This window comes from Primulina eburnea, chromosome 1, assembly GCF_022965805.1.
Source record: "Primulina eburnea isolate SZY01 chromosome 1, ASM2296580v1, whole genome shotgun sequence".
NCBI lineage: Eukaryota > Viridiplantae > Streptophyta > Magnoliopsida > Lamiales > Gesneriaceae > Primulina > Primulina eburnea.
The window spans coordinates 54,818,702-54,889,772 of record NC_133101.1 but is presented as its reverse complement, the minus strand read 5'-3'; the positions used below and the strand labels follow the sequence as shown (position 1 = coordinate 54,889,772).

At 35.5% G+C, this 71,071-nt stretch overlaps 8 protein-coding genes and 2 pseudogenes across 13 annotated transcripts in view; 5 read left to right on the top strand and 5 right to left on the bottom strand.

The window, feature by feature from the left end:
* The first annotated feature begins 366 nt into the window (after positions 1-366).
* Positions 367-3,533, top strand: LOC140812662 (3-methyl-2-oxobutanoate hydroxymethyltransferase 1, mitochondrial-like). Of its 2 annotated transcripts, XR_012113726.1 has the most exons (3): positions 367-891; positions 1,414-1,973; positions 3,240-3,533. XR_012113726.1 is itself a non-coding variant. In XM_073170996.1 (2 exons), exons 1-2 carry the CDS (start codon positions 541-543, stop codon positions 1,690-1,692), a joined length of 630 nt encoding a protein of 209 aa, XP_073027097.1. In that variant the 5' UTR covers positions 367-540; the 3' UTR covers positions 1,693-2,424. The 2 variants fall into 2 exon arrangements, 1 of the variants encoding a protein (XP_073027097.1); XM_073170996.1 differs by lacking the exon at positions 3,240-3,533 and having other exon boundaries at positions 1,414-2,424.
* A 7,186-nt stretch (positions 3,534-10,719) lies between these two features.
* Positions 10,720-12,644, top strand: LOC140812653 (FCS-Like Zinc finger 7-like). The gene is made up of 2 exons (XM_073170987.1): positions 10,720-11,048; positions 12,276-12,644. The coding sequence occupies exons 1-2, from the start codon at positions 10,801-10,803 to the stop codon at positions 12,418-12,420; spliced, it is 393 nt and encodes a 130-aa protein (XP_073027088.1). The 5' UTR covers positions 10,720-10,800; the 3' UTR covers positions 12,421-12,644.
* Positions 12,645-14,825: 2,181 nt separating this feature from the next.
* Positions 14,826-16,164, top strand: LOC140808402 (uncharacterized). Its single transcript, XM_073165530.1, has 4 exons — positions 14,826-14,858; positions 14,951-15,226; positions 15,335-15,439; positions 15,532-16,164. The coding sequence occupies exons 1-4, from the start codon at positions 14,826-14,828 to the stop codon at positions 15,688-15,690; spliced, it is 573 nt and encodes a 190-aa protein (XP_073021631.1). The 3' UTR covers positions 15,691-16,164.
* A 9,952-nt stretch (positions 16,165-26,116) lies between these two features.
* On the top strand, positions 26,117-28,163 carry LOC140808391 (uncharacterized). Its single transcript, XM_073165520.1, has 3 exons — positions 26,117-26,281; positions 26,538-26,690; positions 26,811-28,163. Exons 1-3 carry the CDS (start codon positions 26,117-26,119, stop codon positions 28,161-28,163), a joined length of 1,671 nt encoding a protein of 556 aa, XP_073021621.1.
* Positions 28,164-30,315: 2,152 nt separating this feature from the next.
* LOC140808382 (uncharacterized) lies at positions 30,316-30,780 on the top strand. Its single transcript, XM_073165497.1, has one exon. It carries the CDS (start codon positions 30,316-30,318, stop codon positions 30,778-30,780), a length of 465 nt encoding a protein of 154 aa, XP_073021598.1.
* A 3,199-nt stretch (positions 30,781-33,979) lies between these two features.
* LOC140831791 (uncharacterized) lies at positions 33,980-40,895 on the bottom strand. 5 transcript variants are annotated; one of them, XM_073195544.1, is made up of 10 exons: positions 40,797-40,895; positions 38,690-38,759; positions 37,507-37,567; positions 36,325-36,421; positions 35,967-36,080; positions 35,618-35,896; positions 35,396-35,509; positions 35,171-35,243; positions 34,987-35,057; positions 33,980-34,203 (listed from the first exon to the last, which is right to left on the bottom strand). In XM_073195544.1, the coding sequence occupies exons 4-9, from the start codon at positions 36,385-36,387 to the stop codon at positions 35,020-35,022; spliced, it is 681 nt and encodes a 226-aa protein (XP_073051645.1). In that variant the 5' UTR covers positions 36,388-36,421; positions 37,507-37,567; positions 38,690-38,759; positions 40,797-40,895; the 3' UTR covers positions 33,980-34,203; positions 34,987-35,019. The 5 variants fall into 5 exon arrangements, with proteins under 5 accessions (XP_073051645.1, XP_073051657.1, XP_073051650.1 ...); XM_073195556.1 differs by lacking the exon at positions 37,507-37,567 and having other exon boundaries at positions 40,797-40,886; XM_073195549.1 differs by lacking the exons at positions 37,507-37,567; positions 38,690-38,759; positions 40,797-40,895 and adding exons at positions 36,840-36,887; positions 37,086-37,363.
* Positions 40,896-42,177: 1,282 nt separating this feature from the next.
* LOC140831826 (uncharacterized) lies at positions 42,178-47,721 on the bottom strand (annotated as a pseudogene).
* LOC140814344 (uncharacterized) lies at positions 43,661-45,956 on the bottom strand (annotated as a pseudogene).
* A 10,224-nt stretch (positions 47,722-57,945) lies between the features above and the next one.
* On the bottom strand, positions 57,946-61,613 carry LOC140831780 (homocysteine S-methyltransferase 2-like). Its single transcript, XM_073195531.1, has 7 exons — positions 61,263-61,613; positions 60,294-60,350; positions 59,971-60,200; positions 59,504-59,633; positions 59,078-59,281; positions 58,863-58,934; positions 57,946-58,473 (listed from the first exon to the last, which is right to left on the bottom strand). Exons 1-7 carry the CDS (start codon positions 61,425-61,427, stop codon positions 58,276-58,278), a joined length of 1,056 nt encoding a protein of 351 aa, XP_073051632.1. The 5' UTR covers positions 61,428-61,613; the 3' UTR covers positions 57,946-58,275.
* A 6,320-nt stretch (positions 61,614-67,933) lies between these two features.
* LOC140831775 (methylcrotonoyl-CoA carboxylase subunit alpha, mitochondrial) overlaps positions 67,934-71,071 on the bottom strand; it is a 6,628-nt gene continuing 3,490 nt past the window's right edge. The window contains 8 exon segments of the mRNA XM_073195524.1: positions 67,934-68,152; positions 68,309-68,404; positions 68,480-68,722; positions 69,370-69,486; positions 69,556-69,713; positions 69,790-70,024; positions 70,522-70,658; positions 70,877-70,981. Coding sequence (XP_073051625.1) covers positions 68,144-68,152; positions 68,309-68,404; positions 68,480-68,722; positions 69,370-69,486; positions 69,556-69,713; positions 69,790-70,024; positions 70,522-70,658; positions 70,877-70,981 — 1,100 coding nt within the window. The 3' untranslated portion in view covers positions 67,934-68,143.

Below are 71,071 nucleotides of genomic sequence, written 5' to 3'. Positions count from 1 at the left end.
TGTTGTCATGGTCTGTTTTACTATTTATAGATATTAATAAAGTGCTAAAATTTTTATTTCAACTCACATATAGTTTAGTGTTTAAAGCTTATGTTTTTTAGCTGCAGGTTCAATTCTTACTTGAGTATTTTTTATTCTTTTTTTTAATTTATTTTTTTTGTTCTTATATCAAAATTATAACGTAGTCACTCGTTATTTTTTATAAATATATTTTGATCTCATTTAAAAATAAATCAAATAAATTATAAAAAATATGTGTAGATGTAAGCGAATTAAACTTATAAAAGACTTGAGTGAAATCAATATATAGATAATCCATAATATGTTTTCGGAGTTAGGTACATGTAATTTGATACAAGACCCAAACCAACAAAACCTGGTAAGCCAAGAAATTGAGTCTCGACAATAAAAAAGTTGATTTCAAAAGATTTGAAGGATGAGATTGAAGTAAACGTACATCTGATAAATTAATAATGGATGGATTTGAAGAGAGAGGCGTGATTTGCATGCCGGGCCTGTAAAACTTGTTCTGAATTCAAGATGACAGTTTTCTCTTCAATTTCAAAGACCCTTTGCAATTCAATCTACAGAAAGCGACCAAAATCCTGTTCTGTGCTGACTCTTTTGAAATGCATGAGCAGCGTCCCAGAAAACAGCGTCTACGGCGGGCCAAAGCGCCAGAACCCGAATCAGCGCGTGACGCTCACTCAGCTGGGCCAGAAGTACAGGAAGGGTGAGGCGATAATGATGGTGATGGCATATGATTACCCGTCGTGCGTGCATTTGGACATGGCTGGAATTGATATTTGTCTTGTGGTTGATTCTGCTTCTATGGTGGTTCACGGCCATGATACCACCTTGCCCATATGGCTGGACAAGATGCTTGTGCAAGTTAAATTCTGAATAATCACACTGTTATCTAATGTTATACGGTGTTTAATTTTCTTGTTTCCTATTTTGATTATGTAGCTGTTTTTGTTACAGTACGGTGATCTTGGTTATTTTATTGTTTGTGTTGCTTAAATATTGCAAGCTCTGATTAAACGATGGCACTTTTGCCATTTGATGGGGGTAGTGCTTGCATTGTGCTTGGTTTTGATTGTCTGGATAAAATGTTCTCATTCTTGTGAAGCAAGAAGAAGTTTATGGCTGAATTATCATGTTCGATTTGCCATTTAGTTGAAGCATAGAAATGAGCTTGGATTATATGAATGCAATGCTAAATGCTTTACGGAAACAAAAAAATAACTAGTAATTTTAAAATCAAATCGTTTATAAAATTTGCATTGTGTGAATAGTGTCTTGCTTATCCTATATATGTAATATACCGCAAATGGAGTGAAAGTTGTGCTCTACAACAAAGGATGCTTTTTATTTCGGAGGTGAACGTAAAATGGTTTGAATTTTGAGCAGGCAGTTGAAACAGCTGCAAGGGTCCTGCAGGAAGGAGGAATGGATGCAATTAAATTGGAAGGAGGAGCACCTTCAAGAATTACAGCAGCTAAAGCTATCGTAGAAGCTGGCGTTGCTGTGGTGGGGCATCTGGGTCTAACTCCTCAGGCCATAAGTGTTCTTGGAGGATTTAGGCCTAAAGACAAAAGTGTCCATAGCGCAGTCAAGGTTTTTTTGAAAAATTTTGAGAGGCTAGAATCTAGATGCAGGGCAGTCCCAGAAATTTGGATGTGGGGGTGAGACCTGGGGGGTGGCAACTAAATGGGCTTTTAATGGATAAAAAATAATGAATAAATTTCAATAGAAATTCTGTTTACATGTTGAAGTCAATAAATTGAAGCTACACTGATGAATTCATGTTTTCACAGGTTGTGGAGACCTCCATAGCTTTTGCAAGAGGTAGGATGCTTTGCTGTCGTTTTATAATGTGTTCCTTCACTGCACTGTGGCTGCTGCAACATCAGCTCTTAAGATCCCCATGCACAATTGGCATTGGTATGGGGACTTTCTGCAGTGGTCAGGTATGCCTTTAGCTCTTCCTGAATTTTCCACAAGAGCGACGGTACACTTGTTGTCGAAAACCAACATGATCCTGCTATTACCCAACTTCTTTTGTCCCTGTCGAAGGCAGAAACCCAAATTCATTTGCTTATGGCTGATCTCAGATACTGTCTCAAATTCAAAAAAAGTAACTTACCGTTTTCTTTTTCTCTGTTTCTTTTCGTGGCAAATTGTCCTTATTCTCATCAAAGTAATGCAGCACGAAGAGGGGAAACCTTTTCGTGATTGCTCATTTCATCAAACACTTTGGTGCTCACCGCTCACATCGCCTATAAAAATCGAAACGTAGTAACGGAATCACGGAAATCAATCAACAAATAGTTGAGAAACATAAAAAATCAAGTGTTAAAACTTAAAAGAGTACTTGAAGCTCAACAACTAAAAAACATCCACAAGAATAGGGATGGCAATGGGGGAGGGGCGGGTTTGCCATCCCTATCCCCGTCCCTGAATTCCATCCCCACCCTCATATCCGTCTCGATCCTCGTTTTTTCGAGTTCGAAGAATCCCCAAACCCGAAACTTCAGGGATTAACTTCTCATCCCCGTTCGTATTCCCGTTTCAAAAATATTAACATGATTAGACGATGACGGATTTGGAGATTTTTTCAAACCAAAACTTATTATTATATGTTATTATTAGTTATAATATTAATATTAATATTGATATTAATATTTTAAAAAATAATAATATTATTAAATTATTGATACTAATAATACTATTATTTTATAATTGATATTATTTTCGAGACGGGTTCGGGATGTGGATAGTAATCCCATACCCACCCCAAACTAATCGGGGATTTAAAAAAATCCACGAACCCGAACCCGAACTCAAACCTGAAAAAATCGAAGATCCTCATCCTCGTTTCGGATTTTCTCCACGGAGCCCCAAACCTGTGAGAAAAGCTGTCATCCCTACACAAGAAGGTGTACTTGTAATACCTAGCCAGAGGAAAATGATGGCAATTCTGAAATCTTTTTTCTTGAAGCCCACTTTCCTATGGGTTGAAAACACATTTATTATATTTACAATTGGGCCGCCGGGCTAATTACATATAAAGCCAAAATTAATACCTAAAAATAATTTTTTTGGGCCACCGGGGCTACGGCCCAAGTGACCTCAAGCCTACGTCCACCATTGCCTCCAAGAGTCTCTATCTAAATTCAGAGCCAACTATATTGATTCTATGTCCTTGCTCATTCAGTCTCAGTCTTCCCTTTCAGCTATAGTTCAAGAGCTTAATGCCAAGATGGACAGAGTTTTAATGCTCCATTAGAAAATAAACACTCTCCAAGTGTTCGTTACATTACAATTCTTCGAACTTTTCTGATATCTTCGGGGTGTTGGATACCGAAAAAGGAGAAATAGATGAAGCAAGAAAAGAAGATGTAACAGAGTTTAGAGATTTCTATCCTCAACCATATCATTCTCATTATGTCTGATGTTTTTATGTTATTTATTGTATTGAATTGAGATTATAGGAATTATTATTTACTTACCAGATATTATTGTATTGTTGTTTTGTATTGATATCATTGCTGAGTTTTCGCATTACCAAAATCAGAGAAATTGTTGGAACATTTTAAATCTTGTTGATGTGCTGAAAATAAAAACTAATACAGATTAAAACTTAACCAGTAAAATAATTCAGTAGTCAAGTAAGTCTGAGTGCCTTTGCCGGAACTAGAATTCAAAATTAGCAAACCTCTTATTTCATCCTTAAATGGTCAAACCCAATCACTAAAAAAACTAAATTTCTGATAATGTTTGGAGTGTGAAACAAATTAAATACGACTGTTTGATATCAGTGTATCAGACATTTAATGCAATGTACTATTTTTGACAAATAACAAAAAAAACATGACACCGAGTACAATTTTTGGATGATGTTCATGTTCAAATTTAAACGTTGCAAATCATCTCTATATGATAGTTTCAAGACTCGGAATCTACTCTACACTATGAGATCGATCTTATTTGATTCAAATATTCAGAAAGTTTGAGTTATTTGTAATTGTGTGAACGAGTCCTTCCACATAATTGTCGTTTGTTTAAGTGGAATTTTATGTTAGAAGTTTCTGTAGGCATTTGTGTGAGTCCTGTTAAAGTGGGTTGTACCAATTAAAATCTTCTAGTGATACATTCTGAAAACATAAAAAAAAGAGATGTACAAGAAATGTATCTTTCGAACTTTCAGAAACAAGTCTCCGAGTTTTCAAATATATGCAATTTACATCTTTGTTGTTGATTTTGGTCTACTGAATTCTCTGAAGTATTTTGATTCATTGAATCCAGTGAGACTATTTCCGCACTTCTTTAAAAAATTTTCCTTCTATTTTCAGTATATATATATATATATATATATATATATATATATATATATATATATATATATAATTTTCTAACTATATTTCGAATTAAAAAATTAATTTCTTCCTTTGCTCAACCATAATTAATTGGACCACAAAGGTGTACGGAAAGCACCTACCAAAGAAGAAGAGAGAATTGATTAATTAATATAGGCACTAGGCAGCAATATTTACACGCAGAAGCGTTCAAAGTTCATTTAATGAGTTTATAAAGATAATTGACCTTATAATATCACTCTTGACTGTTGATAAATAATATTATGATTATTAAAATATTTGAATAAGATATGAGATACATAATTGATGACATAATTATATAATAAATTAATAAAAAAATTGTAAACAAACACTCGATTAGATTATACCATCTGTAAGTGTGAGACTCTTAGAATAGCTATTTTAGATGACACCAAATATTTAATTCCAAAATTACACTTCTTGCCATACTAAAAACTTATTTAAGTCACTCTTCTATTTGTTAAAATTAATATATTTGTTACACCTGTTTATTTTTTTTTAAATATTTTTATTTTAAAAATCCTCTTTTATGTAATATATAATATAAATCATCTACATTGTTAATATATATTTTAATATAGTAATAAAAATATAATAAAATAAAAATCATTTTGATAGGACTGATAAGAGATAATAATTTAGTTACAAAAGTTCGGTTCTTGAAATATTAAACACTGATGAATTATATCGAGTTTGATGTTCAAACCAAGTGGAAGGCACTCAAAATAATCATTCGTAAAAATCAATTAAATATTTGGTAAATCATTTAAAAGATATGCAAGTTGAATGAGTAAAAACATTTTGGTTGAAATTTTTTATCAAACACTTAGCCATGCAATATTTTGGTTATTCGCGCTTTCATACAAGACTCTGCATCTAATATATGAATATCACATAAATGGTGTCACATAATTATCCACATATAGAATGAAATGCTTACCACTAGACCAAAAACTATAACTCTTAGCCAACACACAATTTTATTTCCTTCTACTTGTAACTTGTGGTAACACATAACATCTACTTGGATGCTAATAGGTCGGGTTGTTGGGTTTATGAGTCAAGAGATGTGTATTGCTATCTGCTGGTGCTGTCTCATAACTCTTAGAAATCAGTATTATCTTTTTCCCACTGTCGACTCTGTCCCCAGCAGAGACATTATGACCATTTAAGATCTATGTCAGTCTTTTACCTTTCACCTATCCAACAAGATCAAGAGACGTGACATCAACAGCTTGACGACAATAAATTCTCAAAAAATCACTTATTTCAATATTACTCTCACCCAACAATATATATAGATACACACGTTCTTAGGGTTTTAAAAACGGGTTTCAACCTTCCACCATCGGTACGATAATTAATTAATTTACATAAAGTGGCGCGCTAGTCTAGCAGTTAGTAGCTAGGGTAGACCACGGTATCAGATTTTTAAAAAATGTCCACATATTTGAATTTGAATGAATGGTAATTTGCTTCTTTATTTTTTAAAAGTTCGAAATAAAACAAGGCAATTTATTATTTAACCAAAAAGTCATATTTTACAAAAGAGCTACAAAAATCCAACAATGCCCTCATTTTTAAATAATAAAATCCTCATTTTTAAATAATAAAAAATATCACTAAACCTAATTTCCCTCATCCAATATTTTCAGAGCTCCACTTAGTTCACGTTGTTGTTTGTGCGAACATTGTGTGCTTTTAAACAAAGTGTCTTTGAATATTGTGTAAAATGTCATTTTATTTTTTAATTACGAGGATATTTTGGTCAGAAATTAAATACTTATTAATTTATCTGACTTCTAAAACTCACACAAAACATAATATAATCATAACAATATATGATACATCCTTTTATTTTATTTTATTTTATTTTATCAATCATCTTATTAATAATTCAATTATCTCATCTTATGTACCAAGCAGACAATCACGCTCTCTGTAGTCCATCGTGATGGATACCCCTATGCCATATTATAATTTGAAAACAAATTACATCTATTTTGTCGAATTATTATTAATAGTTAGTTGTAATAATTTCTTTGAAGGGATATTTTGGCTATTTTAGATAGTAATTATTTTATCACAAAAATTCTTATAAGATTATCTCACGAGTCAATTTTGTAAGACGAATATCTAATTCGACTGAAGTATGAAAAATTATTATTTTTTATGTAAAAATATTATTTTATGTAAATATTAATTTTATAGGTATTGATCGAGTCAACTCGTATCACAGATATCTATCGTGAGACCGTCTCATAGGAACATACTCTTATTTTATTAATTATAATGAGTTAGAATAATTGTTAGTATGGTATAATTCAAATAGGGAAATATATATTAGGCATTGTAAAAGTTTTGTTTACTTTGTATCTAATTGACGAGTGCAAGTTTGCATTTATAGTTTATGTGTTTTCAATTTGGATTTATGATAGTTTTCGAGTAGAATTATGCATTTGGTATTTGTTTTGTGTCATGTGCAGGAATTCATTGAAAGAAAAGTTTTATAGAGTGAAAAGATGTTTGGAAACAGTTTAGAGATGAAAAAGTGTTGGGATCTGGTTATAGTTTAGAGAAGTGATCAATAAACTATATTTAAAATTTTCTTTAAAAGATGTCAAATAATGCGATCGGTAGGGATGTAAACGATCCAAACCAAACCAAATCAAACAGTATCAGGCTTGACCTTGGTTTGTTTAAAACTGTTTGAGGCTCGAGCTCGAGCTCGATTCGAGCTTCTATTATCAGGCTCGAGCTTGGTTTGTATTGAAATTATTGAGCTCGTTAAAAGCTCGAGCTCTAAGCTCGTTTAGCATGTTAATCAAGCCGAGCTCGAGCTCGGCTTGTTAAAAGCTCGTTTAGCATGTTAATCGAGCGAGGCTCGAGCTTGATTCATTAATAGCTCGTTTAACATTTTTAACAAGTCTGACTTGAGCTCGTCTCGTTTTCAAGCTCGATAAGCATAGAATTGAGCTCGAGTTTGAGTTTGAATCGAGTTTGTTAAAAATTAAATATATCTATAAACTAATTTTAAATCAGACATAAAAATGTAAATTCATTCATAAATAACCAAAACTACACAAATAAGAGCAAAAAAAAACATAAATAAGTATATTATTGAACATTCAAAAATCATGTTTGCGAGCCACCTAAACGAGCCGAGCTCGAGCTCGCGAGCCTATTATCAAACATGTTTGCGAGCTCACGAGCCGAATATCCTTAGGCTTGAGCTTGGTTTGATTAAATTTTCGAGCTCAAAATCGAGCTTGGGCTTGGTTTGATATGATTAACAAACAAACTCAAACGAGCTTTTTATCGAGCCGAGCTTCGAATAGCTCGCAAACCGTTTAGTTCATTTACATCCCTAGCGATCGGTGTCGATATGTTAGCTATACAAGACCTGATTTTATCAACACTTAAGAAACGGTCGGACCACAAATTTGTGCAAAAAACGGCCTGATGTTTTTTATGAAGATTATATAACGAAATACAATAAATTATAAGACAAATTATTGTGATAAGAAAATGACACAAGTATTTTTATGGATGTCCGGAGGCTCGAGCTCCTAAGTCACAATTTCTTCCACTGAGAAGGATTTCACTAGAAAACTTCGGTTTTACACAATTTGTAACTACCCACTTCAATCTTAGGACTTATCAAGTACCCAAGTTGAAACACCTAATATTCTCACAAACGGTTGAGATTCGCAGTCTAACAACCAATACAACACGAATGACGTAAAGTAATGAATCATTCGATTCAATCTGTAGAAAAACTCCTCAAACAATCTTGGCAAGAGACGGTCGAGTGAGTTGACATAAGCGTTTGATGATCCTTGAAGATCTTATGAATTTTTTTTATGATTGGGTTGTTCAGTAGTGTCTATCTAGTGAGGATTAATAGTGCTCAAAAATATTTTTAGATAATGCTTCAAGTGTGTATAAAAATCTCGTTGTCGTTCTCTCTTCTTAGCATTCTCTATATATAATAATTCTTGAATATTTCACTCAACGTTCAATCCGTCATTTACTTATATATCAAATACTTTAATTAATGATAAATTTGACATTTACAAAATCTGAGAGCAACTGACCAGTGACAACAAAAAGTAACTAGATATGCGAGTAGATTTTTAAGGAAAACAGTATGATATTTGATATCCTGTTTTGTCATGCATGATCAGTCTATCGATTTTTCTGATAAAGTAAGTGAGATCCTTGTAAGAAGCGTTGCTCGTATTTGAAGATAACTTTGCTACACAGTTGAATAATGTTCTTGGATAAAAAGAACAGCCGAGTAGTCTATGTGCCACAGAGTGGTGTGCAAGAGTGGTCAAATAGATAAATTATGATGCTGATGAAGAAGCAATTTAATAGCTTAGCATTACATGAACGATTAAATGGATTATTCTGAAGCAGTCAAGTACTTGTAGTACAGATCAAACGTAAGCTATATATAATACAATAAGTTATTGTTTATTATCACTAAAACTAAAAGATCTAACAATTTTTCTCTTTTAGTGATGACAAAACCTAAGCCCTAGAGATAATATATGATATAAGAAAAATTAATTTTATTGAGATTATGAATTTCATTGTTACGATGCATAAAAATCTAATCTACCTCATAAACCAGGATTTTTCACCGCCTCTAGATCCACCACCTCTCTTCTAACAGCCTGCCTTCTTCTTCTCCTCTTCATCTACTGCTCTTCTTCTAGATTCTTCTAGCCGCCTTCTAGTCTTTTCTTTCATTCATTGTTCTTCTTCCCATTTTGAATTCACCTTTCTAAGAATGATCTAGAATTTATTGCATAAGGGTACCAAAGGTATACTGAAAACCGTCGATACAAGGTACCAATTCTTTGTTCAGTTTGTAGTTAACTATCCAGACAATGTGATTATGGCATAGTTGGTGTGATTATTTGAAATCTTAAATTCATCCATGCAACTTTTGATTCGGAATTCAGCAATTTCTGAGAGGTGCCCTCAGTGCCCATTTCTGGAACATTAGTGCCTGACGTTGTGCACAACAAGGAAATTTATGCGACTAGGGTTTTAAATACGACTTTTAACATAATTCTAAGTACTTTTTAAGATTTTTAGGAGAGAGAAAATTGGAGAAACTCAAGGATGCACACTAGGGCAAGATATTTCCACATGAGGAAGAAGAATGCAATATCCGAGGTTGGAGAAGCTCATTCCAAATCATGTTTTAAAATTTTTTCACTTGAATTTCGTCGATGTTTGATAACACGCTTTGGTATTTTTTTTTTATTTTCATCATGAACTAACTCTTTTATTCTAGAAGAACGACATAATCTGACTTGAAACTTTGATTGATTATTATATTTTTTTCATATAGTTTATTTGTGTTTTCTTGATTTGATTGCATTCAAATAATTGATCACTAATTATATTTTTATATTTATTTGAAATCTATCAATATGAAAAGTAGACTTTGAATATTATCATAGGAAAATACATAGTAAAAATTTGTTGAGTTCGGGAGACTAATAATCTCATTGAACTCTCTCTTCAATAATCTTGGTGAGAACTAAATTATTTGATAATTGATTTTTGGCAGGGATATCGAGATTGATATTGAATAATAACTTTTACTCGACACTCGGGAGAGGGAGTAAAAAACAAATACAGATTCTTGGCTAATAAAGTAGAGATAAATTAATAGAAATAAGACTAATGAATAGTCAGTTGAAATCGAACCTCTAGAACACTGTTTCCTATTGATTTCTCCATATTTATTTATGAGTGAGTCTCATGTGAGACTGATCTCACGGATCTTTATCAGTAATACGAGTCAACCCTACCGATATTCACAATAAAAAGTAATACTCTTAGCATAAAAATTAATACTTTTTCATGGGTGACCCAAATAAGAGATCCGTCTCACAAATACAATCCGTATAAGACTCTCTCACACAAGTTTTTGCTTTTATTTATCATCTCGTTAGTTATCTTCATTTATTTTATTAATAAACCCACTATTCGATTTTTTTTAATAAAATTATGATTATTTTTAAACACCTTACTTAATGTTCATGCAAATTATCAAGGTTTTCTACTTACTATATATTATTAAAACTTGATATCGTAAGCGAAAAACCAGGGCAACACTAATTATTTGTGTATCATAATAAGATACAATAATTTTTTTGAAGTAAGATGATTTTGATATGGTCATATCGACATATCTCTTGATTTATAAAATTCAAAATTGTGGGACCCACAGTAGCCTCTGTATATATATCAGACACGTAGCTCCTTCCTCCCTCGCTTTTGTATTAAGAACTCCGACTGCTAACATTTGAAACTCACTCCCCCCACTTGCACGAGCCCTAGCTAGCTCTGCTCAAGTCTCAACTCACGCAAAATGTCCGTGAAGCGGAGCAGAATCGGAAGGTTTTCGATCCCAGTTTCCGTGGCGAACGCCTCTTACGACGGCAAGGCCAAGGTTTTTGTGGCTGATGACGCCACCGAGGCATCGCGCCGGAATATTTGGACCGTTGCTTTTCCGGAGAGTGTCAGCGAACCTGATCGGGTAACATTTGGAGGATTCCTGGAGCAGTGTCATTATTGTAAGAAGGGGATGGATCAAAATTCCGAGGTCTTCATGTATGGGTAAGGGATTTTGACTTTGTTTCCACACCTTTTGTGATTGTTATTAAATGCGCGATCATTTTTTGGATGTTCGATCCTGTGGAGTGATTGCTCGTCCATTGTTCTTTCTTGTATAAATCGAACGCTTTCCCAATTCTTACGGGAAAAAATCTAAAGTCTTACCCCTAAAATGCATCAAAATCTCAAAATTTTGTACGTAATCTAGATTTTTTTTATGTCCTCTATTTTAATAGGCTATCTTTCGAGTTCATGTTCGTTTGTCATATACAAAATGAGTTAGCCTCTCAAAAATTTATCGATCATTTTGCTGCAGTTGGTGGAACTGATATGCGTTTCCCATCACCTTGTGTAGTGTGTGGATGCTCTTTATGTTATGGATACCGAAACGATGGTTCTTCTTTTCTATGTCATCTGTTTTTTGCTGTGTCAATGCAGATCAGTATTCGAATTTTAAAAGCTAATATATTAGGTGTAAAAGCCTCCGAAAATCAGATAATTTTCCACGTCTGATAATAAAAACATATGATTGTAACAACAAATACTTCACTTGATCATAGTTTAATTTATTATTATCGAACTGATTGCTTTGTGAATCTGTTTTCTCAATCTAATTCTTGATTACACCTATGGCTCAATTTTATAAACCAAGTTTCTTTCTGAAGTTTATTTTTATATTTATTAATTGTCAAATATTTGCTTTCTACCTTGTTCATCTCGTTATATTTTCTTCAGTTCATCCTTTGATTAGTTTTTTTGTTTTTTCTTTGTTGACTGTAATTAAGTTATGACTAGGACTTTTTCTATTTCTTTCCCTTTTAAGACAAGAATCTTCGGGTATTTTAACCAAGAAGCGTGAAACTTACCTGTTGCTTGTGTTGACTAAGCACCTTTGAATTGATTGTGTGATGTTTATGATATTTTGCAGCCTACAATTTCCTAGACTTCGTCTTCAAATTTAATTATGTATGCTATACTTAAACACTCCATTGATTATTTGGTTTGACCATAAAGAATGATGTAAAACATACCTAACAAACATTTTTTTCCCCATAATGATGATGATATTCTCGACTTCGTGTTTCGTTGATGGCTTAAAATCTGATTAAGAATTCGAATAAAAAAATATCACATGTATTTCTTATAAGAATTAATAATGGCACTGATGATAATTTACGTACCATTTATATTCTAAGTGCTAACTACATTTGAATGTACCATTGGTTGCAGTGATCTCTGCGCATTCTGCTCTGATGAATGCCGCGAGTTTCAGATTGCACACGACCTATCGGCGGAGAAACAGGCAGCAGTTGTGAAACAAAGGGCAGTTCAGAGCCAAAAGATTCACAATTTGAAGGGCTGGCTTGGTTCTTAATTCAGGTGGAGACCTTAGAGTGCAGCTTTCTATTAGTAACTGTGGTTGTCTATATCTCTCAATTTTGGGGTATGGGCTTGCCCAAGAAAAACATATGATTATGGAATAGTATATATAGCTCATTAGAAAGATAGTGATCATAAAATGGGTTCTTTTACTCCTATTCCACTTACAGTTTGTTTGATACATTGTCTTTCATTACAAATTAACAAACTCGAACTCCACTTCGCTATTTGGTGGTAACTAGTCATAGGGAAAACCTTGTTTCTTTACGTGCTTCTGCACTGTTACATAAACTTCTACATATATGTAAATGGCTGAAATTGGAATATGGTCATCAATCAAGAAAATCTAGTGTCCGGGTTTTTTTCCCTCTTTACCAAGTTTAGAAGAATCCTCCCTTCTTGAATTTCGACCTCGAATCAGTTAAAATTCGATTTCGATTGGCGTAATGTGGGACAAAATGCTGATCGCTGATGATATCTACATTAAAAATGAGAGAAGTTGGGCATGCCATTCTTTGGAGAATTAATAATAACATAATCATGGGCTTACGGCCCAAGCTCACAAAAACAAGGGCAAAGCAGAAACAAGAGAGACAGAAAGCAAGTCCCCGTATTCTCTAATGAAAAAAGTGGGTAATACAGTTTTGGATCTAGTGTTGTACACAGCACCACCGTTGAATCAAATGGACCTCATATGTAGTCGACATGATCCATCGATTGTGCTGTACAGTGGCGGAGTCAGAAATATGATTTCGGTCGGGCTGGAATTTTAAACTCTAAAATCTTTTAATATTTTAAATTGATCTACCCGGACTAATATCATATTATTCCAAAATTATTTAAAATTTACATATATATTTTAACAAAAAAAATTGGACCACCCGGGCTAAAACCCGGGTAAAGAACCATGTGGCTCCACCTCTGGTACTGTAGATGATCCTCGTTCGGGTAATACATAAATCTAAAGTCGCATCCGCCTGTGGCCCTAACGCATGGTTTTCCTATATTCTACACATCAACTTGGAAGAAGCATAAAAATGTTTGATCAACAATTTGTTTACAACCAAAGCTGATTTAGAAAACAACTTATTAGAAGGAAAACCAATGTACTTGTTATTGAAAGTCGCTAAAATAATATCAACGTTTTGGTAGTATCGTAGCTAAGGGCCACCTAACCACCGTTTCTTGATCTCAATACTCGCAATTTACTCAGAAAAAAATCGAGTATCTACATAAAGCCATCTTGTTATTTTTCATTCAAGAAACCAATGATATCGAAAAATTTATATGTGCGAACTTGATGTAAATGCAGAAGGGAAGCCGGTGCTTTATAAGGAAGTTTGTAAACGATTTGGCGTGGATTCATTACACATGATGAGTGGTGATAGCTCCTCCCACGTACTTAAGAGATAATGCGTCAAATTTGCTCTCGTTATTGGCTTCAAATTGGCATCTTTTACAATTTGAACCTGCAAAGGCATCGAAACATAATGGAACAATTGGATGGGTAAGAGGTAAGTTTGGTGTACAAGAGGAAGGAAAGTAGTAGAGAAAGAAAAATGATGCAAATTACCGTGTCAATATTACACGAAGAATAACTCAGATTCGATCGATGTAAACTTAATTGTTCCGAGTTTCAGGAACTCCTGCCTGTAAAAATTATGCATCAACTACATGTTAAAGCCAAGAAATAAGAGAGAATTTGAGGTTATCTTTATAATATGTCAACTCACTCACTAGCTTTGTTTCCCCGTTTCATTTTGTCAGCGAATGAGGTTCTCCTTTCCTCATATGAAGCTTAGTTGGACGTATGGTTCATATCCATGTGTGTAAGGAAGCAACTCTTCAACCTCATTCAGGCACTTGTATGACCCGTGCTTTTCTTGATTCGGCTATGGTTAACAGACTCAACTTCTGCCAGAAATATACATTATACTGGTCTATGAACTGAAAATCTAGAGACTCCCCACAAACGTATGATAGCTGTTGGAGACCACGACCATGACAAAATATTCGATCACACCTTAATGAACACAAGAAATTTAGTCACATCTTGAGAAAGTTTCATTCTAGTCATATGGTAAGTATAGGTGGCCGGACAATGAGATAGTATATTGAATTTTACACATGTCACTACAAAAATCATCAACAGCGTGCATTAAAAACACGCTGCGAATATTACTTTTAACGGCATGCACCATACGTGCGCTGTTAATAACCTAAGCAACAACGACGTGCATTAAATGCACGCTGCGGATAGTAATATTATATACCATCTGCAACGTGCATTTAAGTGTGATGTTAATAACCTATGCAACAACGGCGTGCATTAAAAACACGCTGTGGATAATAATATTATATACTATCCGTAGCATGCCTCTATGTGCGCTGTTAATAACTATGCCTAGTACTCAAGCTGTTGGAGAGAAAATAGTAATAAAATAAATATTTTATTTTTAAAATATTAAACAAAATTTTCTCCTTCTCGGTTTTATCGCGTTTGCTCATATTTTTTTTTTTTGCAGAAAGAATTACAAGAATGTCCACCTGAATCTCAAAACACAACTAACATTGTTGCTGATGCAATTAGCCTTGTGTTTGGGAAGGAAGCTCGGGGTAGAGTGCGCGGAATGGGCTTCGGAGTTATACCATCGAAAGTTGGAGCTTCTGTGAAACAAAATGGAAATGTTCAACAACTTCAAACTATGGTACAAAGCTTTCAACAACAAATGCAACAAAATCAGCTAGAAATGAGTTCCATGTTTTTACAAAGTATGAATCAACAAAATCAGCAAGAACATGTTAGTAAGTAAACAACATATAAAAAATATGTTTGGTATATATACACACTTAAATGCTTTTGAATTATCATGATTACATCGCTTGACACGATTTGATTGTAAAATTAGGTTGCTAGTGGTGACATTGGTAGCGGTATTGGGAATGAAGTTGGTAGTAATGGTGATATCGATATTGGTGCCAAGAAAAATGGTAATTTTGATTATGTTTCTCAGGTAATTATCCTTAAATTATGTATTTTTAAACCGCAAAATTGTTACAAAAATAGACATGGTTGAATCAATAACTTTTCATTGTTTATTTACAGTCAAATTTGAGAAATGTGAGTCTTGGAGATATTCGTGCTAATACTAAATGTAAGCTGCTTCATTGGTGTGCTGATGAATTAGTTGTTGCAGAAGGTCGAATTGCATCCATAGATCCAAACACAAAAGTGCATCATGTTGTTCTTGGTAGATCTTGTTAGAAAGTTTGGGTTGATAAGGTTTTGGTGGAGAAGGTGGAGCTAATTCGACCAAATGATGAAATGCGGTTTCTCGAGGACGCGATAGAAAACACGGTAGCATGGTTATCTAAATTTATAGTATTATGTGATTGATAATTATTCTACTGATTTGCATGTGTTGAAATTTTAATCATTGTTATATATGTACCAGCTAGTTGTTACAGATTTTGTATCTTGCTTTGGATTTTCAGACTTTCAGTATTGATATACGGAAAAACAATGACTTTTATCAATTTTGTGTTAATAAAACTTAAAGTTGCACTAAATTTTTTGTAAAATTTTGTTTTATCGTTTTGTCCATTCGATTGATTTTTTTTAACGAATTTGATTTTATCGGCTTGCAAACGAACGATGTAGAATTTGTTTGCATGTTGTGAATATGAATATTAACGGCATACATTGAACGCTGCAGATAATATTATCCGCAACGTGCGTGCGCGCTAACGATAATAGTATTTGCGGGCGCCACCGATAATAGTATTAACGGCGTGCGAATGCACGCTGCAGATAAGAGTATCCGATAAGTGTATTCGCGGAATGCAAGCGCATGCCGTGGATAATACAATTAACGGCGTGCGGCGGCGCGCCGCGGATAACAGTATCCGCTGCGCGCAAATGCACAGCGCGGATAACCTTGAATTTTCAACTGCTTTCAGTTGTGCAGCGTGCGATGTGCGCTGTAGAAAGGGAATGTGCGCGCTACGAAAAGTTATTTTTGTTGTAGTGTGTATTAATTTTTAAAGTAGTTGTGAGACGTCTGCCCTTTTTCGTTTTCTTAAAAAGTACTAGGAATTTTTTTTTTTAAATCTCACATAGCATCGGCCGAATCATAAAATATTTTTGACATCATTTTAAAAATAAACATCCAACTGCCATTTAAAAATAAAAAGGAAAATCTTTTAAAGCATAAAATCGTCAAACATTTTACCAACCTAAAAATATTATTTGAAAAGTATAGCACATACTATAACCTCTCAAAAATCTCTCATAACATAAATAAAAGACGTAAAAATATTTTTAACATTACTTAAAATCATAAATCATAACTGGTGCGGAAAACTAGCGTCGGTCCTCGGGTTATGTGCACCTCCAGTCCAGTCAGATCAACCATCAAGACCTCCATTAACATTATCATAATCACCTGCATCAATCACACCTAGTGAGTCTAAAGACTCAACACGTCATATCCTTGATAACAAGTAATACGCAATACAGTTAACATATAACAGTGAAAAATACTTGTACTTAAAATATCATTTTCGTGAAGATGCATAAACTTTAAACATAAACGTTTTCGTAAACATTTTCATGATGCATAAAAACATTTTCAAAAGACATAAACATATCACTTAAACATATTCATATTCATGTCCATATTCTTATCCATATTCATATTCGTATTCATGTTCGTGTTCGTGTTTGTTGAATTCAGATCGTGATTGTGACTCGTATTCTTAAACGTATTGGGCGATGGATCCATCTAAAGAAACCACAGTACTGGGCGGCGGGGACACCAGCAACACTCTCACCGGTCAACTGGGCCTTGGCCTACGTATTAACATATTCGTGTCATTGGAAATACGATCGTCGGGGCTCCCTCTGGGGCCTTTTCCCATAAATGGGCTCCCTCTGGGGCCTTCTCCCCTCACGACATCTCCAATCATATTATCGTATTCGTATTCGTATCAACGGAAACACGATCGTCGGGCTCCCACTGGGACCTTAACCCTCACGATATTTCCAACATATTCAGTAGTCACAATCCCTTCACGTCCTTCAACATGTTATCATCACTTAATAAAAATCATGTATATACATATCGTTTTATTTTTTAAACCAAGCATGCAACATATCTTTTAAATGTCAAAGGTTAAACCATAAAAATCCATGAACATTTAAAATAAACGTTTTAACATATAAAAATCATAAAAACATAAACGTTTTCAAATAAACATTTTAACGTATTAAAAATCCGTAAACATTTAAAATAAACGTTTTAACATCTTAAAAATTCATAGACATTTAAAATTGACATGTTATCATATAAAAATTCATAAACATCCATAACCATGAAAAATAATCATATTAGCATGTAAAATAGCATTTAGGGCACTGCCATGACGTTTACTAATTTCTAGGTGTAAAAAGACCGTTTTACCCCTGGACTCGACATTTTACGTTTTCGACTTTTTTTCTTGATTTCATGACTCTAACATATCCCAAATAATTATTTAAGCCTACAAGAATTTTCTCATATTTTTATTTAGCATAATTCGATGACTTTTAAATTTATCTTTAAATATAACGTTTTAATGCGTTTTAATCCCGAATTAAACCAAACTCTCATATAAAATTCCCAAATTAAAAACTTAGACTTATAATAATTATTTAAGCTTAAACCTAATTTTTCATAATTTTATGAAGCTTAAAACTGGACTTTTCAATTAACTCGTTAATTAGCGTTTCGCGCGGCGATTAAATTCCGAATAAATCCAAAACTCGTTATTTTGATCCCAAATTTTAAACATAGCCTTTTAAATATTTATTCTACCCTTCCGAGTCATGATCCACCCCCGTGGACCCATGGAATCAATTTTGGCTTAATTAATCTCGTTTTTGACCCTTCGACGAACACACCGAGCCATCTCCTAAATTACCAGAGCCACGCCCGAGCCGCCTCGAGCCAAAACCTAGCCAACCCATCTAGGGATCCTACTGTGCAAGCCCAGCCCCAAAACATGACCCTAACCCGCTCAAAAAGTCTACTGAACTTGACCCAATTTTCTGCATATGTGTGTCTTGTGTTACCTTGAGCCATTGAACTCCTACCTAGGTTAGGACTCCTCCCAACCCTTAACCATCGAGCCACCCTGACCCTAACTGACCCTGGACCACGTCCAAACCATACCCAGACCAACCCATGCCCCTGGACGTGAGCAGCAAACTCCTGAAGTTTGGACAGCACCCTCACGCCTACTCCTTCCATAAGACCCACTTCTGTACCTCACGTGTTTCTGCTTCCAACCTTATATCCAGCCAACCAGCCCATGAACCAATCCCTCTAGCACCCTTCTAGGACCCTAAGGACCCAACCTAGCCTCTGCCCAGACCCCCAGGCCGAGCCTCTACTGCACTGCACCAGCTGCCAACCTGCCCACACCTTGATCACCATTCTCGGGTGGAGTCCTAGCTTGCTAGGACTCCTCCCCAACCCTTGGTCTCGAGTCCTAGCGTGGCTAGGACTCTTCCCTCAACCCATAACAGACCCTAGCCCAGCCTGGTCCAGCCCCAGCCAAGCCAAGCCACAAACCCCCATCAACCCAAGCCCCTCGAACACAAGAACCGAAAGTTGGTACCAGCTTTTATTATTCATGTCATGCAGCATATTAATTGTGTTCTTAGGACCCTAACTCATGTAAAAACAACCTTAATCAACAACCTAGCCATGGCAGCCCCTTACCACATATTAAACAACAATTTTGGATCAACACACATGATTTTAAAATCATACAAGATGCAAAAACGAAAATATTCTATGATGCCACTTGTTTTCGATGCAAAACGGTTTTAAAATAATTACTATGGTGTGAATGATGAGAAAAAGGAGAATATGACGTGCCTTTGCATTTAAACGCACGATTATTCGTTGACGATTGGCGAAGAACGGAGCAAGACCTTGGCTTGAACTTCTACCTTGGAACTTCACGATTTTTCCTAAAATTATTTGTGGGTGCCGTGGAGCTTGAGGGGTGTTTTGGTGTGTGCAAAATTCTGAAAGTGAGGCGTGTACATGTGATGGTGTGGGGAGGGTTTAGGGTGAATTTTATACATTAAATACTAATGGAATACTAACAAGGCTTTAGGCCTAATAAACATGAATTTAGGCCCATTAGTACTAGATTAGGATTTAATTAAAATATTAAAATAGTTTTGGTTAAAAATAAATTTGTGAACTTAATAGTCGGGTTGCTAAAAAGTTCGTATTTTTGTTAAAAATCCAACACCGATAAAATTTACGTCCCGACGTATAAAATCACCTCAAAACCCCTTATTTTTCAAAAATAATAAAAAGCTTCACCCTTAATTAAAATAATTAATTAATAAAAACATTTTCTATTTTTCAGCCCTCGGTCTCCGTTCCTCGATCGCAATTCGAATATCCTTTAAAAATACATTTTAATGCAACCATGTAGAAAAATATATTTTAAACATGTCAAAATACACAACATAATTAATTAATGCAATTAAAACATTTAATTAAAATACAAGAGAATTTAATAACTCAAATGCATGTTGTTCGCGTAGGACCTTAAAATTTTCGGGGCGTTACAAGTTGCCACGCGAGTGTCAACCGTTTCTCTCTTGGGTTCCTGTTCTCCCAAGCGTATCTGTCTGAATTATGTGAATACTTGTATGTTGGAGGTAAATATATTCTCCCTTCGTTCCATCCCGGAAATACACGTCCTTGTCGCTGCTCTATCTGGAGCTGCTTTAAATAAAAGAGTACAATAATTGACTGTGACATGGATTTGAATATAGAAACAAAAGCTCTTTAGAGAAAATCTATTTGCATGCATGGTTGTTGGGTTTGGCCCAACTTTATCCCAAACCCAACAACCCAAAGCCCATTTCCTTGAAGCCTTGGCCTAGGTTGTTATATCTAATATTTTAATACCTATTGTTCCTTAGCAGCCAAGCCACAGAGTGAGGCAGAAGGCAGTAGCGAGAGATTGAAAGAAATCTGTTGTGCGCTCTTCATTCTTTTTTTGCGTGTGGTGCTCGTTGCTCGGTGCATGTGAGCTCTTCTCTTCTCTTCTTCCTCCATATTCCTCAAGAGATATACGAGAGTGTGTGTGAGATTGGAAGCTGCCCTCAGTTCCTTATGTTGTCTCAATCAGTGTCGTTTCTAGTCTTGGTTGAGTTTGTCTACTGTGTGTGGTGAGCTGTGTGCTTAAGGGCTATTTGCTTAGGGTTGAGTTCATTATCACTAACTCTTCTTGGTTTACTGCGTAATTGGAAAGGCCAAAATCTGTTCTTCTGACCCTCTTTTTATCCTAACATATGATATTGTATTATTTCTGGTTTTGGTGATAGTTGCAGGTCGACCAACCAGCTATAGAAGGCACAAGATGATCGATGGACACCTAACAGTGGTATCAGAGCCATTGGCTGCTGCCCGCCATCCGTCGCTGTCGGTTCGTCGGAATCTGAAACTCTTACTTAGGGTTTCGCTCTAGTATATTGGCTTGAACCTCTTTTACTGTTTTAGTAGCGTAACCTCTTGCCGCAGATTTATGTGCTAGGATTCGTTACTGGTAGAACTCTAGGTTTTATGTGCTTGTTGGCTATTGTTGTGTTCCCATTTCCGTGGATAAAAATTGTTTCCGCTGTGTTCGCTTTGATCTCGTGTGATTTAATTTTTTTCTGTGTGAAAATTTGTTGTTTTTAATTAACTGTTGTGTGTTTTTTTTTAAATGGCTATGACTGGATATTATCTCGAACCTTTTAACGGAAAAACAGATTTTTCAATTTGGCAACAGAAAATGAAAGGTATTTTGATACAACAAAAGGTTTTCAAAGCGATGGACCTTTCATATTCAGATACCGAAACTGCCGATAAAAAGGATGAAAATGATGAGTTTGCTTACTCGTCTATAATTTTGAACTTATCTGACTCTGTGTTAATAAAAGTTGTAAAAATTGAAATCAGCTAAGGAACTTTGAGAAAAAATAGAAGAACTTTATAATGAAACTTCGTTGCTTAGTAAATTGTTTTTGCTTGAGAAATTTTTCTGGTTCAAACTTGATTTAAAAAAAGATATTGATGAAAATCTTGATGTATTTACCAAATTACTGCAAGATATTAAGCAAACTTGAGATAAACATATTGATGATTACACCCATTTTGTTCTTTTAAATGCTATACTTGATTCATATAGTGATGTTAAATATGCCATTAAGTATGTAGAAATCAGATAAAGTTAGAAACTGTTGTGAATGGATTGAAGAGCAATGAGATTGATTTAAAAACCAATAAGGGTGATAATAACTCTGGTGAGGTAATGTTTGTTAGAAGAAGATCTCAAAATAGATTTAAAATCAAAAACTTTCAAACAACCATAACAAATCTTTCGTTAAAAATATAGGTAAGACTAAATCAAGGTCTAAGTCGAAGCCCAAGAATAGGGAATGATATAATTGTTGTGAAACTGGTCGTTACATTAAAGAGTGTTCTAGGCTTAAGCAAAACCAAAACCAAAACCGAAACCAAAATTTAAAAAATCAGCATGATGACCATGCTAATATGGCTTCTTGTAGTGAAAGCATGGGTGATATTTTTATGGTGACTGAGATATGTGATGCGTCTGTTGTGAATTATGTGCATTCAATTTTCTATATGAAAATGAATGGTTAGTTGATTATGCTTGCAATTTCCATATGTCTCCATTTAAAAATCTGTTTTCTGGTTATAAAGAAGTTAAGTATGGGTCTGTTTCTATGGCAAATGAAAATTGTGTCAAGTTACTGGTCTTGGTGTGTATCACTGAAATTTTATTCTGATCATGTGTTAACTTTGAAATATGTGAGCCATGTTCCCGATTTATGTCATAATTTGATTTCACGTGCTGCATTGGAAAATGATGGTTTACATGGTAGATGAGGAAATGGGGTTATCAAAATTATGAAAGGATCTTTGATGATTTTCAAAGCGGTTAAAAAGAAAAACTTGTATGTTTGATATGCTGAATTTGAATCTTGTGTGCAAAATTCTGTGAACGCTATCTTGAGTGAAAAAACTTATTTGTGGCATAAAAAATTAAGTCATATGAGTTCTAAAGGTCTTCAAATTTGGCACAAAAATGGTTATTTTGGTAGTGACAAATTGTCCTTGCATGCCATTTTGTGATTCATGTGTTTTTTAACAATCTAGAGTGAAGTTTTCCAATTCCCCATTCTCAAACTGTGGGGCCCTTAATTTCTAATTGTGATTACAATGCAATTTGATTAAGGTTAATTAATTACAGCAGAAAACGAGTTTAAATTTTCTTTACAATGGGCCGAAAATATATTATTTGAATACTAAAAATAGTATTTCATCTCATATCATAAAATATGCCCACACGTAATCAAAACCAACTACATAAAAATAACTCATATACTCAGGACATGCCCTAGTATATAAATATATTAGGAAAAATATAAAACCTCAGCTTGCTCAAACTGTGATTCCCTCCAGAAGCACCCACTCCGGCCTCCTGATATCCTGCAGTACCTGTCATTGTCCACATATGCCCTCTATGGTGTGAGCAAAGCTCTGACTGAAACAACCACAATATATACCCACAAGTATTTATACAATGATATATGATATGCAATGCATGTATGTCGTGAAAGTATCATGTCAAATGCCCATCCACTGAGCACAAGTCAGAATCAAACGAATCACTATCAAATCAATGCTCGATCTGGCACACCGGCCTCAAGCAAGGATACTCGTATGATAACGTTGCCAAAGAGCTATCAAGTCCCAAATCTCAATCAATCAGCGGTGTCACTAATGACTATGTTTTAAGGGTCATATAATGTCAAACATAGCATTGTGTTCACAAACCCCAGAATCAAATCCAATCATAATAGGTATCAAAGGATCATAGCTCAACGTGTATGTTATGCATACCACATCAACTTAACAAATAAGGCATATAGACATATATTCTCAATCAAATCAATCAAACATATATTATATGATATAGATACCTGTTGTATGTTACATGGTCGCAACATACCTCAATTCTTTGTTCTAGTTGATGTAGCTTGAAGATATCAGTATAAAAATCTATCTACATCAATAACATTCATTTCAATCAATAATTTTATTCAAATTCCACAATATAAGTTTCAAATATCTTTTGAAACTTTGAAAATTCATATCAAATCAAAATCATAACATAATTCAATTCCGACTTCAAAACTTAGTTTCTTGTCAGGTATTCTACTACATATAAGGATCTCGACTTCAAATACATGCTATTCCAGCATTTCAATAAATACATGTGTTGAAACTAGAAGAAACTTACGTCAAAAAGAAGCTCTCTACGCGAGGATTTCGAATATATAATTTGTTTCGCGTTTTGATAATGTTTTGAGGTGGATTCAGACGATAGAAATCAAGTTTCTTATTTTCTCTTTCAAAGTTGCGGCAAAGGAAATGAAAAAATAAAAGCAACAATTTATTCTTATCTCTCGCCAATGCCGGTCTCGCGCTCGAGCGATAACATCTCGCGCTCGAGTGTGAGACGTTCTGTCCTCGAAATCATTTTATGCTGCGCTCGGGCAGTAACATCTCGTGCTCGAGCGGGAGGTGTTCTGCCCTCCAGATGTTTACTGTACCGCACTCGGGCGGTAACATCTTGCACTCGGGTGCGGGATGTTCTGTCCAACATTCTTGGTTCCAAATTAACAAAAATGATCAACATGACATTTTCCACCAACATCACTAAATTTCAATATCGGACGCGAGAGTTATGTTCATTCTACCAAAATGTATCAGTGTAGGAACTGAAATACACACGTTATACTTCGGACTGATTTTGCCCCTATTGTCCTAGCCGAAACTCTGCCCAAATATCGTCCCAAAGTTAGCCAAAAAAATCGAAGCCGAAGCATCGTCCGAGCAAGAACGAGAAGCGATCCAATTCCCGAAGCCAAGCATCCACGTTTTTTAGCATTCAAACTCTGTGAGTGGGCTTGTTTGTAAAATTAAAATCTCGGTTTATGCATATGTAATTTTCGGTTTTGGTTTAAAAACACGGTCGAGTACATGTTCTTTTCTACTCCTTTTCTTGTGTCGAATTGTCATAATGTTTTAAGCACTATGAGGAGTCGACTGTATATAGGTGGGAATCCCAACCATGAATTACACTTACGCAGTGGGGGATATAACCGCTATACGGCCTCGCCCCCTTAGAGGAGTAAAAATTAGGGATTGACGTCAGTAAACCATAGAAAGTTAGATAAATCACAGTGGTTGGTAAATGTTATGCATGTTTATGAAGTATGTATGCAAGTCATGTGTTTCGAAATTTATACATGTTGTTTTATTGTGCTCGATATGCCCCCACTTGCTGAGTATTTCCTAAAATACTCACCCCCTTTACAACCATTCCCAGATAAGCCCGAAGAAGAACTCGAGGAAGAAGATTCCGAACAATTCTGGGGATGGTGATGGTGATGGTTCGAGAATTAGATTAAGTTTAAAGTTTATTATTGTTATTCAGTTTTACGTTTCCGCATTAAACTCTGTCGTTTTTGGAGATTTCGGTATTGTAAAGACAATCGTTATTTCATTTGAGATTATGATATATAAACTGGTTTCGGTTTACACTGTACTACAAAGGCTTGTTGTTTTGATTGTGTGGTTGTTAAACAATGCTGTTGTCACCCTGAGTTTCGGGGCGTGACATTTAAGTGGTATCAGACACGCCAGGTTCATAATCCGGTTGGGAAAAATGAGAAAAAAATTTACAAAAAAAAATTCGGTGGGATTTTTTAGTAAGGTAGATGCTATCCCCTCCGAAATGGCCCAACGAGCGATATTCACCACTTCGTCGTGAGGTAGGGGTCGAAATCGCGAAATTCCTTTATTTAGGCCTCCGGAACGTCGTTTTTGCCGTTTTGGGAAACATTTGTAGACCCATAACTTCTCATAGGAAATTTCGAATTTGATTCCGTTGATTGTTCTGGAATCTTCTCGACATATGCTTCGAACCCATATGTCTAATTCCAAACTTTCCATTTTTAGAAAAAAAATATTTATGTAATTTTCGAAAATTTCATATATGTTGCATATTGTCCCTTGTTATATGTTGTCTCTTTCCGATTCTGAGAAAATTTCAATTTCTGATTTCAGGAAATGGCTCCATCTACTCTTATGTGACCCACACACGTGCCCAAGCTGCCATTCGTTTGAAGGAGCTTGCCCTTCACTACCAGTCCCGTCAGATTCAGTGACTTAGAGCCAGACTGAGTGAGAGGAAGAGGGTGGTCGAGACTTTAGCCGCTGAGAAAGAGGAGATTCGTGTCCACCTTAACCAGTCTATCTATCAAGGTGAGCTACTTAGAGGTGATAACATGAACCTAAGAGATGTCATAGAATAGTGCAAGTATCAGCATGAAAAGTTACGAGAGGATGTGGAGCATTATTGCAATGAGTTGGAGGAAGAGAAACATCAGAATGCCAAGGGTAAGAAGAGACTGGAGAATTCGTGTGAGGACATGAACAGCCTTGCGTACGTGAACCAACGACTGACCCAGCAAGATCCTGAAGGACCAAATAAATCAAAAGAAACAGTACCATCTACAGTTTCAGCAACATTGGAATGACGAGATGGATGTGGCTGATGCGGAGATACAGGGACTTAAGACACAGGTGGCACAGCTCACGGAAGAGAACGCCCAGCTCACCCATATGGTGGAAATACTACAAGAGGAAGAGCCAAAGGAGGAATCGGAAGAGGAGGAGCCGATAAAGATAGATGAGCCTATAGCAGCAGTTGGCGACGGAGAGATATATGACTAGAATGCCTTAGTGACCTTTTTTTATTATTAGAAGTTATTTTATCATTGTTGCTATGTTATTCAGTACGATTTGTTTTCATTAAGTACTATTTGTTTCCATTCAGTTGTTCCCTGATATTCAGAATCAATAAAGTTATGTTTATTTACTTATTTCAGTTGTTCCAGCATAACTTATTCATTCAAACTCTATTATTATGAACAACAAATTCATAGAAACGTTTAAATTGTAGGAAATGGTCGGTAGACCTCCAAGGCAAAACCGCAACCCTCGCTACGCTAACAACAGCAATGCCAACGAAAGAGGTAATGGACCACCACCTGGGTTCAGCCTTAACCAAGTAGACCTTGGCTATAGCCACGATCGTGGCGACGACACTGCAAGGGTTAGTGAACCCGAATGCCAATCAGCCACCACCTCCACAGCACGGAGTCAAGTTCCATTATGGATCACTCCGCAAGAACAGGTGTCCAACCTTCAGTGGAGATGTCGACCCCGAAATTAGCCAGAGCTAGCTGAAAAGCGTGGAGACTCAGCTGCAACTGTTGGAATTCCCCGAGGCACTGAAATTGGACGTGATAGTGATTTCTTGGAGGATAAAGCAGGCAAGTGGTGGGAAGCAATCTCGCCAGCCAAGACAGCTGCAGGACCAATCACGTGGCGACGTTTTAGAGAAGCTTTCCTGAAACAGTATTATCCAGCCGAGGTCAGACTGGAGAAACTGAGTGAGTTTGAAAATTTCAGTCAAGCTCCAGACATGTCAGTTGTGGAGTACACCTCCCAGTTCAATGCCCTTGGATCATATGCTCCAGCAATCATGGCGGATGAAGTTCTGAAATTGCACCACTTTAAGAAGGGGTTGAACAACAGAATCCAATCAGCTCTAGCAGTCTACCAACCTGCCAAATTTTCAGACCTGATGGGCGCGGCTATCCGAGCCCAAGCTGACATTCGTCGAATAGAAGAGGAAAACAGGTACAAGAGACCCCATAGCAGCCATCCTTCTCAGGGAAAACCAATGTTCAAGAGGCTCAATCAGTCAGGTGGACCTCCCTCAGGGCAATCTCCTGTCAATAACCATCAAGGACTCAAGCCATGCCCAACTTGCGGCTTCAAGAACGCCGGGGGATGCCGAAGGGCCAGCGGTGTATGCTTTGGGTGTGGAAAATCGGGGCACAGAATTGCAGAGTATCCTACCACCGCCAACCGACCAGCAGGGCCGAACAGAGGAACTGGGCCAAACGCAGGAGCAGGCCCTAGTAAATCAAAGGAGGACAAACCTAATGCCAGGTTCTTTGCCATGACTCGGGAGGAGGCAGACGACGCCAATGAAGTCATGTCAGGTACCATACTTATTCAGCAAGTGCCTGATTATGCATTATTTGACTGTGGTGCTACCCATTCCTTTATATCTAAGAGATTTGCTAAGAAGTTAGGATATAAGCCCGATAACCTAACTGAGCCCTTTCAAATAGCCACACCTATAAGTAGAGCCATTGAAACTCACGATATTTACAAAGATTGCAAAATCAGTGTCAATAATCGGACTTTTAGCGCCGACTTGATACAGTTGATCATGGTCGATTTCGTCATCTTAGGGATGGATTGGTTAGCAAGAAACAATGCGATAGTATATTGTAAGGGAAAGAGAGCCAAACTCCGAACCTCAGATCAGGAAGAAGTCGTGTTTCACGGTAAATCCAAGGAACGGAAATCGCTGCTTTCCGCATCTCAAGCTTGGAGAGCCATGAAATCCGGAGAAGACATTTACCTAGCAATGGTCAGTGAAATAAAAGAGGAAGTCGAGTTGAAACTGGAGGACATCCCGATTGTGAGAGAGTTCCCAGATGTTTTCTAGAAGAACTCTCGGAGACGGTCCCGAACCGCGAAGTGGAGTTCGAGATCAATCTGGTTCCCGGTGCTGCACCAATCTCTAAAACACCTTACAGAATGGCTCCAGCGGAACTCAAAGAGCTAAAAGAACAACTCCAAGAATTGCTAGATAAAAGACAAATCCGACCGAGTGTGTTATCGTGGGGAGCTCTAGTACTCTTCGTGAAGAAGAAATACAGGAGTATGAGATTGTGCATCGATTACAGAGAACTGAACAAGATCACAATCAAGAACATGTACCTTCTACCTCGGATAGACGATCTGTTTGATCAGCTTAAAAGAGCCTTCGTCTTTTCTAAACTGGATTTGAGAACAGGTTATCATCATTTGAAGGTCAGGACTGAAGATATCCCCAAAACAGCCTTTCGATCTAGATATAGACATTATGAGTTTACAGTGATGCCTTTTGGTCTGACAAACGCACCGACAGCATTCATGGACCTGATGAACAGAGTATTCAAGCCATTCTTGGATCAGCTCATAGTGGTATTCATCAACGACATCCTCGTCTATTCCCCTGATGAGATGAGCCACGAAGAGCACCTTCACCTTGCTATGCAAATCTTGAGAGAGAATAAGCTCTATGCTAAGTTTAGCAAGTGTGAATTATGGCTAAAGAGTGTGTCATTTCTAGGACACGTGATCTCGAGAGCAGGAGTATCAGTGGATCCAAGGAAAGTAGAGGCGATTACAGAGTTGCCGAAACCTAAGAACACCACTGACATCAGAAGCTTTCTTGGATTGACAGGTTACTACCAGAAGTTTGTCGAAGGGTTCTCCTCGATAGTCGTGCCACTGACAAAGCTCACACAGAAGAATTCTAAATTCATCTAGAATGAGGATTGTGAGAAGAGTTTCCAGACATTGAAGAGAAACTCGCATCCACGCCAGTGTTGATCCTGCCCACAGAGATAAAAATTTCACTATTTACAGTGACGCCTCTAAGGAAGGTCTAGAATGCGTGTTCATGCACGAAGAAGAGTGATCGCCTACGCATCAAGGTAGTTGAAACTGCATGAGCAGAACTATCCTACTCATGATCTGGAGCTGGCAGCGGTTGTCTTCGCCTTAAATATTTGGAGACACTACCGCTATGGTGCTAAATGCGAGCTCTTCACAGATCATCAGAGCCTCAAGTACTTGTTCACCCAAAAGGAGCTGAATATGAGGCAAAGACGATGGATCGAACTTCTTAAGGACTATGACTTGACCATAAGCTACCATCCGCGTAAAGCAAACAAAGTGGCTGATGCGCTAAGTCGGAAGGGCCCAGGCAAGGTAACTCTAGCTTCCCTCTCGGCCCAGCCATGTCTGCAGGAGACCGTCAAGTTAAACCAAGATCGAAACCCGGTACTGATCAAGCTAAATGATCAAGTCAGACAAGGGAAGTCTAAAGATCATCAGATTGATGGCAAAAGGATCTTATGGATGAAAGGATGACTGTGTGTGCCCGACAGTGATAACCTTCGCCAAGAGATAATGGCAGAAGCACACAAGTCTAAATTCTCAGTCCATCCAGGCAGTACGAAAATGTACAGGGATCTCAAGAATAATTTCTGGTGGAATGGTATGAAAAGAGATGTAGCTGAATTCGTCTCCAAATGTCAGGTATGCCAGCAGGTCAAAGCAGAACACCAGCGACCTGGAGGATTACTGCAACCTCTGGAAATCCCCAAGTGAAAATGGGAGCATATTTCCATGGACTTTGTGGTAGGATTGTCAAAGCCTAAGCAAAGCCACGACGGTATATGGGTGATCGTGGAGAGACTCACGAAGACCGCACACTTCCTAAAAGTCTGCATGAATTACAATCTCGACAAGTTGGCTTCACTGTACATGGACAACATTGTGAGACTGCATGGAGTGTCAGTAAGCATCCTATCAATAGAGGTCCGAGGTTTGTCTCGCGCTTCTGGAAGAGCTTTCAAGAGGCCATGGGAACGAAAATGACCCTAAATACGGCCTATCATCCTCAAACCGATGGGCAAACGGAGAGAACCATCCAAACCTTAGAAGATATGCTGCGAGCATGCGCTCTTGAATTCAGTAGCAACTGGAGCACTCATCTACCCGTAATTGAGTTAGCTTACAACAACAGCTATCACAGCAGCATCTGAATGGCTCCATACGAAGCTCTTTATGGAAGGAAATGTGGATCACCACTTTATTGGGATGAAGTGGGAGAGAAAGCCGTGGTGGGACCCGAGCTAGTACAGATGACAATGGACAAGGTTAAAATCGTTCGGGAAAATCTCAAGACAGCTCAACACCGACAGAAGAGCTGGTCAGACCTTAAAAGAAGGCTAGTAGAGTTCAACGTGGGCAAGAAGGCTTATGTGAAAGTCTCGCATATGAGAGAAGTTTTCCGATTCCGTAAGGCCGGGAAACTGAACCCTCGATACGTTGGATCCTTCGAGATCTTGGAAAAAGTGGGCACGCTAGCATGCAGACTGGCACTGCCACCAAGCATGTCAATAATCCACAACGTGTTCCACGTATCCCAGCTAAGGAGGTACAATCCAGACCCAATTCACGTTTTGGAAGTAGAACCACTCTTGACCGAAGGAAACTTGAGAGAATGACTGAAATACGAAGAGGTCCCCATCAGAATTGTGGACACTAAAGAACAAGTCCTTAGACGACGTATCATTCCCTACGTCAAGGTACAATGTTCCAACCACACAGAGCGAGAAGCAACTTGGGAAGTTGAAGAGAAGATGCGAAAGGATTATCCCTACCTATTTGGTGACCAAGCCAACTCAAGTTTCGAGGACGAAACAGATATATGGGAATACTTTGGAAATACAATATTAAGTCATTAAATTATGCATATCAAAATATTTTCGAATTTGGGAAATATATTACAAGATTGGAAGGTAATATATTAGACCTAGAAGACTAGGGTATAAATATAGCATAATTTTGAAAATATGAAAGGGAATCTACAAGATTTGGTAGAGACTATGCAAGGCTAGACGAATCAATGCATAGACTTAGTAAATTTCGAAAAAAATCCACTAAATATTGTGCTTAAATATTGTGGTGCCTAAAGATATAATCATGCAAGAATAGGCCACAAGAAAATTAGAAGCAAATCCCCTCACTTAGCCACCATATTTTCGAGATTCAGCAAGGAGATTTGGAACCCAAAAATATGAGATTTAGGCCAATTTTGGACATAATTTGGCTACCTTGTTTAATATCCACCCTTCACCTATAATTATGCCATCATTCCCACTCCTCGACTCACCCAAATTTTCGAAAATTTAGAGCTGAAAGGTCCGAAAATTTCAGCATTCCCTAGCCGAAACTCTGCCCAAATATTTTCCCAAAGTTATCCAAAAAAATCGAAGCCGAAGCGTCGCCTGAGCAAGAACGAGAAGCGATCCAATTCTCGAAGCCAAGCATCCACGTTTTTTAGCATTCAAACATTGTAAGTGGGCTTGTTTGTAAAATTAAAATCTCGGTTTTATGCATATGTGATTTTCGGTTCTGTTTAAAAACACGGTCGAGTACATGGTCTTTTCTACTCCTTTTCTTGTGTCGAATTGTCATACTGTTTTAAGCACTGTGAGGAGTCGACTGTATATGGGTAGGAATCCCAACCATGACCTACCCTTACGCGGTGGGGGATATAACCGCTGTACGGTCTCGCCCCCTTAGAGGAGTAAAAATTAGGGACTGACGTCAGTAAACAATAGAAAGTTAGATAAATCACAGTGGCTGGTAAATGTTATCATGTTTATGAAGCATGTATGCAAGTCATGTCTTTCGAAATTTATACATGTTGTTTTATTGTACTCGATATGCCCCACTTGCTGAGTATTTCCTAAAATACTCACCTCCTTACAACTTTTCCCAGATAAGCCTGAAGAAGAACTCGAGGAAGAAGAGTCCGAACAATTCTGGGGATGGTGATGGTGATGGTTCGAGAATTAGATTAAGTTTAAAGTTTATTGTTGTTATTCAGTTTTACGTTTCCGCATTAAACTCTGTCGTTTTTGGAGATTTCGGTATTGTAAAGACAATCGTTATTTCATTTGATTATGATATATAAACTGGTTTCGGTTTATACTGTGCTACAAAAGCTTGTTGTTTCGATTGTGTGATTGTTAAACAACGCCGGTGTCAATCCTTGAGTTTCGGAGCGTGATACAAACTACGAGACCCATTGAACAGCAACAAATATGTCATTATCTCAGGTAAATGAGATTATCAAATCACTAAATCCACTTGGCCACTATGATAGTCTATTGACTTAATGTGTGGATCCTCGAGCTTTATACCAGCTGGAAATGCACCCTTGTCAAACAAGGTACCAATAGCAAAATATCTTGTAATCCTTATCATATATGCATGTGCATTACATGCATGTATGAAATAAGCTAAAGTCTCAACGAAATTATCATACATAGTGTTGGGTGCAATAATTGTCCCTGCTTGGTAGAGCGATCGAACCGTGGTGCTTGAGTTATTGTGCTGTTTAAAAGATTTGAGTTGCACCATTACCACTAGTTATAGCTATTGGTAAAGCGGTAAGCACTCGGTCCTACAATTGGTATCAGAGCCAAGGTCACGGGTTCGATTCCCATTGATTGCAAGGAGTGCAATTATTGGGAGAGAGATTGTTGGGTGCAATAATTGTCCCTGCTTGGTAGAGCGATCCAACCGTGGTGCTTGAGTTGTTGTGCGGTTTAAAAGATTTGAGTTGCACCATTACCATTAGTTATAGGCTTATAGCTATTGGTAAAGCGGTAAGCACTCGGTCCTACACATAGATAATTCCCAAGCTTCATTTTTTGGAAAAATCAAAAAGTCGAGGACCATAGTTTACTCTTAATTAAAAAACCAAATGTAGAATACAAACAGAAACACTCAAAAAAAAAAGGGGAACCGTCGCTAAAACGGTGAGGTGACGGTTGTAGCGACGGTTTGATGGTCTGTAACCGGAGGTGTCGCCTTCATATAACGACGGTTTCTCAATAACCGTTACAAATAGCGACGATTTTGTTGAACAACACCGTCGGTATTTAGCGACGGTTTAGATAAACAGATCGTCGCTATTTAGCGACTGTTTAGATACACTGTCGCTTCTACTAGCGACAGTTACATATAGACCGTCGCTTAGCGACATTTATATACAAACCATCGCTAATTTAAGCGACGGTTTAACTTAATCGTCATTATATTAAACGACGGTTTTGGACAGTCTACTAAAACTGTCTTATTTTGGTATAATTTTTGTATGACAACTACAAGTCTATATTTTTCTAATCTATGTAAGAATTTGTAATGATATGTCGATACTTTTTAATGATAAGTCGTGAAGCTCGATATATATAAGAATCATAGCGACGGTTTTTGCAAAAACGTCGTCAATAGTAACGGTTTTTGACTAACCGTCGCCGATCTAGATTATCGGCGACAGTTTGTAATAGTGACGGTAGTCCAAAACCGTCGCTAATAGCGACAGTCTACTAAAACCGTCGCCTAATATAGTGACGGTCTTGTAATATACCGTCGCACATGGCGACGGGTAAAAAACCCATCGCCTAATATAGCGATGGACTTAAATATAAACGTCACCCGACGCAAAAAATGACGAGGAGTTTGTTTGAACAGTCGCAATATTAGTGACGTTTTTTAGAAACCCATCGCTACCTTTAATAGGCAACGGTTTTATGATAACGACGGTTTTTCAAAAATCGTCCCTATAATAGAGACGGTTTATCCTATAACCGTCGCTAATCTAACTGTTTTTTTGTTGTGAAAGTCGACAACTTGAGGGCAAGAAGACTTTGTTTTGCAGCACATGGTAGCAGCAAAAATATAACAAAATATCGTGAAGCTACTTCAATAAGACTAGTAGTCACAATAAAATACAATGGCCGAGTTTAGTCTCTGTTCTTAATAACTAACATCACCAAAGTACTAAAACGACAATTCTACAAGTCCCCATAGCTTCTCCGGTCCACAAATCCTTGAACGTGCAAATACTGACATCCCTGCATCGATCGACGGCAAAGATATTATTTATAACATGAGCGCATTCATTGCATTAACAAATTGAAAAATAATGAAATATTAACCAAAAAACTTTAAATAATGTTCTGTGAGTTGCTCCTAGGATTTAACTTTAAATCATGTTGCCACATTAACTCATGCAGAGTGAAAAGAACGAAACTATCATGTAAGAAGCAAGAGACGCTGGAACATAAGAATGATCCTTACATGATCAGTTTAGCAGAAATCTCAAGACCAATGGAATTTTTTATAGAAAGACAACTGCAATGCTATTACAATTTTGAGCTAGTACAAATTTATTGCTGTTGTGAAATGTGAATAAAGTTATCCATTGAAATGCCTGACATGCCTGCATGAGAAATCACATTTGCCAGTTCCTCTTAATTATTCTCCATATCCTAAGCTGCCAAAAATATAATCATAAAAAGTGGGAAGTCATGAGTGCCACACTGAACAACATTACTAGAATGTCACCTATCAAGCTTGCACAAAGTATAACCATACAAAGAGCTGTGGACCACAATCGGAGTATAGAACTGCAATGGCATGCATAGTCTTCAAATCCAAGCCCCAAGGACAAAAAATCTAGTACTTAAAAAGTATATTCAAATCCAACCCTAAGTGACCGGTGTCACAAACATGGCTGTGTTAATTAAAAGCGATAAATGAATAATCTGGGTCTTGACCACATAGATTCAAACTTACGTATGATCATGTAGGAAACAAACTGTGGTTGTTAAAATACTAATTTATTTTAGTCTCACCATGGGCTATTGAGTGGCTCACCCTCACAGAGTTCACCCAACCATCGTTCGCTTTCTTCCTCTTTGTCTCACTAAAATAAGCCATAAAATATATGAGGTAGCAAAAATAAAAACCCCAGTATATTTATCTTTGACAAATGCAGATGACATGAATCCAAACTCCAATGTAAAAAAGAAGGATTACCTTGGGCTAACTTGTTCAAGGTTGAGGACCATTGTTTTGAAGATTTTCTGTACGCCTTCAGGATTTTATCCATCTACACGATATCCAAATAAAAAAAATAAAGTTTGTTGCAAAATTGCCTCTTTGTAATCCATAAAACTGAATATCAAGAAATTACGAAACAAAACTAATAAAACAACATTCAAAAACAGGTGACACACAGAAATAATACACGTGTTGGCGTACCACATTTCCACATGAAGAATGCATAGATAGCAAAGCTCGTTCGAGAACATATAAATCAACTGCTTTGTCTTCAGGGAGGGTTGATGTATAGCTCAAACCAAAATCAATGAGTACCTTTTGTAAAGATAAATCAACTTTGAGCCATTGAGACAGAATATTGGTAATACTTAAACTTGAGAGCATGAAAAATATACCACACTCCACAAAAAATGACAAAACTACCAGCTGATTGGAACTATTCTGGATTAACATGTTTGAAGTCGTCAAATCTCCATGGATAAGGCCACCATCATGCAACTTGCCAATTGCATCACCAATCCGTTCTGCAATATCATATAACCGTTCTTCAACAATACCATGCAACCCAAAGTCGAGCAGTATGTCTTTCACCGAGGGGCCCTCAACAAACTCAAACGTTAAAGTGTTCAACACTGGATCAACAGCATAGAGCGCTGGGGTCGAAACCCCTAGCTTTCTAGCTTTTGTCATGCACCTAGCTTCCTGCTTTGACATTTGCAAAGAGTCAAGCAAACCAAAAAACTCTACGATTCCACTGTTTAAAAATACTCACCGCATTCAAGCGTTTGAGAGTGAGCTTCGAGTCCAGAGATGGATGCCTATATTTCTTTGAAAAACGTTTCTTAACAATAGACCTTCGGCCAACAAAAGTTGATTCAAATACTCTCTGTGTAAGACAATTGAAAATGCCATGAGCAACAATTATATTCACCATCACCGTAAAAATAGCAAATTCTGAAACTCCTCAGCAGAGACAATTCTCCGGTGCCTTACATTAATAGCCATTAAATCGGTGAAATATCAAAAGCTAAGGATATGTGAAGATTACACCGATACAAAATAAAACTGCAGCAAGCCACAGCAAAAATTTAAGCTACAATACACCTTGGAAAGAGCATAATTCAACTTACAGCCTCAGCTCCTTGCTTAATTAAGATCAAGGAATCTTCAACTCCATCTAACTTTATCTCCATAGTGAAAAGACCAAATTCAGAGGCAAATTTGGAACTGATGGCATAACCAGCATAACATGGAAAGTTAGGAAGCAGTGAAAAAACAATTGCAAGAACTACAAACAAGTACAGCAAAACAATTCTTAAAATTTTGTCGATAATCTAATCAATAACATTACTCTGTCACCAATAAATGAACGCTCAGAGTTTAGTCTTAGTAAGGGTCAGAATAGTCTCATCTACTTGTAAGACGTCTTAAGCAGGAAGAGCAAAAATAAAGTGCAAGTAACATGGAAAGTCACATTTCGAGTCAAATAACAGCATCAGAACAAGCCTATCTATTTTCGAGCAATAGCAATGGTGTGCTAGAAAAATGTAAGACATAATTAAAGCAACCACCGTCCTTCAAAATAATTCATAAACGGATAAGCAAGAACATGAAATTCAACTAAAGGGGAGATGCAATCACATACCAGGTTTCGAACTTTGGACTTCAAAACTATTTAGTATGCTATCACTTACTACAAGATAAAATCTAATCAAATTAATACCACAATCCCTCCAAATCCATCCCATGATTACGACAACTACATCTAGTTAGAAAATTATTTGCTAACAACGAAGTAGAACAAGCCGGAAATCCATACAGAAATCCATACAACACTTCAAAAACTCGATTATAAAAAAAAATACAGGCATGAAAAAACTGGAAATTTTACTTTCCAGGGAGCTGAAAGAGCTGCTGACTGCGTGGAAATGGCGTCTCAAATCATCCGTTACACATGGAAACAGCAAAAATGTGTTTGGTGGAGAAAAGGGAGGAGTAGCGCTAGAGTGATTTTTCTAAGGCTTAACCGCGTAAGTCAAATGATGACGTGGCCAACCCGTTTTGGATGTAACCATCGCTATATTTAGCGACGTTTATTTACAAAACCGTCGCTTTATTAACCGACGGTCTTTCAAAAAACCGTAACTTAATGAAGCGACGGTTTTTAATCTATCTAGTAAAAAACAATGATTTACAAAATTAATAATCTACTACGCTAAAATTCATAATAAAATACTACGCTAAAATTCATAAATAAACTACGATGCAAAAATTAAATATTAAATTTTCTGTAAAGAAAACGCTTTAAAAACCTGACGTGCGCGAAGATATGCAGATCCACGTAACACTGGAAAATCACACCGACGAACAAATCTACGAAATTAATACGAAAAATGTTAGTAAAAAATAAAAAAATCGAAACTGTGAAAAAATTGATAGAGTTTCGCTACTACCAGAGAAGAAAGGCGAAAATCGCGTAAAGAAAATGTTCGCGAACCTCGGTATATATAGAATCATAGCGACGGTTTTTGCCAAACCGTCGCCATTAACGACGGTTTTGAGTTAAACCGTTGCAAATAGCTACTGTTTTTGAAAAACCGTTGGTTATTGAGAAACTGTCGCTTACTTTAGTAGGCGACGGATAAAACCGTCGCTACTAAAGCGACGGTTTAACAAAAACTGTTGGTATAATAGTGACGGTTTATCCTATAACCGTCGCTAATCCAAATGTTTTTATATAGTGATGTGAACAATAATTTATTATTTTAGGACCGGGTTTTTACTATTTTTTCAAAATTATATTTAATGGTTCGCTGTTCAACTTAAGTATTTTAAATCATATGATAGCCCAAACACTATGTATCAATCTCTTTCATATATATAAACATTAGCTACTAGATGTGCGTGATAGACATGTTCAAGTAGAAAAACGACTATGAAAATGATCATAGCTACTAGTAAAATTTCCTTGATTTACTTCGCATATTAAATGAAGTCATAGGTAGATAATTGCCGAATTAGATGCACGTGAAGTAATAGAGTACCATTTTACTTCGCATTATCACCGAAGTCATATCCAAGAAATTAGCTAAGTCTTTGGCCGGTTCAACGAGGGAAAACCGGTCCGGAATTAGACCGATGCCGAAGTAAAACGTCTTTTACGTCATCGATTTCGTAAAATGCAGAAGTAATAGCTTATATATAACTGCATAATTTACATTTTCCAAATCCAATTCACATAATTTTGACTAAAACCATGGAAATAAAGTTGCTCTAGAATGAACTTAACCGGTCCTTTTTTTAGATTTATACATTTGCAACAAGGACAATGAATTAAATTGGAGTCGATGTGGGGATCCTGTAAACAATCTTTAATGAACTGTTCCACACCCTCCTCATATTGTTTGGACCTTCTATCCGAGTGAATCTAGGATTTATACATTTCAATATAGCAAAATCCCATAAAATGTAACGATAAATTTTTGTATTATTTACCGCTAGATGAAGATTTTCTTCAAAATGCATCAAGGACTCTAACTTTCTTCAATGTGGATTTGATCAAAACCTGAAAATATTACAATAAACAAGAAAATGTTATACAATAAAACTGTGTAAAACTATAGAATCCAACACTTAGGAGATCATAGAAATCACAAACGATAAAGTAAATGATAAAAGTAACATTCAGATTCTCAATATCGACTTCAATAATGTCACTTGCCATTTAGTTTCTTGAACACAAAAAATAAAAACGAAAGAAGAATACCTATTAACGAAAATGAACAAACTTTGCTAAGTGTACATTTTAATCGAGACAATTAGTACATAAAAATAAAACACACAGCAAAAAAATGAGGATAAAAGAAACGCGATTATTAATATCATGATTAACACCTGATTTTTTTTTTTTTGACAGAGATTAACACCTGATTAAATATGATTCTTTGTGAATTTATTTTTAAAGGTTAATTATATCTGATATATGGGTTACAAAATCATATATATCAATACAAACGACCTTTAACATAGAAAATTACTATTATTTGCAGCTCGAGTAATCTTTTATAAACTGAAAGAGTCTACTTGAAAATTTGATGAAGAGGTAATGAATAATAGTTGACAAAAAAACAGATACGCTTCTGTGTCAAATTTCAAAGAAGAATGGTTAAATCTCCTGAACTTCGTGTGAGTTTAAAAGAGAACTCTAATAAAAATCAATTGAAATGCATGATGGGTTGGGATACACAGACAATAAAAATTTAACCAACATTAGTAATATATGTTATATAATTGCATCGACACGTCACTGAGGGTGAATATTGGAGGCGGTAGCTGGGGGTATGCATTTTAGTGATAGGATTGACACAGAAGCAAATACTAAACAGTTTGTTGATACGGACATGATGGTTAAGTTCTGTATTCAGGCAGGGGAGGCCTTCACTTTTGATTCTCTTTTACCAGAAGTTTCTGGTGTTGTGCTTAAAGAAGGTGCACCTTTAATATAACAATGCTAATTCAAAAAACACCATCGGCCATAATACTGGGGCCAGCAAGAAGATCACCGGCTCATCCACCAAACACTACATAGTTATGATTGAGTTTTCGATAGTAAAACTTGTAAATTAGATATGTTAAGTAGCTCCGAAGAACATCAAATGTATGTATATTACATGGTTGTGCAATATAGTATTAATTATACTGTGTACAAATTTTTTATATTAGATTAAAAGCTGTTAAAATTACATGTTGATTTTAAGGACCACTTAGTGATTCATGAATGTTACATCTATTACTAATGTTGATTAGAAAGTGGAAAATTAAATTTAAAGCATTTTATGTATGAAAATTTAGAATTTTTTTTAAATTTAAAAATGCCAAAAGCATGAATAATGAAGGGGACTGGCCTACAAACCTAATTAAATCCCCAAGCATTTTGCTGTAACTTGTATGCATGTAGAGCTAGAGACATTGTTTGACAATTAACAGATTTTTTATACGAACAAAACAAGTTAAAATTTGGAACAAATAAATGGGAGAAAATGAGATGATAAGACAGACGATGCATTCCTGGAAACTCTAAGAAATGAGTATGACATTTATATCCAAAGGAAAGGATTGCATATAAAGATAATATACCAAATGAAATCCTCAGACTGCCTATATACTATATATATTCAACTTCCCCTAACTTTTGATCTCCCACCACAGGCCCTTTTCTCTCCATATGAACGAATTGTACCAAATTTCTACAAACTCAGCACCACAAATATATACCTACGTATATTTGTGTACATGTCTTTAGAAAAAGTATTCAAAATTAAACCAGCAACTAAAATCTGAAATTACAAAATTGAAACCAGCAACAAAAAAACGAAACCCTTCAATCATAGGGGCAACAATCTTCGACAAACCAGCAACAAAATTAATTGGAAGGAAGTTACAAAAATGAAACCATCAACTAAAACGAAACCAAGCAATAACAATCGAGAAACCAGAAGTTACGCAAAAAAATGAAATCTGGAAACACCCAAAATCGAAGCCCTTCAAAAAATATACCACAAGCAGCAAAAATCATCCAGAAATTAGCAAAAATCCGAAGCACCTGAAGGCCAGCTGCTGAAGCCGCGCGAGGATGAAAGTCAAGGAAGAGGAAACGTAGGCGAGGCTGCTGAAGTGAAGTTAGGGTTATGGACCGGGTGGGTTTTGGGCCTAATACATGTGTATATATTAAACTTTTACGGTTGCTAGACTAAATTTACAAAGTGTATTTTAATTCAGGAAATAAAATTAGATTTTTAATCTCCTTTTCAAATTATATTATATCTTTAAATGTTATTTTATTTTATTTTTTAAAATTCGTGGTCTAGTGGCTATTCCAGATTTTTAAGCGCTGCAATTTAAAAATCGAGGGAGATTAAAAGTTAACTATCGGTTCATTTAATTAAGAAAAATTAAAAGTTAAGTATGGTAATTGTTTTACTTAACTAAATATAAATTTTATTTTTTTTAATATTTTACTTCATCAAAACTACTCTGTCGAAGTAAAATATTACAAAAAATTTAAAAGTGAAGCCCGTATTTTTTAAATTTTGAACTAAAAAAAATGTTTTACTTCGTCAGTGTTATTACCGAAATTGATCGATATATACTACTTTATCATTGATAATTGCCGAAGTAACCAGTGGCGAAATAAAAACAAAAAATTCTACTATGAGCTGCTGAATCCTTAAATTTATATATACTGAGCTACAATATATACCAAAAACACATGCATGATTATGTGAATATAAAATCATGAATTGTAAATATCAATAATTAACTGATGTTTCTGATATCAATATCTCAAATTTAGAACGAAATCTCTGGTTTAATACCCAACAGTAACAAACTATTTTCCCTAACACCCAGACCCACAAACTAATTAAAAGGATTATTGTAATGAATATGAAAAATCTCAAAACATTAAATATTCGCTTATACCAATATCATAAATTTTCTCATGGAAAACCTCTTCAAATATTATTTTTTAAATTTTGTACCAATAGAAAGTTATCCATTGAAATACCTGACAATTGAGATGTAATGCCTGCATGAGAAATCACATTTGTCAGTTCCTCTTAATTATTCTCCATATCCTAAGCTAGGGGTGGATACGGTACTGTATACTGTATCGAACTACAGTACCGTATATCGTACAGAAAATATACCGTACAGAAAATATCGATATCGAAAATTCGGTATACCGCACATTCGGTATACCGAATTTTCGGTATGAAAAAAGTTCATACCGGTATCGTACCGACACCGAATATTTTGTCGGTCTACGGCAAAAATTGCCGGTACAATTTCGGTATACCGAACTTAAATTTTAAAAAATAATAATAAAAAAAAATTATTTTCGGTATTTCGGTATATACCGAAATATCGAAAAAAAATATTCCGTACCGATACCGAAAATTTCGATACAAATACCGATACCAAGCCTCAAGGACAAAAAATCTTGTACTTAAAAAGTATATTCAAATCCAACACTAAGTGATCGGTGTCACAACCATGGATGTGTTAATTAAAAGCGATAAATGAATAATCTGGGTCTTGATCACATAGATTCAAACTTACGCATGATCATGTAGGCAAACAAACTGTGGTTGTTAAAATACTAATTTATTTTAGTCTCACCATGGGCTATTGAGTGGCTCACCCTCACAGAGTTCACCCAACCATCGTTCGCTTTCTTCCTCTTTGTCTCACTAAAATAAGCCATAAAATATATGAGGTAGCAAAAATAAAAACCCCAGTATATTTATCTTTGACAAATGTAGATGACATGAAATCCAAACTCCAATGTAAAAAAGAGGATTACCTTGGGCTAACTTGTTCAAGGTTGAGGACCATTGTTTTGAAGATTTTCTGTACGCGTTCGGGATTTTATCCATCTACACGATATCCAAATAAAAAAATAAAGTTTGTAACAAAATTGCCTCTTTATAATCCATAAAACTGAATATCAAGAAATTACGAAACAAAACTAATAAAATAACATTCAAAAACAGGTGACACACAGAAATAATACACGTGTTGGCGTACCACATTTCCACATGAAAAATGCTTAGATAGCAAAGCTCGTTCGAGAACATATAAATCAACTGCTTTGTCTTCGGGGGAGGGTTGATGTATAGCTCAGACCAAAATCAATGAGTGCCTTTTGTAGAGATAAATCAACTTTGAGCCATTGAGACAGAATATTGGTAATACTTAAGAGCATGAAAATATACCACACTCCACAAAAAATGACAAAACTACCAGCTGATTGGAACTATTCTGGATTAACATGTTTGATGTCGTCAAATCTCCATGGATAAGGCCACCATCATGTAACTTGCCAATTGCATCACCAAGCCGTCTGCAATATCATATAACCGTTCTTCAACAATACCATGCAACCCAAAGTCGAGCAGTATGTCTTTCCAGGGACGGATCTAGGATTTCGACACTGGAGGGCCGCTTACAAAAGACAAACAAAAATTTAGAATGGAAAAGACAAAAATTCTACGGGTTATATTGAACAAAACATCAACCGTACGTTTCTTAACAAAAGTATTTCTAACTAAAAGGAATTCGACGTTCCTTAAAGTTTTCAAAATCTTCAATGATAGTATCAATACAAATATTTTTAGCAATTTCTCTTTCAATAAATATCATCAATGCATCCGAGAGAAAAGCATCCTCCATTTTGCTCCGAAACCGAGTTTTGACGATATTCATAGCTGAGAATGATCGTTCTGTAGTAGCTGTAGAAACTGGAAGAGTCAACACAAGCACGATCACTCTAAAAACAAGGTCGTATATATCAGCTTTTTTAGTCTTCACCAACCATTGACACAACTCAGAAAGAGTTGAAAGACTTTTGTAGTGTGGCCCTATAACTACATTATGCTCATAATGCTTCAACTGCATCTCTAGTCGCTATTTTTCGTCACTAGTAAAATCTTGTGGATAAAACTTTTCAACCAATTTGCATATATCCAGATATCTCAATGAGTCACATGCATTTTGAGGATTTAAGGCAGAACTAAGCATAAGTAACTCCACCGCATCTTCATTAAAACGCACATTAATTTCTTGCATTTGTGAATCTATCGTAGCATAAAATAAGTCTACCCGATAATGATGCTCAATGGTGAAATTGCCTTGATGACGACGAGCTCTACCTCGCCTATCAACATATTGAGCACTAAAATCAGGAACATCAATATTACGAGCCACGCAAAAAGACTTCACTTTTTCAAGCAAATCATCCCATTTGTCATCCCTTAGCTCTTGAAGTAATGTTTTTGTAGATGACACTAGCTCCATTGCATTCAAAATGTCTTGAGACTTACGTTGCAATGTCTGACAAAGAACATCTGTGATCTCCATAATTTCTCTCATAAGATGCAAGATGAATACAAAATCAAATGAAGTCATTTCATCATAAACAGATGTTGCATCTGCTCGTTGGGAAGGAAGCCCATCTTCCATAACTTTGAGCAATACCGTACATGATGCACTAAACATCTTGATCAAGCTCTACACAGATCTAAAATGAGAACTCCAACGCGTGTCAGATGCCCGTTGTAAAGTGCACAACTGATTAAGTCCACGCCCTGTCTCAAGTTCATTAATAGAAATCAAGTGAGCAATGTCATCTGTGTGAGCTTCCTTCAATTCATCATTACGCTTGCACGAAGCACCAACAATATTAACTATGAAAGTTAATTTATCGAAAAACTGATGAATGGGAGTTACATTTTTTGCTGCTCCAACAAGAGCCAACTGCAGTCTATGGGCAAAGCAATGAACATAATAAGCCGACTTACAATCTTTCAAAATCAAAGCTTGCAATCCATTGAACTCACCCCTCATATTGCTAGCACCATCATAACCTTGACCTCTAATATTTTGAACATCCAAATTGTAATGTGCCAAAGAAGAATATATAGCATTCTTTAATGTCAAAGCTGTCGTATCTGACACATGAACAAGCCCAAAAAACCGTTCTTGTATGCATCCATCTTTGTCCACAAACCTCAACACTATAGACAATTGTTCTCTTTTCGACTCATCACGAGCTTCATCGACGACTATGCAATACTTGATCCCTGCAATTTCTTCACGAATTATATTTTTCATTCGGATTGAGAACATGTGAAGTATTTGCTTTTGAATATCATGGCATGTGTACTTGGCATTTTTCGGGGCTTTCTCTATTGCACATGAAAGTTCATCATTATACAAGGCCACAATATCAAGAAATTCAAGAAAATTTCCACGATTAGATGAATTAGAGCTCTCATCATGACCTCGAAAAGGAACGCCTTGAAGTGCAAGCAACCGAACTACATGTATACCAACTTTCAATCGAAGACGATTTCTTGCAACTGTTTCTGAGTTAACTTTGTCCAAAAATCTTTGTATATGTCGAGGTTGGTTCATTAAATCATCACATGCCTTTTCTGCAATACGATGGGGTGATGATACATTATCTTTTCCAATATGGCATTGGAAAGAACATGTTTTTCCACTTCGAACCTTCTTCCAATTATCAAATCCATCAACTGTAAATGCAGTTTGCTTCGGACATCCAGATGGCTTGTTAAAGATAAAGCATGGAAAGCAGAAAGCTTTATCTTTTGCTAGGGAATACTCTAACCAAGGAAAAAGCTCATACCAGGACGATTGAAACCTGCGAGGATGAAGACTGTTTTTGTTTAGTGGGTATTCTGAAAGTATTGGCTGAAATGCTTTCAGATTTAGATAAGCTCGACGAATTTCCTCTTGCTCATTGGGAGAGTATTCCCATATTTGTCGACGCAATCCTGGATCATGCTCTAACAAGTTAAGATCAACCCCGGTATTTTCAACATTTCTAAACTTTTGAGACTCAACCTCAGGTGGAAGATTATCATCCGAGGCTATGGACTGAGCTGTAGAGTTGGGTGAATCTAATTGATTTGGTATCTTCCTCTTAAAGAATTTATCAATTGTACCAGATTTTCCCATTTATGGAAAAAAAACTACACCTGAAACAATAAATAAAATCTGATCGTTTAAATCAACTAACATCATAACACAATAAAATCTCATAAATCAAACATGAATTCAATAATCCATAAGTTCAAGAGGATGTAGAATTACCTGCTTTCTGAAAATAAGTATGAGTACTGTCAATTATTTCCAACAATAATTACCAAAAACGCAGCTGAATCCAGTTGTTAGCTGACCCGGGACAGCGGCTCGCCGAAGAAGGCGCCGGGGAGCTTTGCCAGTGACTGGAAATAGTGAGGAAATCAATCTGGAAACCGGTGGAACAAATTACAAACTAATTAATTACATCAATAAAACAAAGAGCAAAATATTAAAAGATGGAACAAACTAATTAATTACAGCAATACAGCCCACGAAGAACCAGATGGAAGATCACATCGACGAGCAAATCTACGAGATAAATACGAAACCAATGTTTTCAAAACCGGACCGGACCGGCCGGTTGGACCGGTTCAACCGTGAACCGGCCTTCAGACCGGTCCGGACATAAATAAAAACCCGGAAAACAGGTTTAACCGGAAAAAACCGGTTAAAACCCGGTTCAACCGGAAAAACCGGAAACCGGCCGGTCTTCAGGAACCGGCCGGGTCTGTGAAATTATAAAAAAAATTGCCAGAGATCGGCGACGGTTATTTCAAAAACCGTCGCTATATAGCGACGGTTAAAGAATAACCGTCGCTATTTAGCGACGGTTTTTTTAAAACCGTCGCTAAATAGCGACGGTTTTGCAACTAGAAACTTTTTTTATAAGAAACTTGATGTTTGCTACTTTTTTTATAATTAATCTTGATGTTTACTTGGACACTTAAACTTGGTCATCACTATTTGGTTACATGTTATGTGTAATTTGGATTTTTGAATTTGAAAAATGATTTTTATTTTGATATTTATTGTAATTTTCATCTTAAAATTAAATAAAACTATAAAAACATAAATAATCAATATTTTACTATTTTATTTATTATATAAAATAAATAAAATATTAATTTTATTGATCCGGTTCGACCGTCCGGTCGAACCGGTTGAACCGGTTGAACCATTTTTTAAGACTTGACCGGTTCGATTAACGGTCCGGTTATAAAAACACTGTACGAAACAATGTCAGTACAAAATAAAAAAAATCGATACTCCGAAAAAATTGATAAGAGTATAAATACTACCTGATATGGACGAAATCGTTTAAGAAAATGTTCGGTAAGGGCGGTATATATAGAAAAATAGCGACGGTTTTATTAAGAACCGTCGCTATATAGCGACGGTTTTGACAAGAACCGTCCCCGATCTTGATCGGCGACGGTTTTTGCAAACCCGTCGCAATATAGCGACGGGTTTAACAAAACCGTCGCTGATCTGCGACGGTTTGTGTAAACACCGTCGCTATTATAACGACGGTTTTAACAAAACCGTCGCTATGGTGTCCGTTTTTTTGTAGTGATCAGGTTTCGAAATCGGGTGGAGCAATTGTTATAATTGGCTTTAGCCACTGAGATACATGGATGTATCTTTCATTTTGAGGGGGTCACATATATATATATATATATATATATATATATATATATATATATATATATATATATGTTTATATATTTAGTTTAAAAAAAATTAATATATACTAAAAATTTTTTTTAAATTTTTTGAGGGGGCCGTGGCCCCCGTTCGCCCTACACTAAATCCGCCCCTGTGTCTTTCACCGAGAGGCCCTCAACAAACTCAAACGTTAAAGTGTTCAACACTAGATCAACAGCATAGAGCGCTAGGGTCGAAACCCCTAGCTTTCTAGCTTTTGTCGTGCACCTAGCTTCTTGCTTTGACATTTGCAAAGAGTCAAGCAAACCAAAAAACTCTGCGGTTCCTCTATTTAAAATACTCACCGCATTCAAGCGTTTGCGAGTGAGCTTCGAGTCCAGAGATGGATGCTTATATTTCTTTGAAAAACGTTTCTTAACAATAGACCTTCGGCCAACAAAAGTTGATTCAGGATCATAATCTGATTCATCTTTTGACTGAACGACTGCGATTAATGAATGAGAAACTTTTTGCTCAAGAACAGGTCTTTGGAGAGCATGTACCGTACCAAGTAGGCTTCATTCTAGACTTTCTTCAGAATAAGCCAGTTGAGGAAAGGACCACAGCTCCATCTGAAGCTAAGGTCTTTAGTACTTCTGCATCCCTGACGATGCCTACTCAATCCTCCTCTTTGATTTCTGTCTGTGAATTGGCTTCAGTTGATGAAGTCATTCAATCTATTGTTATTGTTGCCTCTACTGCACCAGAAACAGTTCAGGCTGATGTTGTGGTTCAACCAAAAGCTCAACCAGCAGACCAACCAATGGCAGAACCAGATACTGCTCAATCTCAATCACTGCCAAATCTCGAGGTATTCTCTGCTGAACATCAAGCGGAAATGGAAGCTATTTTGAATATCCCATCTGAATCCATTCCAGCCACTGAGCAACTGGAAACCACTGAAGCTCCCCAACCAGATGAGAGTGCAGTTCAAGAACTAACTACTGATATTGGAAGAACCTCTACAGAACAGGCTACTGCTATTTCTACTGCTCAACCAAATGCCCCTTCTACTTCTTTGATTATCCCTCCTGCTGATTCACCTGCTCACAATGATCGTCTCGCAGAGATCAGATAGCGTATGCTCGCAAGAACACCTTCCACAGCAGAAGCAACGTTTGATCTTGAATTCGAGATAGATATTCTGAGGAGAAATCTTGATAATCTGTCAGAGATTCTAACTCCTGTTGGCATTTGTCTTTTGAATGTGCTGGTGAGGTTAGTGCCACCAAATTCTTCCGTGACCGCATCTCAAAAGAAGTCACTCACACGGAAGAATCATTGGCCAAACTGCATGTCGAAACAAGATTTTTCAGACAAAATGTTGTCTCAAGTCACACCAGTATCTTGCTTGGTCATTATGACATCATTAAAACTGTCTCTGATCATGATTCGGCTATTCAATCAGTCTCCACCAAAGTAGAAGCCTTGGACTTGAAACTTGTAACTATTGATGCCAAGATTGAGTCTCAATCTCAATCTATTATTGATCTAAATGAACGAGTTTCGAATCAAGCATCATTTCTGGAGATGCTGAATAATGGCATTTTTACTCTTACTGGCTGAGTGAATGACTTACTCACTCGTGTTCAAGCCAATGATGCCAAAAAGAGGGAAGCAAAAGACAGAGAAGAAGGCAGATCTGGAGGACATCATGCAGAATCCTCCTTCAGAAACCAAGATCCTCAGGATGAGGAAACAATGTTTAGAGACATTGGAACTGATGATTAAATTCTTTTGAACTCTGTTTTACTGTTTTTTTTATCGATTATCTTATTTGCTATCTGCTTTCATATTCATCGTTACTAACATCTAGGTTTTGGCATCACCGCGAAGGGGAAAATTGTTAGACTTAATTTTAGTGATGAGAATCAAAACCAGTAGATCGCGATAGCTAAAACCAGAAGACTATATAAAAGCAAAAGCTCTCGTATCATGTTAAAAAAAGCAGTACTCTTCGAGTACTTATCATCTTAGAAAAACCAGAAGCAGAACGTAGCTTTATAAGCAGAATTAGCTTAAGCAGAAGTAACTTAATGTCTTTTACTTTATCGTTACAATCTTAAATGTCACCGTTACTTTACTTAGTACTAGCATTAATTGCACCATTAATGTTGTACAAAGTTATTTAATACGCCTTACCAATTTTGGTATAAAGCAAAGACTGATTATTCTGAATGCTTTCTGCAGGACCTTTTTTTAGATGATAAAGCTGATTCTATCAGAAGTCAAAAGAACCTGTTTTGTTTACGTTGGACTCAAGCTTTCTATATATAAGAAGATCAATCATTTATAGAAAACAACGTTATTATCATTATCAATGCAACGATTATTCCAACGTAAGTTTTGAGCTTTCATAAACTACTTATCTTCAAAGCTCAACATACAAAAAAACATCACACGATTTATTATTCATATCCGATCTTCTGAGATCATTTTGTGATGTTACTGTTTCATAAAACTCTTCAAGCTAAACACTTTACTATATCATTGAGAAAAGTTTTAAAACTGGAAAAGAGTATTTTCCAGAACTTTGTTGTATTTGTTTTTACGGAGTTGTGTAACTAAGAGTTTCAGTAGGCTAAGGATAAGCCCTACTGAAGTGAGTGTGTACAAGTGTTGTACTGTAATATCCAAAGTCTTTTAGTGATACCTTCTCGAAACAGAAGAATGGGAGACATAAAATATTTTATCTTCGAACTTCCAGAAACAACCATTGTTCTACTGTCTACTGTTTTATTATTTCTCATCGTACTCTATTGGATCGTTTCCGCACTTATTGTGATCTGCTGGATTTACATTCGAACAAGACCAGCTATAATCTCTAACAGGATTCTAGCATTCTTTGCAAAATCGTTAGACAAAGGAAATAGATTATTTACCCCCTCTCCCCCTAAACTCCTTATTGATCCCCAACAATACATAAGTTACGAATGAAAATGATAAAATGCAAACTCGATACTTTAAACTCGTGCAATAATGACTTAAAATAACATAATAAAACACGCAAAAATGACCCTTATCGATGATATTGTTGAATCTTCCATTAAAATCATTGAGAGAATCTCCGGGTTTCATTTGGATGTTCTCGAATTTTTGCATTACTACTGTGAGCTTTTGTTTGATCGTTACCCACGAAGAGCTTAATCAGATTTTCCCAAATCTCTTTTGAGTGGCATATCTCGATCTTACTAAATGTTTTTTTGTCCAGAGTTTTGTGTATTATATCATTCGCCACATTATCCAGGTTCGCCTTCTTTTTATCATGAGAATTTCATTATGATTGATGCTTCTTTATCATCTGTGGTACTCCAACAGTAATGGCTACTGAGGTGTTGGCCTTCATGATTTTGATAGGTCGTCAAAAATGATGTACCACATATTGTCATCATGTGCAGTTAGATGAGTCTGCATTCTATTCTTCCAATCATCTTTGGAGAACATAAGTATCTTGATGAAGGATGCCATTGATGAATATATAGGTCCAAAGTTTGAGAAAACATTCTATGATACCACTCGTTAGAATCAGTTGAGGTATTTAGAGGGAGATGAATGAACTACTCACAAATTTTTTCTTCAAAATTATTGTTAGTGACCTCTACTGGTGTTAATAAATAAAATTCGTATCTTAACCTTCAAAGTTAATCAGACAAATGATATAATAATGCGGAAAATATCCACTGAAACTTTGTGAGCAAACAAAAATCAGTAGAGAAAAGAATGAAATGCACAAGGTTGTTTCTAGAAATTCGAATGATGAATCCTTCAATGTCTCATCATCTTCTGTTTCCAGAAGGTATTTATTAAAAAACTTTAATATTTACAGCTTCTGTAAACACCCATCATTAGGACTTAAACGCTACCTATTGAAACTCTTCATACCAACTTCACAAAAAACTTATACTACTCTTTTGAACAGAAAAACATTTTTTGTAAGTTAAAATTACTCACTCAAATGATAAAATGAATATTGAGGTATCCGTAAGTTTGAATCGTCACGTAATAATATTTGAAAAGTTCTGATACAATATTAAGTGTGTGCTTCAAAATGTATTCAGCAAAGCTCTTGGTAAATTATAGATAGCTAATCAAGTAAGGGTGTAGAGTATTTGCTGAATTCTAAGATGACTTTTTTATAGATGATATCCAACGTTCAAAATTGAACGTCTATAAAACAGTCGTACCATGGTCATTATTGAAATCGAACAAGATGCCACATATAATTCTTCTTGTTGCAAAAATAGAATGTGAAAATTAATGTTTATGACACAGACAATCAAACGATCAATATATATATATATATATATATATATATATATATATATAGTATATATATATATATATATATATATATATATATATATTTTATATATATATATATATTTATATATATATATATATATAATTTTTAATAGAGTATTGAACATCTCTGAATGATTGATTTTCTGAATTCATTTTTAACTTATTAAGAAAATAAGTATGAGCTCTTAAATGACCGTTGACACAATAAGTAGAGTGAGATCATTCAGTGAAGAGTTGTTCATTTAATTTGGTAAACCTTAGACAGTCTTAAGATAAATACGCAAGGGTCTTCTAAACTTAGTGATGTAGTGAATTTTAGTGCTTATATAGAACACATCACTAAACTTAAAATTACTCAACAAAATATTATAAATAAATAATATTAGAGCATACAAGTTATTCTAACATATGAAAACAATAAACAAAAATTGATTTAAGGCCTCTTGTGTTTGAACAATTTTCTGGAATGCAGACGTGTCAAGTGCAAATGCACCTAATTGTGGAAAAATAATAAAAACGTCCATAAATCAAACGATGTGAATTTCAAAATTTGAATGTTTGTTATGTGCTCAAATTTTATTTGCTCGCATTTAGATTTACTTATGGAGATAGCATTGTCGAAATGATGTTGTTAACCTATGATTCAATTGTGATCCGGTCAACAAGAAAATAGTCATTCTTGTTTTAATGACATCTTCTTGCTCGTTGTGTTTGATTGTAGACTTGATCCAATTTTTGCACATACCTAGTATGATTTTGCTTGCACTTATGTCGAGTATCTCGATCAACCCACAAATCCAGCTACTGAACTATTTCTTGAGACCAAGATTGTAATGCCCAAGAATTTGATTACCGTAATCTGAGATGGTTTATTTATTATGAATGGATGTGAGTATAGTTGGACCGCTCCGAGACCAAATTGGTTAAAACATATGAGTTATGTGATTTTCGAGCAGAACCTGTGGCGCCCGAGCGGTAGAATATTACCGCCCGAGCGCCAATGTGTGATAAGGAAAGGCTCGGACAGAAAGTATGGCGCCCGAGCGGTAGAATATTACCGCCCGAGCGCCAGTGGATAACAATGGTAAGTCACGGACAGAGGGTTCCGCGCTCGAGCGGTAAAGATCGACCGCCCGAGCGGCGCTTGAAAGTTGTGAAGAACGAGCCACGTATCAACTACATGCAACTGATATATATATATATATACGTACATTTAAGTCTTTAGAAAGATAAGAAACGAAGGAAATTGAGAAAAGGGCTGAGGAAAGTTGAAAAATCCTTACGCCTTTATATTTCGATCCGTCCGTTAGATTTTGAATCCGACCTCGGTATTGAGTTCCTATCGACGTAGGCTACAACTGGACGTAAGTTTTGCTACGTTTTGATATGTTTTGAAATTATGGCATTGTCAGAATCTGATATGATTCATATATGATGTTCTTGTCACGTTAGACATCGTATAATCGAAACCAGACTGGAAAACAAATACCACATGGAATTGTTATGAATTTCGGAGTTAATTTGATATCAGAATTGAGTTGTTATTGATCATGAGCTGTTGAGATTGATATCTAACTGATATGATATGACTGGATATATTGAGATTATGCTGTTATGTTGTTGAAACAGAATTTGATTGAATTCTGATTATATCCAGTATTGATTGAGTGGTGTATTGATACCATACCCTCGATATTGTTATTGTCAGACTAAGTATTGACAGGCTTGGAGTTCGAGACTTCGACAGAGTCAGAGTATCAGAAAGAAAGGTTTAAATTAATGTTGATTTGGGATTGCACAACTCGAGTGAGGTTTGACTCGACTCTCCCTAAATCACATACTTAGATTATTACATTGACATTTGTAATTGATGAGATTAATATTTGTAGTCTATTGATTTATAGTCACTGCATGTATTGAGTACTGATTCGTTTAGTCATTGGCTGATTCGCCTAGTCACCGGCTGATTCGTTTGGTTATTGACTGATTCGTCTAATTATCGACTGATTCGTCTAAACTATAGCTGATTCGCTTAATCTTGACTGATTCGTCTAAACTATGGCTGATTCGCTTAATTCTTGACTGATTCGTCAATTCTGTGGCTGTTTCGTCCAGACACTGGATATAGGAATTATATCGATGCCGTGAAGGAATTGATTCATTCCTATCGACTGAGATTCGATATAATTATCAATATCCAGACATCGGGATCCCTAGGTTAGAGTTGAGTCGAGTCTGAGACGACGCGTTGTTTGAGTCGAGTTTGAGTCTGAGTATGATTCATTGCTTGCTATTGATTTATGTTTCTGATTTGATACATGTTATGAATCTTGGTTATTATGCTATTATATATGTTTTTATATGATTGCATGTTTACATTGTTTATACTGGGATTTATTCTCACCGGAGTTATCTGGCTGTTGTCTTGTTTTGTAAGTGTGCATGACAACATGTGGGACAGGTGCAGGGTTGAGGAGATGAAGAGAGTTCATGATTAGGGTGGAGGCTCCGGACTTGGTTTAGAGATAGGGTTAGACACTTGATATTAGCTGTTAAACCTTAGTTGAATAAAAGTATGTTGTACAGGACTTGTACTTTTATACTGAGATGTATATAATTGTTTTATTTCACTATGTTCCGCATTTTAAAAAAAAAAAAATTTAGACCCTGTTATATAATTGATTAATCAGTCTCAATGATGATTAAGAACATGATTAGTGTCCGGATCCCCACAAAGATTCACTGAAAGAATTGACCATAGTCAACAAATGTCCTTGACCAAAACTCGTTGAAATCAAGGATGAATACCAAGCATCGACGAAAGTTTTCAAGAAAGTGAAAAAAAAAAAAAACCAATCATAGATTTCACATTCTTTTGCTAATGTTTATGCATTTCACCCGGGTCAACTTACCCTTCCTCGGTAATCATGTATTCACTTGAGTTATTTTCCCAACAGCCATGCATTTTATGTTTTTGCATCACTTGGGTCATTGTCCTCTTTCCAAACAACTTGAATTTTCTTTGTGATTTGCATGCTGTTACCCACATTACTTGCTTATCTTGTTGATTTTGGATATTGTTATTGGATGTGTGAGACGTGGTGATGCAGTTATTCTAGATCCAAATCCACCAAATTGTGAAAAAAAAAAAAAAAAATCAAAGGATGTAGATTTCAAACATGACTGTAAGTTATGGTCTACTAATCTAATATGTACAAAAAAGACAACAAGTAAAAATGAAACGCTGGAAATAGAGGATAAATTCCTAGAAATGATTAGCGTATTTACACAATCAAGAGGAATCAAAATAAACATAAAAACAAAAACAAAATTGATAAGAAAACAATGGAAACTAGGTTAGAAATATGAGAAAATGCTTGAACTAGATTGACTAAAATCGCAGAATATTTGCAAGTGTTGGACTGTTGAGGAGTTGTCATTTTATCTGCTGCTTACTCCTCGCAGCATTTGGTAGCCCTGATAAAATAGGTTTGTTTATTTTTTTCCATCATAATCCAATGCTTGGTTCGTTTTTAACTAAACCCACCCAATCCCCTATCCAATGGACTCTATTGTACTAGGTTGGTTTAAATAAACCCATGCCTCAGCCCATTATTATTAGTCATGCTTTGTATCCGACGTATCTTTTCCTATTTTACCCTTTCATCCAACCCATAAGCTCAACCAAAAAGTCTTCGCCCAACTAGACGACAACGTACGAAGGAAGCAAGGAGTGTCGCTTACGTATTTCGTGTCTGCGTTGAAAGCTTGGGAAATCAGGTGATTTAGTGTTTAAATTCTTTGTTTCAAAGTTTAATTTGCAGAATCTTTTATCGAATTTAAGTTATCTAATGTTCAATGCTCGGATTTACTTTGCCCTATTTCGCATAAATCTGAGAATGCTCTCCCTTTGTCGTCAACTGACCTTTCTTCCCGTTTATGTTTTCTGGCTAAAATTTGTTCTTGCCTACTTAGTTGACAAAAATTAACTCAATCTTGTTTTGTTTAGTGTTTGTGTTATATGTGTTTGACGTACTCGTTGTATCTCTCCTTCGTTATATTAATTTTCTGGCGACCTTCTTATGCGATTTCATCATTAATATTTAATTACACCGGAAAACCAAAACCCAATACTAATTTCTCATCTGATTACTTGAGACATGGTGGTAGATGTGCGTGTAATAATCCATATTTAAACAGCGAGGATTTTGTTTAATATTAAAGAAAAAATTACGTTTCTTATTGACTTAAATTTATTTTGTGTTATATTACTATTTATTCTGAAATATAACGATATAGAAGAAATTTTTTTACTCCAACTTACAGTACATTGTATATGAAATTGTATTGGGTATTTGTAATTGCATTTTTAAAACAGTTGTTGACATAAGTTTTTCTTGAATTGAAAGAAATGGTAAACATATGAAAATGAGAAAATGTGTCGTTATTGTCATCTTACCAATGCGTCAATGCATCATGTGGATGGTCTTAGTACTCAAGTTGCAATGATGAAAGTGGATAATAAATTATATTCAACATAAGAATCTAAACTAAAATTAATTAGTATTACCACTATTTGAATGAAAGCAACAAAAAGATTACACAATCAAATACTTTCATATTACATAACAAAATAGTGACAACAAGAACTCAATCACACATACGATATTTAACATGAACGTATTATACATTTCGCAACAGATATTACATAACAGAAAGCCTAGTCACAACACAATATTCATTTAGAAATTATAATAAGAACCATGAAAAACATCAGTAAGCACAGTAATAAGCAAAAGCATCCAAAAATGATAACAAAGTTGTCCACATATAAAGGTGTGTGCTCCACTGTATTAGTGGGTCTCCCGGATGTGGTAGATGTCATAACCGAATTCGTTGTAACGTGTTGTTTCGTGTCAATTGTATCGGTATTCTTCAGAGTAGAAGTTTGTGAACTAGAAGCTACATTGCATGCTTGTGTGTGCCGACGAAATGTTAAAGGAGACATGGGATTTTGTGACGCATTTGAACCCCTTTCATTTTTCGATGATGGTTCATTGTTCCCAAATATCTTTTCCACATTATACACATCGTACCAAAAGAATTGGTTCCGATGTTTCAAACTGACGAGACATATAAAGTAATATTGGCCCGGTCGGGTTGAGTATTGACCAGCTTCACGTAATACCATAGACCCATTGTCGCACTCCCATTTTGGTGGTGTCTTCACATCTATGAAAACTATAGAAAAGATTTGTTGAATGAATTTTAAAATTAGTTACGTACCTACATACATGTCCTCGAAATGAAGTTTTACCCAACTATTCATTCGTAAACTACAACAATTTATTTACTACAAATAACTAGTATAATATTTTTCAAATTCGTCAAAGAATATGAAAATTAAATCGTACATAAACGAGAAACAGAGAAATCATAGATCAATAACATTTAAAAAATACACCCATATAACTTGCAATCCATTTCGGTTGTTGTAAACTTACAAAAAGTTTTTTTTTCCACACTAAACAATTCGGAAATGAAACAAAAGTTGTAAATAACACAAACACTACCATTTTTTCCAGAAATACTCACATTAACGGCCAGTGACAAGGTTGGAGATCCAATTTCCTTCCGCACAATATTTTCTCTATCAAAATTTCTGGCTAAGTCGACGGAAAGAGAACGAGAACAATCCAAAATTCAGTCCTTCAGATGTATGATTCAACTGGAACACATCACGATCCACATATTGTTGGGAAGATTTCATACATCTATCCGGACCTATTCACGTTGATGTCGGCTAGGGTTATCGTCGAAGATATGGGGTGGACGATAGTTGTCGAAGGAAATTTGAGGATAGGAGATAAAAGATGGTCTGACATTAATAATTAAACAAATATGGGAAAAGGTAGTTTTGGTACTACAAAGTTAATTTATCAGTTAATCACACACTTTAAAGTCAAACCATACGCAACACCTATTTGAGCACTACATACAAATATGAAGTAATCACATTTTTAATTATGATATCATTTAAGTAATCCCATCATTTGAACCAAACACAGCCCTTGTGTATGATTCTCAAGATAGTTTTTTCAACATCCCACGTTCTCAACCATGAGTATACTTTGCGGGTAACGAAACCAATTCAAAGCTCATTTTCTTCATCGGGCTTGGGTCAATTTAATTGGCTAAAATAATTTTAGGCCAAACATCTTGTTTTACTTTAGAGTTATTTTTCTTTATTCAGAATATTTAGAAAATGAAAAAAAAAATGTACCAAACAAAAAATCTTATGGCATCCACCACCAATACAAACACTACCTGATTATTAAAATTGGTCACATTGACATACGAGCATAATTTTAGAATTTGGATATATAGCCTTGTAGGAGATTACATATTTCAAAATTAAGGTCCTTTTTCAAAGATTCAACCATCCAAATTAAGTGCATTTTTTTTTTCAGTTTTCAGCAGAAAAGATAATTTATTGTTGCCATACCGAGAGAAATTTAACATAGTGATTAGTCTTCACCTCTCTTCATCCATGGCTTAACCAACACTTTTGCCCGCAGCAAACTGAACCCATTTCAGCACTCATTCATCTAGAGAGCCAGTCATGATCAAGATTCTTCGCCCTTCGGACTTGCATCACCATCAACACTCAAGATGGGGCGACTCACCTTACTAGAGAGGGTTCGGTAAATAGCTCTGATGGTATGGGGAGTTGTTCTGCAGCAACCTCCCACTAGAGATGCCCCAACTTCACACCATTTGTTCACGTATGACACGAAGTCTTTGTCCGAGACCCCAGTATTTTGCTGTATTACAGTACAAGATAATCACACTTAAACAACCACGAAATACAGAAACATGTAAATATGCCGACTGCCAAATTATTTATTAGCCTGTTTCTTTCGGTCGGGTAGTGTTTGCAAATGCTTAAAAAATAATAATTATAAATTTTTCCTTCACAAAGCTTTGCATCTCCACATTATTTATGCATAGTCCCGTGACGAGAAAATTTGTGCCGAAATTAGGAGAGTATCGAACAAAATTGCACGAGTAGGAGTTCCTGACCATTCAGAAAACTCGTATTTCTAACATGTCAGGATATTGATGTGTAAAATAAACGAGATAGAAGAAGATGAGGCGATTCTATCCCTTTTTTAAATGAATGAAGACAGGAAACCAAGGTATAAGGACTCACCACCCACTCCTTCTTATCAGCATCATAACTCTCACCGCTATTTGGATAAATAAGTATTGGTTTGGTCGTCACCTAAGGTAAAATCAAATCAAGATAACAGTAAAATCTCTTCACAGGTGTCTACAGCTAAAAATTGTGGTACATTTTTCAGTAACAAATTAAAAAATTAAAAACAGCAGCAATCAATCAGGACGGAAGAAACACTTAATACATACCTTCGTGAGGCATATAATCAGATCTTGGATATATCTTGGCGGAGTACAGTTAATTCCAACAGCGACAATTTTCTTGGAATTTTCAACAATGGCAGCACACTCGAGCAAAGAATCACCACTAACAATGTTAACACCATCCTTAGAATTGAAGGACAGCCATGCAGGCAACTTGATTTCCTCTTCGTCAAGGAGCTGAGCAAAAGCCTGAGCAAGCACAAACTATTGTCAATAACAAGACTCCGAAAAGCTATAACCTAACAAAATGCACCATTGCACATTAAAATGATTCTCAAGGAAAAGAATACAGAGTGTTCTTCATCACTGTTTTCAACGTTTTATACATTCATTATTCGCAATGCTAATATCTCCCTGTTTACTTCTGTTTTTAATGGAGAAAACAATCTCTTCAGCAAATAAAGTTGGTACCTGAGCTTCAAGTTTATTGGGTACTGTTTCAAAGGCTATAAGATCAGGACCAGAGTCTGCAAGAACCTTAACCCTCCTCCGATGAAAATTCTTTAAGAAATCCAGATCATTATTATCTCCATAGTCGCCACTACAAGTCATCAAGAAAAATAAGAGGGACACATTAGATTTGTCCACCATAAGCCAAAATCGATCCTTAATACTGTATTGCATGAATCAGATAAGATTACAGTCCTGTTACAGCCAAGGAGTGAGTAAAAGCTTCATCCCATGCTAGAATTGAAGGACGACAGAACATCGAAATTTCTTTATAAGTCCAAACAAGTACAACAGAGGTGTTTGACAGTACAAAATGTGCACCTTAAATAGTGGAGATGCATGAAGAGAATTGAGATTAATAACATATCGTTCTGATCATGAAAATATCTAATCCTGGACAGAATCACAGAATGTTAAGTTAAGCTCACCTATATTCCGAACCATCAGCAAGGTACGCACCATAACTTCCCACAGATGCTGCAACCAGTATTGGCCTCTGCTTCAGAATTCTACCATCAGGAGCATGACCAGAAAGGGACTCCCGGCACCTATTGTAGTAAACATCTCGTGCCTCGCGAGCAATTTCAACACTCTTTGTGAGTAAGCTCTCACTTTCTTCTCGAGAATAACCTTTGTCCTCAAATCCCTGTATAGTTGCCTGCAATTTCAGAAATAGCTTATTTCATATTTAACCTATATACCATCTTTGCAATAAAAAAATTCACTACATTATATGAAAAAAAATAAGCACCTGATAAGATGCCGTAATTATTATATCTGCACCAGCTTCCAGGTAATCAAGATGTACCTGCTCTATAAAGATAACAATGAGCATTTGAAGAAAAATAAAATTCAGACTGCCAGGCCATAATTTTCCAGCAGTACAAGAACCTCAGAGTTCAATATGCGTATCTCACAACCATCAAGAGATGGCAGTATTTTTTTTTTTTATTAATGGTCATGAGATGCTAATTCGGCTGGTGAAGATCTTCTGATTAACAGTCCAAACACACTGGAGGAAACATCATAAATATAAGCTTAGTAATGTCTTCAAATTCTAATATCCAATAACATCCTAGCATTCATCATTCTACCTCCACGTAATAATCCATAAACTCTATAGAATCACAATCAATATGGAGTTTTCAATAGAAAAAACAAAAAGGCTAAAGCACTTGCGGAGCTTAGATAACTAAAATATGCTCTCAGAATAAATTCCTACATTCCCTGAAAAGCCATTTATCACAAACTGGAATAAAGACCAAGAAAAGAAATAGAATAGTAAGGGCCATGCCACCACTAGAAGCCAGGCAGCCACCCAAGCGTTCAGTAAATGCTCGCGCGTGACTGGAAGAAAGATAGGCAATTACTCCAAGGGGCGAAACCAATTGGGAGGCAACTTAGTGTGAATTTGGAGTTTTCCTATTGTGGGTCCCGTGAGCTTCTTCCCCTCGTACCTCAAAACTCATTGTTCAAATTTTATTCTGTCTAATGCCAACACGCACAGAATCAAGAACTCACTGCAAGATTCAAGGCAAACTAAAACTCTGCCGAAACAAATCTCTTAGTCAGTTAGAGCTGTGAAAATGACAAAAACCGCAACAAAATTGAAGGCCATAAAGTTCCGTCACTGTTTAGAAGAACCGCAGCAAACATTTTAATTAAGATGCAAAACCAAGCACGAAAAGAGAGTGGCCGAAACAGGGAGTGGGAGACGTACGGTTCGGATGAGGTGAGGGGAAGTGAGTATACATTTAGCGCTCCAAAGAGGATCGTTGAGATCCGCACCATGACGTTCCAACTCGGTCGCGAGGCCACCGTCGATCACGGCGACTCCCCCGCATTCACGGAGGAAATCTGACATTGCGCTGTCCATAGGACCCATATTCTCCAATCCGAATGGAAAATATTGAGCCAGCTGGCGCTCTGAGATGACCTGAGTGGGTAAGATCACGTAACGCAAACGTCTCAATTTATAGTTGCATTTGGACGCATCTTTTCAAAACTTGAACCTTTGAGAAAGTTCGTCAAAATCATCGAAGACAACACTCTCTGTTTCTTGCGAAAATTTGGAATATTTTAGATAATAATAATCAGTGGTGCATCTGTACGAAATACTCTGATTTATTTGTAAACGGTCCTCTAAATCCTATAGTTTTCCGGGATTATTAAAATTAATCCATTTTTAAGATGAGCATCAATTTCTTTTTTTATAATAATTTAGAAGTTGAAGTTTTTTAAAACGTTACGAAACTTCTGCACAATTTTTTTTTTGAAATATTTACTTTAAAATGATTTTATTTTTTCTTGAATATTTTCATAATTAAGTTTTTTTAATATATTTAAAAAGAATTTCGATTTTTAATAAATTGACAAAATTTTCTTTATTAGTGATTATTTTTTTTGTAAAATATTAATAGATTTTGTCTTGGAGCGAGATATTATATAAACAGCGGTGTATAGGCATAGGCTATGACTCATGCTGGACCATCCTAACGATCTATGACATTAGTTGTGCATGAGTATGCTCAACTGGTACCAACACTTTAAGAATCTAGGTATCTATGCCTGGAGTCATGGGTTCAAGTGTTGAGGGAGATGAAAGAAATCACTTTCCAGTGGTGGGATATTCATGAGTGGTAGTGCATGGGCATGGGCATGGGCTACGGCTCATATTGGACCATCCTAACGGCTCATAATCAGTAGTGCTGAATGGGTATGAACCGAGACTCATATTGGTTCAGCCTAATAACTCATGATTGTTACTTAACATATCTTGTTTTTTATTAGAATTTCAAAATAATCTCTTGTTTTTCTGTCATAGATATGATGTATATCTTTATTTAAATAGCGTTGAACAATATGAATATAAAATAGATCTTTTAAATCTTTATCAAGAGGACAATAATTTGCATATAATGAGAGTATATAAAGAGAGTAGCTCTTATGTGAGACCGTCTCACGGATCATAATCTGTGAGACGGGTCAACCCTACCCATATTCACAATAAAAAGTAATACTTTTAGCATAAAAAGTAATACTTTTGTATGAATGATCCAAATAAGAGATCCGTCTCACAGATACGACCCGTGAGACCGTCTCACACAAGTTTTTGCCATATAAAGATATTTAAGTTATTTTTTAGAACCTTTTAATACAAATATTGCATCATGATAATATTGAATATCATATCAAATTCAGTGATATGATCAAATTTATCTCATGTCAAAGGAATATCCTCCTTTTCCAAATTAACTTTTTTTTATTGGCCATAAGTTTATTCAAGAGTTTTTACCATGTTGAAGATTGTTTTCCAAGTTTGATTCCTATAAAAATTATTTTATTAAAAATCTGGTAAAGAATTAGATTTTTCAGAAATATGTATAATATCAAAATCAAAGCATATTAATATATCTTGACATCTAGCAAAAATGAGTGAGTCTCATGTGAGACCGTCTCACGGATACTAATTTGTGAGACGGGTCAACCCTACCCATATTCACAATAAAAAGTAATATTTTAGGTATAAAAAATAATACTTTTTTTTGAATGACCCAAATAAGAGATCCGTCTCACAAATTCGACCCGTGAGACCGTCTCACACAAGTTTTTGCCAGCAAAAATTTGTATAGATGTTATTATTTTAACACCTTTTAAAAGAATATATTTTAAACATTTACAATCAACTATTAATATAAATTTTTATTAAAAGATAAATATCAAATTTATTAATACAATTTAACAATAAAAAGAATTTCTTCTTTTTTATCGTGGAATAATTCTTTTTAATATTATTTCATATTCCTGACGTATATCTAATGAGAATCTTTTTAGATTCAACATTCATTTTTTTGTTTTGGAATTCATCCATATCCAATTTCAAAAGCATCTATTTCAACTATTTTAAATGTTTTAGAATTAGCAATAGTTAAGCAAAGAAGTTCTTTAACTATTTCTTTTATTCTTTATATAGCAAGATTATGACTATAAGTCTATGTTGAGGATTTTTCTTCGACACTTGAAATAATAATTTACAATATTGAACTAAATCTTTATAAAATCTCCTATATAATTAAAAATGTCAAGAAATTTTTGTATTTAATTTAAATTAGTAATTTTATCAGAAAATTTATAAGCAAAAATAATCGCTCTTTCTATAGGAATCAATATTCCATTTTTAATATCATGTCCTAGAACTCTTATTTTAGTTTGAAATTTTTTAACCTTTTAAGCATTAACTATTAATCCATCTCTTTTAGTAGCTTGAATAAATATAGTTTGAGTTCAATATTATCAGAATAAATAAGAACATCATCTATATAAATAATGATATAATCCATATAAGGATTATAAATTTCATTCATAATATTTTGAAATTCCATGGGAGTATTTTTTAATCCAAATGACATAACATTCTTTCTATTCATAATATCCGAATAGATTATAAAAGCTATTTTATATTTATCTTCTTCTTTCAAAAAATTTGATAAAACCATGATTTTAAATCAAAAGATGAAAATATTTTTTCTTTAAATAATCTATTTAATAAATCTCTCTTATTTGATAATAGATATTTTATCCATTTTAATACTTTATTTAGTAATATGTAATAAAGTTATAATAAATGGGGTGCAGGGTGATAACAAAATAAAATTTACTGAATATTATGAAATACAATAAATTATAAATAAAATATTTTATAATATATATTTTTGGGAAAAAAAAACAATAAAATCGTAAGTCGAGTAGAATAAAATATTAAAATAATTTATTATTTATTAAAAAAATAAATTAATCAAATGTTTTGTTTATGATTTATTATATTTTTTATGAATAGAATATAGCATATTCAATTTTTAATAATTCGTGCAAATATGTCTTGTGTTAGGATCGATGATATGTTTCGAAGTGGTGAATTGACATTTTAAAATTTTCTCTAAAAAAAAATATTAAATAATGTCACCGGTCTTGATAGAGCTAGCTATACCTTAAGAAACACGCACCACAAATAATGCGAAAAACGGTTCAATTATCTTTATGAATATTAAGTGCTCAAATATAGCAAATAAGCAATAAGTAAATGCAGTGAAAGAAATGACATAGGAATTTTACGGATGTTCAAAGACTCGCGCTCTTACATCACTTCTTCTTCCACTTAAGAATATTTTACTAGAAGACTTTGGTTTTACAACTCTTTGTAACAACCAGATTCAACTTTAGGAACTCCTAATTAACTCAAACTGTTTAGATACACAGTCTAACAACCAATACAACATAGATGAAGTAAAGAAGTGAATCATTATATTCAAACCGTTGAATACGTCTTCAAATGTCCTCGACAGAAGCGGTCGAGTAGCTTGATAGAAGCCCTTGATGATCCTCGGTGATTTGATAAATGATCTTTGATGGAGGGCTGATAAGCAATAGTTGATATCATAGTGATGAGTGCTCATAAATCTTTTCAAAGAATGCTTCAAGTGTGTAAAATCTCGTAGTTGTTAAAGTTGCAGTCTATGAAACTCTTTTTTACGTTCTCTATTTATAGTATTTTTTCCATTTTCTCGTTCAACGTTTGATTGTAGCTCAATAAATGAGCATTAATTCAATAGTATTGTCATCGTCGTCATTTTCTTGATTTATCGTACACTTTAATTAATGAGCAATTTGAAATTTACAAAATATGAGATGAAGCAACCACTGACAACAAAAAACAACTAGCTCTGTGCGTAGGTTTTTTAAGAAAACAATCTGATATTCTGATATTCTGTTTATCGTTCATGATATGCCTACAAATATTTTGATAAAGCAGATGAGATACTTGTAAGACACGTGGCTTATATCTGAAGATGATTTTACTCAAATGTTTATAAATGTATTTCGATGAGGCGAAAAGTTGAGTAGCCCTTATGCCACATACTTGTACGCTTGAGCAATTGAGTAGATCAAACACATTGCTAATGATAAAACGATTGGATAGATTTGCATATGGAGACCAGTTGAACGAATTCTTCTAAAACTTCAATGGACGGTTGAATACCTATATTATATTGGAAAGACGGTTTGATAGAATATAATAAGTTATTGTTTGTTATCACCAAAATTAAGGTATCTAACAATTTCTCCCTTTTCGATGATGACATAAATAGAAACATAAGCTACAAGAAAAATGAATTTCATTGCTACAATGTAAGAGTCAAAGCAGTTTAATCCTAACACACATAAGCATCAATACTGCCTCCTGTCCGCCTATATTGCCTCCTAAACCAGGAACTTCCACCACTTCTCGTGTTGATATCTCTTTTTCTTTTCCTCTTCACCTGCTCTTCTCTAATTAGCTTTATGTTGTTTCTGCATGTCCTCTTCTTGCGTTCATTGTTCTTCTTCTTGTTTTTTGGCATCACATTTCTTAAAACGATCCAACATTTCTTGTGGTTGGGTACAAAGGGTAGCCTAAAGACCGCCAATACGAACCGATCATATCAAACTTATTTTAGGAATTGAAACCATGAATTAATTTACTAAAAATAAAACAAAGGTATTATTGTCAATTTTTAGTATTAAAAAAATGGAGTATATTTAACAAAATATCTAGCATAAATAACACTCTTATTATTTCAAGTAAATGATACTTTGAACCAAACTCAAACCTAATTGAAACAATTGAAAAATAACAGAAAAATTCATATGAGATCATTTTATATGTCAATTTTATGAGACGATTGTCTCACTTGACCCGACCCATTAAAATATTATTTTTGATGCCAAAAATATCAATTTTCACATTAAATATGGACCATGTCGATCCGTCTCACAAGAAAACTACTCGAAAAATAAAAACACTTGGATTTGCATATTCAACTTTGTATGTTTTTTTTTATTACTTGCACTAAAAAAACGGAGGCTCGAACTCGAGTCATTGTAAATGAATGGTGAGACACCAATTTGTGTTCAACTAATCACATAAAATCAGTGATTCGAAGACATAGTAGCCGACTATAGTAGAACTGCTTATTTTCATAACGTCGTATCCTACTCCTTAGTCGCATACAATACACAAGTAAGGGTATTTCAATTTAAAAAGTATATTTTGTGCTAAGATTTGGAACTGGTATGGTATACGCATATATGGTCAGGTGAATACCAAGAATAAAGTGACAACTTGCGCATATATCCATGTTTCAAAGTTCAAACAAAGATACAAAGATGATTATTTAATTATCAATTTTTTCAGCAACTCCAATTGATGTGACGGTCTAAAATTTGAAAAAAAAAAAAAAAAAAAAAAAAAAAAAACACCGCCCCATTTAATATAATAATATGTACTATTATATTAAGTTTGAGACACTTAGATAACTAACTTTGATGTCATGATCTGTTTTAATAAATATATATAGTAATAAAATGTTAAAATTTTAATGAAAGTTATATGTATTTCAGCGGATAGAGTCATTGTTCATTGAGGTTTAGGTTATATGTTCAACTTTTAATGGGGTCATTCTTTTATTTTTTAATTTATATATCAAAATTACAGTCTAGTCCCTCACTATTTTTTATAATTATATTTTGATCCTCGTTTGAATATAAATCAAATGAATTATAAAAACTTTTTATACAAGCACGCAACGCGTGCGTCGGTGTAGTAGTAATAATAAATAGTAACATATCTAAATAAACTTCTACATTTGTCTGTGTTGTAACAGTTGGTCCGTTGCTATACATTAGAAATCGACTCGAAAATAATTATTTCTACTAAGATAATGCATCATAATGCTTGACACAAATAAGTTAAAAATGAAAGCTACGAAGTGGAAATAAGGGTAATTTTTCAAAATCAAAATTATAGAGCATCAGGATAGATTCATGAATCCCATTGTTGGATGGGACACGAAAGATGACCAGGCCACTTTGTTTTGTGTGCTTAACCCGACATCTCGGAATGGGTTGTCAATTCTGATTATAATGGAATATGTCTGTATCACCAGCGACAGAGTCTATTCCTTCCTTTGGGAGTGACAAATATTCTCACAAATAGTTGAGTCATTATACCATGTAACAGATCTAGCAATCTTTCCAACAGAGACAACTTATGGCTCTTTTGTCAACTTCAAACTTTAGGTATCATGGGCACCACTCAGCTTTAATGGGCACCCATTATCGAATATTACTCGAGTCTATCACAAGATGAAGATGGAATACCAATACTCGTGCTGCACGATGATTGTAAATGCACTTGTGTCACCTGGGCTACAATTTCTGCTCACAAATGGTACATAGATAAGAGTGCTTATATTTTAAAAGTTGTAAATTATTATTTAAAACGTACACACTTGAGTGATTCATAAGAAAAGACCATTGTATTCGACCAAGATTGTTCTTTTTTTTTTTAGAAAAAAAAGAAATTAAAAAAAGAACAAGTCTGAGGAAATAGGGCAGGCATTGTTCTGCTAAATAAGGCTCATCAATATTCATCCTCAGATGTGGTCTCATATCTTCAGCCACCACTGAGCTTAATGAGAGGTGTCTAACTAGGATTCTGTTACCATGGCATAGGTGTAGGGGTAGGTGCGGTTTGCGCCCAAATTATTCCAGGACTCTTAATTTTTATTCAGCCTGTTCAATAAAACAATTGAAAATACGTATCACATTAAAACTACCACAGTTATGCCTTCAACAACATGAAAGAAAAAATGGATTATCTTTTCAAAATGGCATTTATATAATACATGGGTGCTTGAGTATCTTAAACTCTTCATATGCACGAGTTACCTTTACAGTGCAAAGAATGGTGCCATCGGAGACCTGTTGGCCTGCTGACACTTGGAGCCCGCTAATATAACCCGCAGATGATGCCTTCACAACATGCTGCAGAAATAGTGAATCAAAAACCAAATTAATAAGTAAAAAGAGTAAGGGTTTACACTCATATGAAACACAAACCTCCATCTTCATTGCTTCTAAAACCAAAATGGGTTGCCCTCCATCAATTTTTGTTCCATCCTTCACCAAGACTTTGACAACTAAACCAGACATAGGAGCCACCATAGTACCAGGTGGATGTGAGGCCGTCTCGGCAGCAGGCCTGTATTGGTTTTCCACATCATCAGCAAGTTCAATCCCCTTCCTACGTTTAAAGTGGTGATGATGTGCTCCATGCCAGATGTGGATATGCTCCATCTGACCCTGAAATGCAGACATCACTTGAACTCTTATTTAGGATTATAAATGCAAAATTCTGTGCTAAAGAAACCACTGGTGAGGGTCAACACCATACAAACAAATTTAATGAGCACCATCTTAGGACAGTACAGGTATAAATCTTTCATGAGCAATTTATTAATCATATAAGCGATGGGGACTGTTAAGTACAGATCCTTTCCCTCCTCCATTTAATGGTGTTGTGTGCTTTCATGTACATGTACAGTGTGGTCTAAGGCGCTGATGCATCAAACCATTTGTCATCCATATGATGCAAGTCTCTTGGTTTGTTCACTTAAAATTTATATCAAACAACTCATTGCCCAGCTTTCTGCTCTTATAATATTAGTGTTTTTTCCAATCTTGCAGCCAAGAGCGTCAAGTCCTGTATGTTTGTCAGCAAAGTCGTCAAGGAATATCCAGATACACATTTTCAACCTGAGTTGTCACCTGTTCTGGATATAAGCTAAAAAGAGTAGGGCTTCCACTTTCTGATGGAAACTATAACATCAACAACACAAATGAGAACAATTGATGATAAGAGACCCATACACTCAACAAACAGTGAACAAAACATACGAATTTCAAACATCTTGCAATCCATTAGCTTGTAACCGGGTTCAAAGAGTAACCTTGGGATAAACAGCTATGCTGACATTTGTGCTCACACCATCATGTTCAACTCTGAAATCATGGTCATTTAACTGCATTACATTCATCTCGAGACCTGAAAAACCGCTTAGTCCTGTCTGTAAACAAAAAGCAACAAGGTAACATACTTTGAATCAATTGAGGTCAAAGAAAAAATGTATAACTACCTCAATTACATATTTTCCTGTCGTCAGATAACTGATATGGACTGGTACAATTTTCAAGCCAGTCTCGCTGGACTCATCATCCCATTCAAGTTCTATGAAACGCTTGGCACAATGATTGACTCGGAAAGGCGGATTAGCATACCATACGGAAAGGTTACCTGCAAAAGTTTAAATAAGTAATGCTCTAGAATGAAGGTGGTGTAATCATGCATAAGAGTTGCCTTAGCACATTACCAGGGGCCCTTTCCTTCACTGCTGCATGTTCCTTTTCACAAACACATACGGCTGCAATAGCAGCACTATGTACAGCAGCATTACGCGCTTTTTGAGTTGATAACAAATTATTTGAATCAATGAATAGATCATCCTTATGCAACTCAATGAAATGGGTTTCAACTTCTCCTTTTTCAAAAGCTCCATGGTGTGCAAGTTTTAAGAGAAAATCTATGTTGGTTGGCAGACCAGCAACCTGGAAATGCTACTGATCAGATCTGAACAAAGAATATGGAAATTGAGCCCTTTGAGTAGGCACTAGAAGAGAGGTGAAGTAAGGAGATACATGAAGGTCTATCTGATTGAAGTACCCAGCAGTGAACAGACATTCACCAACAATATATGCAGGTGATACAGCACAACACTTGACAAATCTATAAAATCTATAAGTAGCTAAAATATGAAAAAACTGAGAATTTCCAAGCTCAAGCATACACATGGGAAAAGCATCAGACTGACGAGTTTTCATGGGCAGAATGATGTTTTAAAAATATTCAAAAAAGATCTTTCATGACGAAGCATCAGCCAATTCATAGTCAATAAGATTAGGAGAAATAACGTGTACTCAGTTTGAACAGTCAGTAATATTCCACGATTATGCATATGTAGAAGGTTCAAAACAAGTTGTAAACAATTTGGGAAGCGACTGAATTCACAATGTCATGGGCTAAATAAATGTAGAATTCAGCATACCCGAAATTTTAACAGACAGTCCTTCATTTTGGTTAAAGCAATGTTTCGATCTTCCCCCCACACTACAAGCTTTGCTATCATGGGATCATAATGCATGCTAACTGTGTCTCCCTGCTCGACTCCAGTCTCGACCCTGACTGGTAAATGGTATTGCTTCACATGAGCAAAAGACAAATAATATGAAAAGCAAATCTTGGAGCTTCTACAGTCAGAGATATATGAAGTTCCTAGTAGTTTGTCAAGAGCAATACGATCAGCACCAATAGCTACTTGTGTATACTAGCATGAGTAGTTTGAAGAGAGTTTGGAAGCTGCATGATATTCATGACTAAATTAACATTCTCATTCCAGGTACCTCCTGATGTAACTTGGACGGGTTGATAATGATGAAGAATACCAGTTGCCGGGAGAAATCCTTTTGGAACATTCTCAGCATATATACGAGCTTCAAAAGCATGGCCTGTAATAAGGAAACCAAAGGAGTCAATTCATTTAGTCTGATAATTAATTGCAGAGATTCGTCAGGTAAAAAATGATGAAGAAAGTTAAG

What these genes read in the sequence shown, in the direction of transcription:
- LOC140831791 (XM_073195544.1), bottom strand. Translation starts at nt 36,387, where the DNA reads ATGGAGATAAAGTTAGATGGAGTTGAAGATTCCTTGATCTTAATTAAG. An exon ending in TTAAGCAAGGAGCTGAGGCT is followed by an intron (nt 36,081 to 36,324) that starts GTAAGTTGAATT and finishes TGTCTTACACAG; the next exon opens with AGAGTATTTGAATCAACTTT. An exon ending in AGAATAGTTCCAATCAGCTG is followed by an intron (nt 35,510 to 35,617) that starts GTAGTTTTGTCA and finishes TCTTTACAAAAG; the next exon opens with GTACTCATTGATTTTGGTTT.
- LOC140808391 (XM_073165520.1), top strand. Translation starts at nt 26,117, where the DNA reads ATGGATGTGGCTGATGCGGAGATACAGGGACTTAAGACACAGGTGGCA. An exon ending in TAGATGAGCCTATAGCAGCA is followed by an intron (nt 26,282 to 26,537) that starts GTTGGCGACGGA and finishes TTTAAATTGTAG; the next exon opens with GAAATGGTCGGTAGACCTCC. An exon ending in GTGGCGACGACACTGCAAGG is followed by an intron (nt 26,691 to 26,810) that starts GTTAGTGAACCC and finishes CCCCGAAATTAG; the next exon opens with CCAGAGCTAGCTGAAAAGCG.
- LOC140808382 (XM_073165497.1), top strand. Translation starts at nt 30,316, where the DNA reads ATGGCTCCATACGAAGCTCTTTATGGAAGGAAATGTGGATCACCACTT.
- LOC140812662 (XM_073170996.1), top strand. Translation starts at nt 541, where the DNA reads ATGACAGTTTTCTCTTCAATTTCAAAGACCCTTTGCAATTCAATCTAC. An exon ending in TGGACAAGATGCTTGTGCAA is followed by an intron (nt 892 to 1,413) that starts GTTAAATTCTGA and finishes AATTTTGAGCAG; the next exon opens with GCAGTTGAAACAGCTGCAAG.
- LOC140812653 (XM_073170987.1), top strand. Translation starts at nt 10,801, where the DNA reads ATGTCCGTGAAGCGGAGCAGAATCGGAAGGTTTTCGATCCCAGTTTCC. An exon ending in TCCGAGGTCTTCATGTATGG is followed by an intron (nt 11,049 to 12,275) that starts GTAAGGGATTTT and finishes CATTGGTTGCAG; the next exon opens with TGATCTCTGCGCATTCTGCT.
- LOC140808402 (XM_073165530.1), top strand. Translation starts at nt 14,826, where the DNA reads ATGCCTAGTACTCAAGCTGTTGGAGAGAAAATA. An exon ending in AAGCTGTTGGAGAGAAAATA is followed by an intron (nt 14,859 to 14,950) that starts GTAATAAAATAA and finishes TTTTTTTTGCAG; the next exon opens with AAAGAATTACAAGAATGTCC. An exon ending in AACAAAATCAGCAAGAACAT is followed by an intron (nt 15,227 to 15,334) that starts GTTAGTAAGTAA and finishes TTGTAAAATTAG; the next exon opens with GTTGCTAGTGGTGACATTGG.
- LOC140831780 (XM_073195531.1), bottom strand. Translation starts at nt 61,427, where the DNA reads ATGGGTCCTATGGACAGCGCAATGTCAGATTTCCTCCGTGAATGCGGG. An exon ending in CCCCTCACCTCATCCGAACC is followed by an intron (nt 60,351 to 61,262) that starts GTACGTCTCCCA and finishes TTTATAGAGCAG; the next exon opens with GTACATCTTGATTACCTGGA. An exon ending in TGATTATATGCCTCACGAAG is followed by an intron (nt 58,935 to 59,077) that starts GTATGTATTAAG and finishes ATTTTACCTTAG; the next exon opens with GTGACGACCAAACCAATACT.